The sequence below is a fragment of the Pleurodeles waltl genome, chromosome 3_1, assembly GCF_031143425.1.
Source record: "Pleurodeles waltl isolate 20211129_DDA chromosome 3_1, aPleWal1.hap1.20221129, whole genome shotgun sequence".
In the NCBI taxonomy this organism is placed as follows: Eukaryota; Metazoa; Chordata; class Amphibia; order Caudata; family Salamandridae; genus Pleurodeles; species Pleurodeles waltl.
Window position 1 is genome coordinate 751,678,149 of NC_090440.1, and position 72,089 is coordinate 751,750,237.

Consider the following 72,089-nt stretch of genomic DNA (forward strand, 5'->3'; position numbering starts at 1 on the left):
TATCCAGCAATATTTCCAGTGACACACAGGTGAGAAAACATTCCTGCCTACTACAAGTACTTTCACACTTCTACCTCTATCCTGTCTGTCGATTTCAACCAGTATATGGTAACTGAGTTGTACATTTCCCTTACGGTTCCACAGGTGTGGTTTCCAACGTGTGTCATCTGCTTAGATTCCTCATGCACTTGAGATGTGTGACATAGGTATGTTGACATTACATTTGAAAGAGCATTTTGACACTGTAAATCACAGACTGACTCCAGATTGTTTTGTGCTTCAAGGGTGTTTATTTAAGTGCTGAAGGGGGTTGTAAAATGGGCCGGGGTGATGGCGGAGGAATGTCCATGGCAGAGTCCAGTCTATTAGTCTCACAGGTGCATTGCCCATATGGGCATAGGAAGTGGAGCTAGGGCAGTTTAAATATAGACAGGGTGACAAAGTGGGACAGTGGGTTGACAATCAGGGTGGTCTCATTTCTTGGCGGGGGTCTTGGCATCGTGCTCTGTCTTGTTCCTGGATCTCAGGGACCGTTTGCGGGGTGGTTCTCCATCTGCAGGGGGTGGGGTGCTGGTTTGGTGGTCCTGTGGTGGTGCCTCCTGTCCACTAGCGCCGGCGGAGGTGGTGGGCAGTTCATCGTCCATGCTAGTGTTAGGGGTCCCTTGTAGTGCCACAGTGTCCCTCCTGGTGGTAAGTATTTCCTTCAACACCCATACGATGGTGCACAGGGCGGAGCTGATGGTTCTGAGTTACTCCTTGAACCCCAAATACTGTTCCTCCTGCATGCGCTGGGTCTCCTGAAACTTGGCCAGGACCGTTGCCATCGTCTCCTGAGAGTGGTGGTATGCTCCCATCATGGAGGAGAGGGCCTCGTGGAGAGTGGGTTCCCTAGGCCTGTCTGCCTCCTGTCGCACAGCAGCCCTCCCAGTTCCCCTGTGTTCCTGGGCCTCCGTCCACTGGACCGTGTGCCCACCGTGACTGCCCCCAGGTCCCTGTTGTTGTTGGGGTGGTGGGTTATCCTGGGTTCCCTGTAGTGGTGGACACACAGCTGATTGACGTGTCCTGGGGACGGAGGTATGGGCCCGCTGGGTGGGTGCTGTGCTGGTGTTAACAGAGGGTGGAAGCTCTGTGGTGGCCTGTGACTGGGTGTGGGGAACCGACTGTCCCGAGGCCCATGATGGTCCGGGCTGGTCATCTGGATCCAGTTGGACAGAGCTGCTGTCATCACTGTGGGCCTCTTCAGTGGGTGGGCTGGAGATGTCTGGACCCTCCTGTCTGGTGACATTGGGTAGTGGTCCTGCAGGGGTGTAAAAGCATGATTATTGCATCTGTGTGTGTCATGGTGTGCAATGGGTTGGTGACCGTGTACCCCAGTGCTATCATTCCTGTGTGGGGGCTTGTGTGATGATGGTTTAGGTGGGTGTATGGGTATGTGCAGTGGGCATGCTTTAGTGATGGGTGTCCATGGTTTGTTGCTGTATGCAGGGCTTGGTTTTGGGATGTGTGGTTTGTGTTATTAGTACATTTGTGAGGAGTTGGAGTGATATGGGAGGGGGCGAGGGTGGGGGTCTGTGATAGCATGCAGGTAGGGTGGGGAATATGAAAGTTAAGATTTGACTTACCAGAGTCCATTCCTCCACCGACTCCTGCGAGACCCTCAGGATGCAGAATCTCCTGCTCCTCCCATGTTGTTAGTTGTGGGGGAGGAGGTGAGGGTCCGCCGCCAGTCCGCTGTACCGTGATGTGGTGTCTTGAGACCACGGAACGTGCCTTCCCCCGTAGGTCGTTCCACCTCTTCCTGATGTCATCCCGATTTCTTGGGTGCTGTCCCACTGCGTTGACCCTCTCGACTATTCTTCTCCAAAGCTCCATCTTCCTTGCAATTGAGGTGTGCTGCACCTGTGATCCGAAAGATGTGGCTCTACCCGGACGATTTCCTCCACCATGACCCTGAGCTCCTCCTCCGAGAACCTGGGGTGTCTTTGCCGGGCCAAGGGGTGGTGTAGGTGATGTGTGGGGTGGTGTATGTGGTGATAAGTGTGGTGATGTGTAGTGGTGTGTGGTGTTTTGTGCGTGGAAGTAGTGTGGGTGATGGTGTTGTGTGCCTGTGGATGCTGTTGTTCTTGCTGGTGCTGTCTCTCTCTGGCCTTCTTTCAGAATTTTTTGTCATGGGGGTTTGTGGGTGATGTGGGTGTGTGTTTTATATTGTATTCGGTGTGTGGGAGTGGTGTGTGTATATGTATCAGGTGTGTGTATTTTGATTGTCCAATGTGGCTGTGTTTTGTAAGAGTGTGTGTATTTTGAGCGTGGCGGTGTGTACCGCCAATGGAATACCGCGGTTAAAAGACCACCCTGTGGATTTGTGGGTCGTGATAGTGTGGGAGTATTTCTGTTGGCGTGATGGTGGAGGTTTTGTTTTCGCCAGTTTATCACTGACCTTTGGTGTGGCGGTCTTCTGTGGGTGTCTGGATTTTGTTGGATTTCGACCTGTGGGTCATAATAGCTGTGGCAGAATTTCGCAGCCATGGCGGTGTGTTGGCGGTCTTCTGCACGGCGGTAAGCGGCTTTTACCGCCAATGTTGTAATGACCCCCATAGTCCTAATACCAGCAAAAAGAAGGTCCAGAAAAAGGGGAAAATCTGCGGTGTCCAAGCCGAAAAGATGAGTTTGGTACAGTTACCTTCAGAGTAGGTAGCTTCAGAGAAATCGAAAGAAAAGGGCAAAAGAAAGAGGATACAGAAACCACTGTTTGTATATACACTGGCCACTGTGCAGGCTTCACCTAAAGGTGGAGAGTGAAAATGGAAGAGAAATGCTGGATTATGGAATGACAGTAGATGACAGGATTTAGAGCAATACTTCATAACAGAGACCTAGGCACTCAAATATGAATTTACGTCCATAGGATTCAATATTACAGAATTTGTAAACTATATTTCAATAATTCTAAATCAAATTATACATGCAGATGAACAAAAATCCAGTGGAATTTGTTTTGAGTGAAGAATCCATCTTTTAATGTAACCCAAAACAGCCAACACGTGTTTCGTCATGGGAGTGAATGCTCCCCGTGACTTTTTCAAGGCTGAAAAACATACCAAATATAAGAAAAATATACATATTTGAACAGAAATCACGACATGCAATGTACATAACTCACAAGATTAATCTAAATTAACATACCACAAATAACAAGTAACAAAATTCTATTTGTTATACTAACACATTCAAAGTAAAAAATCAAGATCCCATTGTTAAATCTATTTACATCAATTTAATACTCAAATAGACTCATGTATTAGCCCCATCTAGTGTGAAAGTGAGAAGGAGGAACCAAGGCACAACCCGCGAAAACCATATAAGAGTGATACTATTTAAAATAAAAGAAAAGAAACTGCAATCACAAGCAGTATAGTAACCGAAAAAATACAAAAGAACCAAAATTTACTAGAGAACCAAAACCAAAACAGTGCACACCCAAGATAAACACCAATTATGTGCCAAAAACTCCTGAGATGTAAACAAAGTGACCCAAAACAAATTAAGTCATACCTCAACAGGGTGAAGTACGAAAACCATCAATATCTCAAAGTACTTGACCAATTAATAAAATCAACTCTGTAAACAGACAATATGAAATATATAAGAGAGATGACGGGTGAAATAATAGAAGCCCGTGAGCTCCACCAAAATCTAACATAAAACACCTACCAACCAATGGCCATCTAAATGTGGCTACATACAGAGTTGAAAAGTATCCTCGACACCTAGGACAATAGATTTGACATCGTTAAGTCAATAAGTATAAGGATATAATCATGCCATCTAGTAGTATTTGCTGTAATGCCAGCATAAGTAGTGATAAGCCAAACTCTCTCACCTGAGTCTGAATTGCATCAAAAGCACACAAAATGGAGCCCAAATTGCCTGCTCCGAAAACAACAAAGCGTTCCAATCGGCTGCCATTCTTTAAATTGCCCAGTATCTGGCGCGCGTTGGAAACTAAAATGCGACCGCTACGCCTCTGACATCTATAAACATCGGACTGGCAAATCACGGGCGCCATCTTTGTTGGAGAAACGCTAGCATCGAGCACTTCCCACGTAACCTGTAATTATGTATACTGAAAACCACTTTTTCTCCACGAATACAAGTTAGGAGAAGACAATCTATCAAAAGAAAATTTAAATAAAAAACAAACCAGAAAAGGAAAAATAGAATAGAAGGAACAGGGGTCACTTTCACCACTAAAGTAAACACACAGAAAAAACCCCAATAAACATCTGCATTTAATACTCATAAATACCTAACCAATATATATACCCCCTATTGGTAATGTGACCTATCCCTGAGGTCAAATCACGTTGGTGCATCAGTCCCTACCCCACAAATCAAACTAGATGGTGGCATATTAGTTAAAAATAAGTAAGACAAAGAGGAAGTAAAGAGCATAACCTCTATTAACAATATGTGTAAATAACATCTTATAGCAGGCATACAAAGATGGAGAAGGCCACCAGATATCATTACATAATAACTTGAAGAAAGTAAGACACAATGGGGGTCATTCTGACCTCGGCGGTAAAAGGCTCTTACCGCCGGTCAGAAGTCTGCCATTCTACCGCCGCAGCCGCGGTAAACCGCCACGGTCATTCTGACCCACAACTGCCAAGCCGCCAAAAACCCGACATCCACGGAAGGCCGCCTCATCAGCGGGCAGCGATAAACTGGAGATGACCAAACCTCCACCGCCACGCCAACACAAACACGCCAATGCCATTACGACCCACGAATCCACGCGGCGGTCATTCAACCGCGGTATTCCATTGGCAGTACACACCGCCGCGGTCAAAATACACACCCAGCTCCAAAACACAGCCACATTGGACAATTTGAAATACACACACCTGATACACATACAAACACCACCCCCACACATCCAAGCAACTATAAAACACACACCCACATCACCCACAAACCCCCACTAGTTGGAAATCGGAGAGAAGGCGATAGAGAGAGAGAGAGAGCGAGCACAGCAATCGAAAACCCCAACACACACAGGAACCCAACATCATCAACCACACCACATCTACGCACACATCACCACACACCACCACTCACATCACCACAAACACCACCCCACACCTCATCCACACCACCCCATGGCACCCCAAAGACACCCCAGGTTTTCGGACCAAGAACTCAGGGTCATGGTGGAGGAAATTATAAGGGTAGAGCCCCAGCTCTTCGGCACACAGGTGCAACACACCACAATAGCCAGGAAGGCGGAGCTATGGCAGAGGATCGTCGACAGGGTCAACGCTGTGGGACAGCATCCCAGAAACCGGGAAGACATCCGAAAGCGCTGGAACGACTTACGGGGGAAGGTACGGTCGATGGTCTCAAGACACAACATCGCTGTGCAGAAGACTGGCGGCGGACCACCACCCACTCCTCCCGAATTCACAGCATGGGAGCAAGAGGTCTTGAACATCCTGCATCCTGCGGGCCTCGCTGGAGTAGGCGGAGGAATGGACTCTGGTAAGTCTAGTCTCAACTACTCACCCCCCCAACCACCAGCATGCCAACCCACACCCCCACCCTCACCTCCAACCCCCCAGCACACATCCTCTCTGCCAATGTCTCACCAGCACAACCCACCCAACCCAAAACCAAACCCTGAATGCCAAAACAAACCATGGACACCCATCACCTATGCATGACCACTGCACATACCCATCCCCCCCACAAACCACCCTCACAACTCCTGCCACAAGGGAATGCCAGCACTGGGGGACAAGGGCACCCACAAATCGCACGCCATGGAACACACAGAAGCAATAACCATACTCTTTCACCCCTGCAGGGCCCGAACGCCAACACACCGGCCAGGAGGGTCCAGATATGTCCATCCCACCCCCAGAACAGGCCCCCAGTGAGGACAGCAGCTCTGTCGACCTAGAACCTGATGACCAGCCCGGACCATCGGGGACCTCTGGACAGTCGGTTCCCCACACACAGACACAGGCCACAGCAGACCTAACCCCCTCTGGGAATATCAGCACAGCTCCCACCCAGCGGGCCCATGCCTCTGTCTCCAGGACAGGTCAATCAGTTGTGTGTCCGCCACTACAGGGCACCCAGGCTGACCCAACACCCCAACAACAACAGGGACCTGGGGGCAGTGGTAGTGGGCACACCGTCCAGGGGACAGAGGCCTGGGGAAACAGGGCAACTGGGAGGGCTGCAGTGCGACAGGGGGGGGAGGACAGGCCCAGGGAACCGACTCTCCAAGAGGCCCTCACCACCATCATGGGAGCATACCACCGCTCCCAGGAGACGATGGCGACGGTACTGGCCATGTTCCAGGAGATCCAGGCACAGCAGGAGGAACTGTACATGGGGTACAGAGAGGAGCTCAGGAACATCGTCCTGGCCCTGAACCTAATAGTCACCACATTGCGGGACCATGTGGCACCCCAAAGGGCCCCTGTCACCAGCCCGGACCAGGAACAGCCTACCACCTCCGCCGGCGCTAGTGGACAGGAGGCCCCCACACAACGACGGGCCACCAGAACCCCACCTCCTGCTGAAGATCAACCACCCCGCAAGAGGAGCCTGAGATCACAAAGGAAGACAGAGTAGGATGCCAAGACCCCCGCCAGCATAAGATACCCCCGGATGTCATTCCACTGTCCCACATTGTCACCCTGTCCAACCTTGAACTGCCCCTGCTCCATCCTTCCACAGGCATATGGACAATGCACCTGTGCGACCGATAACTGGACTCTGCCATGGACATCACTCCACCCCCACCCGTCACCGTTTTACTATCATTGACCTATATGTAGCACTTTAAATAAATCACTAATTGCACTTAAAACACTCAGGAGTCTGCTTGTATTCTTAACAAATGTATTACACATAACGGTTCAAAAATGTTCAGTTACATTGGGATGACAACATACCAATGTCAATGTGCTTTATTCCATGGGCGAACAAACCAGAAGTCACGCAGTGGGTCATACAGCTCTGAAAAGGGAAGGGAAAGTCACAATTCAGTTGAAAGGAACTGGGGGGAAACACAGAAAGTAGAGATGCAGGAGGCCAGAGGTAAATGTAAAATGGCGTGGGGGATTCTTACCTGGGTGCTACTGAAAATACTGTTGTATGACTGTGTCGCTGTTGTCCGTGTCGTCCCCGTCGTCTTCCTCCTCTTCACTCTCCACAGGCTCCACAGCTGCTACAACACCACCATCTGGACCATCCTCCTGCAGAAAAGGCACCTGGCGTCGCAATGCAAGATTGTGAAGCATACAGCAGGCCACGATGATCTGGCACACCTTCTTGGGTGAGTACATTAGGGATCCCCCTGTCATATGCAGGCACCTAAACCTGGCCTTCAGGAGGCCGAAGGTCCTTTCTATGATCCTCCTAGATCGCCCATGGGCCTCATTGTACCGTTCCTCTGCCCTGGTCCGGGGATTCCTCACTGGGGTCAGTAGCCACGGCAGGTTGGGGTAACCAGAGTCACCTATTAGCCACACACGGTGTCTCTGTAGCTGTTCCATCACATAAGGGATGCTGCTATTTCGTATAACATACACGTCATGCACTGACCCAGGGAACTTGGCATTTACATGGGAGATGTACTGGTCAGCCAAACAGACCACCTGGACATTCATCGAATGGTAACTTTTCCTGTTTCTCTACACCTGCTCATCGTCTTTTGGGGGTACTAAGGCCACATGGGTCCCATCAATGGCACCAATGATGTTGGGGATATGTCCAAGGGCATAGAAGTCACCCTTCACAGTGGCCAAATCACCCTCCTCAGGGAAAATAATGTAGCTCTACATGTATTTCGTCAGGGCAGACAACACTCTGGACAAAATCTTGGAAAACATAGGCTGAGACATCCCTGATGACATGGCCACTGTTGTCTGAAAAGACCCACTTGCCAAAAAATGGAGGACTGACAGAACCTGCACCAGAGGGGGAATTCCTGTGGGTTGGCGGATGGGGGACATCAGTGCTGGCTCCAGCTGGGCACACAGTTCATGTATAGTGGCTCGGTCAAGTCAGTATCGAAGTATTATATGACGTTCCTCCATTGTCGACAGGTCCACCAGCGGTCGGTACACGGGAGGATTCATCCTTCTCCTCGCAAGTCCCAGCGGACGGTGCCTAGGAAGGACAACATGGAGTACAGAGTCAAGCAACCCACAGGTACGTAACTCCAGCTTGCACAGTACACGATTCTCAATGCATTGAATGGCTTGTATGAGTGGCAATGCAAGGCCTAGGCCTGTGTGACGCAGTAGAAATTAAGCCATGTGGGCCCTTGAAATGGCGGCTGTCTGACCTGAGAAGTGTGACAGTGGGATGTGAGGTCAATGCGCTGGCGTGACACACCGTGGCGGTAGGCGGTCGAAGACCGCGGCGCCAAGCCGCATTGGTTAACATCGAACCCTATGGGTTTCACGAGCCAATGACTAGGTGCGCCGGCGGTCGCCATTTTCTATCTGGTTAATCACTCGAGACCTGATCATCCACAGCAGAGGACCTATACTGCAAGTGCTGCTGTGACCTCGGTCTGGGAGATACAATGGCTGCTGCGACTGGGGAAAGGGCCCCTGCCTTCACTACAGAAGAGTTGGAGAAACTTGTCGATGGGGTCCTGCCCCAGTATGCGCGACTCTACGGTCCTCCAGACCAACAGGTAAGTACACTGTGTGCACGTTGAATGGGCTATGCCTGGGTTGTGTATGGTGGATGTAAGATGGTGGGGTGGGGAGACAATGTCGAGTGGAAGGCACAACAGATGAGAGCATGCGCCACATGGCAAGGTTGGGGAGGGGGGGCCAATCGCATCTATCATGCGGAAAATTTATGATATTTCAATTTCCACCCTGTACATGTCAAATAGGTCAGCGCCCATCAAAAAGTCGACATTTGGCGTGCCATCGCCAAGGAAGTCCGGAACCTGGGGGTCCACAACAGACGGGGCACCAACTGCCGCAAGAGGTGGGAGGACATCCGCCGCGGGACCAGGAAGACCGCTGAGTCACTGCTGGGGATGGCCTCCCAACCTAGGAGGGGTGCCAGTCGTACCCTGACCCCCCTGATGTCCCGGATCCTGGCGGTGGCCTACCCCGATTTGGATGGGCGCGTGAGGACATCACAGCAGACACAAGGGGGTGAGTAGCAGCACATTCAGCTATCTTTACGCGCAGTGGAGGTGCCTGGGTGGGGGAAGAGGGCTGTGGGTGACATTAGGCCAGGGCGCTTTCTGTAGTGTAGTCCTCTCCTTTAGCCATGTCCCTGTGCCCCCGCCCCCCACCTCTGTAGGGTGACAAGTACAGCTATCCATGGTCCTGCATCACCCATGTGCGCGTTTGTTGTCCCTAGACCTGTTGGCCTAGTCACAAGTACTGAGTAGTCTACCCCGATTGCGCGGCTTAGTGCATGAGGCTCCTGTGTCTGTCCTCTCCGCCAACGGTGTTGACAATGCATGCACTCAACCTGTTTTTATGTCTCCCCCCACCCTTTTTCTTTATCTTCTTGTGCATGTGTGCATTAGCATCATCAGGTGGAGGAGAATTGGCACCGGAGCACGAGGGAGCTGCAACTCACAAGGCCCCGGTGGGCCATGGCACAGACACCAAGGCCACCAGTGATACGGAGGGCGAGGGGAGCTTCACAACGGGGAGCCGTGGTGACACCAGCGACACCGACACGTCCTCGGATGGGAGCTCCCTAGCGGTGGCGGCAACATCCGTGCCCCCTGCCTCTACAGGTACAGCCGCCACCCAGTGCACCAGCTCCGCCCTCCCAGCAGCCCCTCCGCCTTCGCTCCGTGCCCGCTCGCACAAGAAGGCAGGCATCTCCTTCGCCCCAGGCACCTCAGGCCCTGCCCCTGTTACCCCTGCTGCCCTCAGTGAGGAGGTCATTGACCTCCTACAGACCATCATTGTTGGGCAGTCTACCCTTTTGAATGCCATCCAGGGGGTAGAGAGGGAGGTGCATCGTAGCAATGCATACCTGGAGGGCATTCATTCGGGTCAGGCTGCCCATCAATGATCGTTCAATGCTCTGGTCTCAGCACTGACGGCAGCCATTGTCCCTGTTTCCAGCCTCCCTCTTCTAACTGCCTCCAGCCTGTCTCTGTCTCCTGTTCCTCTGCCTATCCCACCCACACCATCAGACCAGCCTGCACACACCTCAACACCCAAGGGCAGCTCATCCAGACATAAGCACCACAGATCACACAAACATTCACCCAAGCAACACCCAGATCCAGACATGCCAACAGCCACTACCACCTCTGTGTCCCCCACCTCCTCGTCTCCCTCCTCCCTCCCTGTGACGTCTCTACTCACACCTGCATGCACACCACCAACAGCCAGTACTTCCATCACCAGCACACCCTCCAGTACAGTCCGCACACGTGCAGTCACCACCCCCACTGCCATTTACACGTCCCCTGTGTCCTCTCCCACTGTGTCTGTCACCCCCTCTTCCAAGACACACAAACGCAGGCAGCCACCCACCCAACAGCCAACCACCTCACGACAGCCTCCAGCCCATGCACCTTCACCCAAGGACAGCACACCTGACTCTCCTACAACCACCTCCTCTTCCTCCACTCCCATAACCACTACACCTACCCTTTACCCTGGTCCTAAAAAAGTTTACCTCTCCAATCTTGACCTCTTTCCCTCACCTGACCCCCCCCTCCATCTGCTAAGAGTCCCAAGAGCGCCTCAGCCACCACCAGCCCGGCTTCAAGGGTCACCGTAGTGCATGGATTTTGGAGTCCCCCCTTTGCCAGCAGTGATACATCGGTCAGCAGCAAGGGGACAGCCAGCCCCCCCCCCCTGGAAAGAGGACCCGTAAAGTAAGGGACGACTGACACGGCTGCCCCCAAGGACCAAAGTTCTGCCACTTCACCTGCCACAACATCCAGGGGAGGCAAGGCCCAGAGAGCCACACCGAAGGAGGGCAAGGGCAGCAGGGCGGAGAAGTCAGCCAGCAGGAGCGCGGACCAGGAGGGCCCCACCAGCCCCATCCCGGGTGTGAGGGAGGACACCCAAGGGCCCAGGACACCGTCACCGAAGGGTCCAGCAACTGCACGGTCGGAGGGCGACTGAGCAGGGAGTCGTGGCCAGGTCTGACTCCCTTGACTTACAGAACAAGCACAGCTGAACAGGGCCCCGCCGTCCAGAAAGGCACCGCTGAACAGGGCCCCGCCGTGCAGAAAGGCACCGCTGAACAGGGCCCCGCCGTGCAGAAAGGCACTGCTGAACAGGGCCCCGCCGGGAGGAGCACCGCTGAACAGGGCACCGCCGGGAGGAGCACCGCTGAACAGGGGCCCTTCATCTCAAGCACCGCTCCGCTGGGCCCCGCCATCTCAAGCACTGCTCCGCTGGGCCCTTCATCTCAAGCACCGCTCCGCTGGGCCCCGCCGTCTCAAGCACCGCTCCGCTGGGCCCTTCATCTCAAACACCGCTCCGCTGGGCCCCGCCGTCTCAAGCACCGCTCCGCTGGGCCCTTCATCTCAAGCACCGCTCCGCTGTGCCCTTCATCTCAAGCACCGCTCCGCTGGGCCCTTCCTGTCAGGCACCGCTCCGCTGGGCCCTTCATCTCAAGCAGCGCTCCGCTGGGCCCTTCATCTCAGGCACCGCTCCGCTGGGCCCCGACGTCTCAAGCACCGCTCCGCTGGGCCCTTCATCTCAAGCACCGCACCGCTGGGCCCTTCATCTCAGGCACCGCTCCGCTGGGCCCCGCCGTCTCAAGCACCGCTCCACTGGGCCCTTCATCTCAAGCACCGCTCCGCTGGGCCCCGCCGTCTCCAGCACCGCTCCGCTGGGCCCTTTATCTCAAGCACCGCTCCGCTGGGCCCTTCATCTCAAGCACCGCTCCGCTGGGCCCCGCCGTCTCCAGCACCGCTCCGCTGGGCCCTTCATCTCAAGCACCGCTCCGCTGGGCCCTTCATCTCAAGCACCGCTCCGCTGGGCCCCGCCGTCTCAAGAACCGCTGGCCCAATGACAGTGCCGTTTCTGTGTCGTGCTACTGTTCACGCTGCACTCGGGCCACCCTGCCTCCTCCATTGCCTGTGGAGACTGTTATCCACTTGATAGACTGTGGCTTTGCACTCCCCAGGATATGACAGTGGGCAAGCCACCCACTGTAAAGACTTGAGAGACTGAGGCTTTGCACTCCCCAGGATTGAACAGTGGGCATGGTGGCCCCTTCTTGGATCTGGCGTCGTGGACTCATGTGGCTGTGGTGCCCCCCCTTCCCGTCCCCCTTAGGTGCCTGTAGTTTTATCATCTGATGCCCCTGCAGTGTTCTCTCCAACGGACTTAGGTCTCCTGTGTGGGCTTTGCCCATGTGTTGATACACTTTGGCCCACGGACAGTTGAAATTTCAGTGACTGTGCTGGACTTATTGCCTCTATTTATCGGTTACGCAATGTTTACACTTGGATTTTTTTGATTCATTTTTCTATTTTACCATGACTTCAATGAACCTATTTTATACATAAATTTATTTTCGCACTTTAATTATATATTTTCGTTATTCCGGGGGGTTTGGGTGGGGTCACTTTGACTTGGTGCTCTGCATTGGTGGGTAGATAGTTGGGGGGTGGGTGTGATGCGTATGTGTGTGCCCGTAACCCTTCCTCCTCCCCCTCTCCCCTGTGTCGTAGGTGCGGTACTCACCGTTGTCGTCTGCGCCAGAGTTCGTACTCGTGGTAGATGAGCAGGTAGACGAGAGCAGGTATGATGTTCAATTCGGGCTCCATGCTGTCCTCCGTCCTCGTGGAGTGAATAGAGGTGAGCGTTTTCCCGTTCGTAGTCTGTTTCCGCCGTGTTTTTATCGGCTGTGCTCCCGCCCCGGAAAAGGTGGCGGATTGGTGAGTTGTGATAGGGTGGGCGGTACATTGTCTGCCGCCTGCCTGTTGGCGGTGACCGCCGCGCTGTTTGTGTGTCCCGCCGTGGCGGTCGGAGTGTTAAAGTGGTGGGCTCTGTTGGCGGTTCCCGCCAGGGTCAGAATTCCATTTTTTGGACCGCCAGCCTGTTGGCGGGTTGGCCGCCGCTTTATCACCGACCGCCAGGGTCAGAATGACCCCCAATGTATCTAATAGCTATAATGTTGTCAGACAACTTGTATCATCATTGTCAGTTCATTCTGATTTCAAAATTTCAAAGTACATAATTATAGTCCAGAAAAAGGAGACCCACACATAAGTAAGGATAAGATAATGTATGATATAAAAACATCAATACATATAGTAGTATTCTATCAGTCCAAAAAATATTCCATCTCATAGTTTGAATTGAGTCCCATTTCTACCGCTCTAAGTTTGAGAATCCAACGACATTCCCTCTTTCTCAATTCTAACTCCCTGTTCCCACCACATGGACTGGCATGAATGAACCATCTCAAAACCAAAGAATTCAAAAGTCCACATGTCCGTCTGTCTGGGACAATAACTCATGTGCGTGACAATGGGATAACGCTCATCATCAGAGCTCTGTAGTTTTCACTAATTCTTACTTTAAGAGATCTTATAGTGCTACCAATATAATATAAACCACATTTACATACAATCATGTAGATGATAAAACAGCTGTCACATGTGATGTGGGAGGTGATATAAAATTTATCTCCCATCAGACTATCAAAAGTGGAAATCCCTGATCTACTTAATTTGCACATCCCACATCGACCACACTTAAAGAATCCCTTGCTACGGGTAGTGAGCCAATTGTCCTGTTGAGATGTCAGTGGATAACTAGGACATAAAATTTACTATACTCCTGCCACAGCGGCCCTTCAAAGATGTATGAGAAAACATTGGCACATACTCAAGGCGGATATAACTCTCAAGGATCAAATATCTGATTCACCTGTCTTTACTTATCGAAGGGGTAGAACCCTTAAAAATATTTTATGTCCTAGTTATCCACTGTGACTGTGAAATTCAGATGGGGTTTCCATGACAAAGAGGAACTTAGGTACAAACCTAAGTAACAAAAATCTTTCACCTTTGTTAGGGTGTTCCCTCCCATTTAAAAACATTTAGTACGTGTATTTCTAGGACCACAGATCATAACATGTGACTTTTTAAAATTAACTTTCAGATCAAGCTCTTGTGTATACGTTAGAAAAAGGTCCAAAAGGGTCTGTAGGCCATTAGCCGTACAGGCTATTAAAACAGCATCGTCAGTGTACAGTAAAATTGGCAATTGTCTAAAACTCATCCTTGGGAAATCCTTACCATTTTGGGCTAGATAACTATACAAGCCGTTGATATATGTAAGTTATATTTTGCAGTTCTAAGTAAAAGATTTCTAACCATTTTCAATTGCTGTCCAAATTGATGATAACATCTCACAACCTAATAGCTGTCACAGAAAGGCAAAGTATGTGTCAGATGTCACGTTTGGTAATTTAAATGTGTCCTTAACAGCAGCATGGGATGTAGGTAGAACACAATTACATTTACGAGGATGAAAGGTGGATGCAGTTCAAAAGTTCTATCTTTTTCGGGTATTTCTTTTTTGAGAAAAGTTGGAATCAGTAATCTACAAATTATTCAAAAATCAAAAATATGAGCAGCCATTGAAGCATAAATTACAAAGTATTATGACAAATCAATAAAGCCAAAGGAAAAAATGAGGTTGAGCCTTTCTCTAGTAGATCATGTTTCTCATGGTTCAAATATAAAAGGAACTCATGATCTCAAGGGTAATCAGAGGCAGCAGTCTTGATTATGCTGATCTGCAGAAGTCTCTGTCACCGGTAAGAGTCAGACGTCCTTTGTTTCAGGATATATGGAAAGGTCAGACTAATGATAATTGGACAGCCTAAGTGATATCCGAGGGGTCTGAGATAGATTTCCAATCAGTTCCTCCAATTTCCTAGTTTCTACCAACCCTGCTTCAACAGAACTTCAACAAGGGAGTACTTTACAAGAGAATATTTTGATTCTGATAAGAAACAAATGAACTTTAACAGTGCCATATGAAGAAATTATTTTGGTCTGGTACTCAATAGTGTTTAGTGAACCAATCATCAGGCAAGATGAGGCTGGTAATACATCTGAAGGATTTCAATCTATTAGATCACTATCATGCATTTCAAAGGACACATTACAGCAGGCGATCCCATTGGTGACAGGGAGGGTGAGGGCTTGTCATCAGTGGACCCACAAGCTACTTATCTACATATCGTGATTTTGGAGAGGCATCACATATTTCCAAGGGTTGCAGAGTGAGAGGTAGACTGGACATTCATAGTATTGACATTCGGTCTAAAGTCATCCCACAAAGTATTTACAAATGTTCTGGCACCTTTCATCACTGCACAAGAGGAACATTCAGTTGATCCTCAGTGGCACTATCTGATAATAGTGACACACTTGTAAAGCCTGGTTGTAATAGACACAGAAAAAATAGTTTAAACCTCAAAAGAGTTTGGTGGTTTAATAAAAGTCATCTATTACCATCTTAAAGCCTGGAGAATATTAGTGCATAGTTTGGGACAGACAGAGGTATGGTGTCCTTACTTATGAATAAGGGAATGAAATAGATTCATAGATTACACACGTTTCTGCAGACATCAGGCTTCAGTCTGAGACTGGTCCCAGTTTAGCTAGAAAAGGTAACCAAATCTTCCCTCAGGAGATGGATGAATGATATGAATAACAAGAGACTCCTGAATGAATTATTTCAAAATAATGTTTTTTATAAATTTTAGATTGGTCATTCAAGATCCAATCAAGACAACTCAATTGATGGTTATAATTTATGTAGAAAGAATCAGGAAAAAGATATGTAAGTATTACATGCTACCATATGAAAAATCAATAGTTTTAATAATAAAAGGAAAGAATGTATATATGTGTTTTAGACAAGACAAGAATGTAAAAAACAAAAATGAAATATGTACAGAAATCCACCAGGTAAGACTTACAGATGCCTCATAAACTTGAATTCACAAAAATTCTTACGCAGTGGACAATACAACTCAGCCTAACAACCAAAATTAAGAGTAAAAATGCAAAGGATTGGAATACAAATAGGTCTTCTGTATATGTGATGATATGTGGAAATTGTCAATGTCCCAGTGTCTAAATGGTAAAAATATGAGACCATCTTCAGGACTACATTTGTTTGGGAGAACCATCTAGTGAATAGGGACTTCAAAATACCCAGTACATACAAGTCCTATGTGATATACTTTAAATCTGTAAATCTAACTTTGTAGTGTTGAATTTGAGTAGAGAAACTGCAGTTAGTATACAAATTAAACATTGGGAAGTGCCCAGCTTAAGGAATGATTCATGGCAACAAACACATCGGTGGGGACTGAGTTTCAGATGCTGGTTTCTCTGGTCCCATATGGCTGATATTCATACTTTTGTTGTTGTTTTGCTCCTGTAGGGTGGCTCTGGTCACCACAAACATTGTCCTTTGGCCTCTAGTTTGCTTTCTACTGGGGAGCTTGATCATTAAGACTCCCTTCACAAGATCTGTCCTCTGCCTGTGCTCCTGATGGCCTCTCCTTATTGGTGGAGGGATCTTCCATAGTTTCTCCACAGTCAAGCCCAATGGCTTTCACCATCTTGCACAGCACCTGTGTGTTAGCAATGAAGTTAGCGGCCGCCCCCCTTGGGAAGGGTGCATGTTGGACTTGGCCCTTTCTCCAGGGTCATCCCCAAACTTTTGACCTTCACCCCCCTGTATTCTGATCCCATTTTACCACAGCTAACCAGTGTTAAATTGCTTGTGCTCTCTCCCTTAAAGATGGTTATATTGCCTTCCAGCCAATTAGCACATTTAATTTGCTGGTAAGCCCCTAGAAAAAGTGGTACTACATGTACCCAGGATCTGTAGATTTAATGTGATTAGTTTGCCTGCACCACTCATCATGCCACCCACTTAAGAATCCCTTTAAACATGTCTCAGGCCTGGCAGTGCCTCTGTATTTGCAGCTTTAAAATGCCATCTTGACCTGCAAAATAAACCTCTTGCCAGTCTCAAACCTCTCTTTTTATTACATAGAAGTCATCCTTAGTATAGGCCGTATACAGCCCAGATTGCAGGATGCAATGTATTTTAAACGTTGGAATGTGCTTTTCAGTTTTACATGTCAGGTAGTGAAAAGCTCCTAAATTCCTTTTTCATTACTGTAAGGCCTACCTCTCCCATAGGTCAACATTGGGTTAATTGATTACATTAATAAGTGATAACTTTTAATTGGGAGTATGTAGGAATATCGAGTTTGGTGTCTGGAGAATTGCAGTTTACAGCCCTCTTTAATGTTAATGTTAGACTTTAAATAGCAATTCTGAAATTGTACTCTTAGAAAGTTGACGTTTTCCTGTCCTAATCATCTGGTACCTGCGGCCTGTTAACTGGGTCACATATCTAGGTGTAGGTGGCAGTTGGGCTTTGTCTACTGGTCCTAGACAGTGAACAAAGGGCCACAGGTGTTGGCAGGATGGGTCATTTCTGACTTGATGAGTGGGAGAAGCTGTCACCTACCATACTTGCATATCACAAAGGCTCTGCATAACAATCAAAGGGTTTGGCACTAGTATATTGTGACCCCAGACACTCAGGGGACAGGACAGAGATGCAGTAAATTCTAAGCACCTTTGGGGGGTAGTCCCACACAGAATCATCTCCTACTGCAAAAGTGGGCATCAGGTATAAATATTGTAACCTCTCCAACTCTTCATTTCACCTCTGGCCCTCTGGAAGACTCAGAAGGACTGTTCTGCTGTTTTGCTAGAAAGACTGATACTCTGTTGCCCTGCTGCACTTCCCTGCAAAAAGGACTGGACCTGCATCTTGAACCTAGGATCACCAGAGTGACTCCACGGGCTGGTTGACTGGCCAGCATGCCGTCTCAGAACCACCGCTGTGCAATGCATCTTCAACAGAGACCTTCATATTGCTAGCCCCTTTTCGGCCGCATCAATGAAAACAATGCAGGATTCCACATCACAGCCCTGTAGCTTCTTCAGAACCAGCTGGTGCACAATGCGTCTTCGATGCAGGACTTTGCATCACAAACTCAGAACTGCTGATGTGTGATGCATCAATGACATGGAATCTCACAATTCTCCTCAACCAGGATTTAAGGTACTCTTGTTCATTGGGCCTAACTAGGTCCTGGTATCCTGCCCATGCACCATTGTGGTTGGCCTGAATTTGTGACTTTGTCCCGCTCCAGCATGACCAGATAACCCCTTTACCACTTTGTGCTTCAATGCACTATTTTCACTTAAATCTTCAAAACTGTACATCTATGGTTACAATGTTTGGATTTTTCTTGTTCTGGTCTCTATTTCTAAAGTGGTTTGGCATTTTTCTTGTGAGTTTTTTTTTATTAGGGAAAGAGTTCATACATCATACAAATAGTAAAATCCAGCTACCATCATCAAGACAAATAAACAAATATATAGTCCTTGGAAACAATATTGCACATAGTCCATAATCTAAAATCGAATAGCCCTGGTATTATGCAGTTCTGCCTCCTAAGGTCATGGTAATTCTACCATTGTATCCCCTAGCTCCAAGTTTCACATAAACTGAGAAATTTCTTAAAAGATCCTGATCCTGAATAGGGTACTTTATTTTCTCCCAGGTCTTCTGATTGATTCAGTTTAAAAAGTCAGAAACTTTACTATACTGATGAGATGCCCACTTGGTGATGATACTCTTATCTAAAAAAGGGTGATTTCCAACGTATATGTCAACAAGGCAGATTGCACCGTTAATAGTCGGGACACTGTAATAATTACATAATTGTTCTTTACATTTGAGAAGCCAGCTTAAAAATGTATCTAACTTTTTGGGGGGATCTTGTAGGGCGAGGTTACCCACACCCTCATCAGCAGCAGACTGGATTACGGTAACGCATTCTACGGGGGAACAAAGGGCAAGCTCCTGAGAAAACTCCAGCGTATCCAGAACACCTCAGCACGACTCATCCTCAACCTCTCTTGCCACAAACACATCTCAGCCCACCTCAGAGACCTCTACTGGCTCCCCATCAACAAAAGGATCATCTTTAAACTCCTGATCCACGCTCACAAGGCTCTCCACGATGCTGGACCGGCCTACCTCAACGAGCGTCTCAACTTCTACATCCCAACACGCCAGCTCCGCTCCGCCAACCTCGCCCTCGCCACCGATCCCCGCATCCACCGAACCACAGCCAGTGGCAGATCCTTCTATCACCTTGCCGCCAAAACCTGGAACTCCCTCCCCGTCAACCAGGACCTCCTGACCTTCAGGAAGCACCTCACCTGGCTCTTCGAGCAGTAACACCTCCCCCAGCGCCTTGAGACCCTTCCGGGTGAGTAGCGTGCTTAACAAATTACTGATTTGTTGATTGATTGAGGGAGGAGAAAGTCAAAAATCTCGTATTCGTGAAATATCAATAAAAAACTATCTACACTCATCCTACCAAAAATTCTCTTAGGAAACCCATTTGAGCTCTGTGCAAAACTGGTGAAATAATATCATTTTAAATCTGGTAAAGCGAGACCACCTTCTCTTAATAGCTTAGAAGGGGCTAAAGGAGAATAATTGAGTGTAAATATATCACCTACATTTTTGGTGACAAATATTTGTAAATATCTTTTCAGCCTTTTGACAGTGTGGGTCCCTACCAGCAAACCAATCCTAAATGACCCAAGCTTGCATATATCAGTTATCCACACCTCCACACCAAGTCCTGGGTAATTCTGATAGTCAAAGTCAGGTACTGCATAACATTTCAAGAACTCATTTTTCCCCATTGCAAACAACCTACAAACCTCACCAAATCCATGCCTATGCCCACACCCTGATGCACCCAACCACCCACATACCCTTGAGGGGAGTATGCTAACCCATGCCTCCTGGGTGCTCTGACACCGCACCCTTGTGCACTTAGAATGTCCCCAATGTCTTGAGGGACCCCCATCCCCGCACCCTGAGATGAGTATCTAGCACAGAACACTGCAAAAATGCACATTGCTCTGCTTTTCCTAGCTCCAGTTTCTTTGTTTTCACAGTACCACTTCTAGGGCTTAGCACAGTGGCAACACAGTATTTTGGTATACAGACCGCCACCCCCAGGCCTAACTTGATTGACTCTGCAGAAGGGTCTGGGCCCCTCCAATGCCTGAAAAAAGGCAAAGATGGACCTTCACTAAGGCTTTTAGTTTGACCTGCTGAAAAATGTATGCTTGTGCACATTTTGCTTTCAGCAAATCAATCACTTTGATTAACTCTTTCCATCTCCATTCTGCAAGTGCTGACATACTGCAAAATATCTTAAACTGGGGCACCTCAGGCGTGGAAAATGTTCTCTTTTCTATAGCACAGGAGAGGATGTGTTCTTTAAATAAACAATTAGTGAAGTTTACTAAGATTGTGTATGAATGCCTAGCATTTGAAAGTCGCTGAGTGGGAACCCCATGGGCCTAAGTAATTTTAAAATTGCCTGCAAGTTCTGGTATAGACTTTATAAATTGACTTTCAATCCATTCTGGAACCTGATGCCCTTCTACCCCTTCAGGCACCCCTACGACTCTGAGTTTGGATTGTCTATTATAGTTCTCCAAATCCTGTATCTTATCTTCCAGGAGGTGTCCACTCTTTGCAACCGGGTAACTTCTCAGTGCGTGCCCATCATCTTGTCCTCAAGGTCTGAGATTCTAGCCTCAGCTTCCTGCACGTGACCTGCGATTTGGACCATAGCTTCCTTAATCGTTGCTAAATGTCCATGGAGAGCTTCGATTTCCTGTGCTTGTGTACTTCTCAGCTGCTTAATTTCAGCTAGGATGGTCTCATATATTTCTCTTGTGGACTGATTCTCCCTGGCTTCCCCCGATGTTTGCTGCTTATGGCAAATATGGGGTGCAATTCCTACTCTTGAGTCTGACTGTGAGTCCAGGTTTTGGGGTGGATTCTGTGATATTACTGCTACCAGAGGTTCATTTTGAGCAAGAAAAGTTGATTGACCATTGCAGCCTGTGTCTGAAAAGGGAGTCAGATCACCAGAGTACATGGATTGAGAGTCACAGGTCTCCTCCCCGCTTTCACTAATCATCCCCCTTTTATCCAGTCTTTGTTTGCTGTTTACTTCATTCTTACCTACTTCAAGGTGCTCTCTAACTCCATCCGATGCTGTGTTTTTAGTTTTTGAGTGGAAGTGGGTTGATTTACTACTGTGGCACTAGAACTCACTGTTTTATGTTGGAATGTTTGTATGATCTGTAAGCTGGTGCACTTTATTTTGCGCGGCTGGAAGAGTCTCTTTCCTCTGGTAATTTCACAGTTTGTTTTAACTTCTAAAATCAGAGTTCTGTCCCGTAGCCTGCCTGCTGGCCTGTGACAGTGAAATAGGTTTGAGCCATGCCGGAGGAGCCCGTTCAGCTACATAAGGAGAAAAGGAAAGTCAGTCAGAGCCAATCATAACCTTGAACACAGTCACAGCTGCTGCACATCAGAAGCAAGCACAGTTCATGCTGTAATGATCGGAGCTCACTTTTCCTCTTTGTGATATGCAAGGGTAGAACCAGGACGAGTGTCTGCTAACCCCAACTCCTTGGGGTGACGTGCACTTACCTCACTGGTCCAGACCATCCCAGTCCAGATCCCTGCATTGGTTGCAGCTTCTACCTCCAGATGCTGAGAATCACTCCAGCCTTTCCTTGTAAGGATTTGAGGCTGCCAAGAAGAGCGTCCCCGCACCACGTTTACTCCTGCATCCGGGCCTTTTAGATGGGCGGCATTCTCTGGTGAGCTCCATCAGCATGCCTCCATCAGTGTGTCTCGTTGCGTTGTGGCAGTGTGCTGCCGGGGGCCAGGCCGGGTGAGCGCATGTCAGAATGTAAGGGCTACGTCTGACTCCATCTCTCACCCATTTTTCTTGTGCTGTTTTTTCACTTTATTACTGTTTGAAGTGCTGCATAAATACTTTACAGTTTGTCTCTAAGTTAACCCGAACTGCTTTGCAAAAATTTACCAGAGGGTTAAGCTCATGTGAATTTAGGGCTTGCTTATGTTTCACCCTGACAGAGATTGTGGTTGCTACTGGAGTAGAGCTTCACCCCCTCAACTAGTATCCCAATTTTCAACAGTGCACTGATACAGCATTAGTCCACATAGGTAGATTCCCCAGCTGTTCCACAGAGAGCATAAAAGGGGCAGTGCCACTGGCCCTAGGCTTTGGTGGCAGTTGGAATCAAAGTCCTTCAAGTATCTTTTCAGTGGGGTCAGATGGCTTCTCCTACGACTGTCTTTGCTATCAGGGCCAGTGCCCTTTCAAGTGTCTCTCCATTGTGCGAGGGGTAGGGGTTGAAAGTTCTCGAAGATAGGCACATCTGCCTATTTCTAGGGGGCCACATCATTACTCCACTTCTTCTGCAACCCCTCTGCTCAGCGTTCTGGGCCATTTCAACATGACCTTAAGTGGTCTCTTGAAGAACCTTCCTTGGGAGTCTCAGGCCCGCCCAAACTGACACAGCTGCCTGATCCCTTCCCATCAAAACTTCCCTCCAGTGTTTGACTCTAGAGTCATGGTCATCCTCCTTTGTTTCTGTGGGCTTACCCAGTCAAGTTGCAGTGTGAACAATTCATTAACACATACACATTCCCTCCCCATTCCATCTGTTACCAGGGACTGTGCCAGTTACTGTTAACATATCTATTGTGTGTGGGGGGGTGTCCTTTGATCCACCTGCTGGCCCAGATAATGAAACAAATGCCTAGAATCTAATTATGGTTGAGTTAGGAAAATATGATAATTTTCATAGTGCCATAAGGAGTGCAGTTGTCACAAAATTGACAGTGGATCTTCACCCGGTTTACCTGTTTACCCTAAATTTGATACCCGAGCGATACCTCTACGTCTAAGTATGGCTAAACTGTGTTGTGTTGCATATTTCACCTATAGTATTAAATACAGTGAGCACCCTGCCTTTTTAGTAAAGCATTACAGACCTATACGAGAAACATTCACTCACATTATAAGGCCTATACCAGGACAGCACCAATCACTGAAGGGTCTCTTCTGTGACAAGATACCTATGTGTACATACCAAGCTTAGCTAGACAGTAGTCTCACATGTTCAACCTGCACACCTGTGCACACACATGTGGACATGTGTTCATGTTTACCCAGCCCTTACCCAGCTGGGCAGCAGCACACCATATCTTAAAAGGGAGATACTGGGGGTTAGCATTCTAAGTTCATTCCCACAGAATTTTCATAAGTGTGACGCAGTTGGTGAGACACAATCACAGTAAAAGTCCAAAACCAAGCTGTCACAAAGCAAAAAACGCAGAAGGATTAAAAGGGTACAACCCAGTTCCTATGTTCAAGTTTTATGCAGAAACCCGCAGAGGCATTTTTGCTGTCCGTCCTCCCTTGCATATTGAGCTCTAATATAATCTGCCTTTAAAGGTGAAGCCATACATTCTCCAAAAGCATTGCTACTTTTCTCCTGTAGGCCGATCACTTGATAGCCTTAGAGGACATGTGTCATTGATGCAAGCTAGAATAATAACCTAAAGGTTTTGGTATTGAGCACTGTCCTTTCTCATTGACAATATGCACTGGATATTGAAGTACATAGTTTGTATGTGTTATTTCTGAAAAAACAATTGTGATTTCCTTTTCTCTTTATAAGCTGAGAGGTGTAATCAAGTAGTAAATATTAAATCCTACACTAAGAGTAAATGTGAAGTGTAAATTGAACTTCAAAGGCTTGTGCATGAGGTAGCCGAAGATAAAAAATAGTTGTTATGTATGGCTTTGGGGCACTGCCTCTATCGTTTAATTCAGTTTCTCAATCTCAATCTCATAAACCATTGTTATTGTTCAAACATAGCAACAGTTGATAATAAAACTGGTTAACCACTATTGTGATGTCATAAAGGCATTCCAGGCCAGGCTGACAGGCCTCCCTGAGACCCTGTCAATGCAGATCTGCATGTTTGCTTTCACTGAAAGCAGAAAGCACAGGTGCAGGAGGGGAAAAGAAAGCAGGGATGGTGGTAGAGGTTGGTTAAGGATGGCAGGTAAGTTTTTATATTTTTTACCATTTGGGAAATGGATGCTTAACAGAGACCATGTTATGTTTGTCTCCCCCATTACTCCTCTGCCACGACATAGCAGTTGAAAACAGTAGCAGATAATTTTGGGGTGCCATACATCACATAAAATTATAGATGGCAAAAAAAGTTACAGGGATGTAGAGTGAAATCATCGACAACTCGAGCTTTGCTGTTGTTGTCTATTTGATGTTACCTAGAAAATCTCTTTAATTCTATGGTGGTCATTATGAGGCTGCCGGTCTTTAGAACACCAGCCTCGCTGCGGCAGTCTCCTGCCACGGACCCGGGGGTGAAGTCCGCAGCATTATCAGATAGGCGGTTTGGCTGCAGCCAAACTGTCACAATGCCGCCAGTACCACCAGGGCGGTCGGACCGCCGGTCCGGATGTGAGCACCTCCGGCCTGGCAGTAGCCGTGAGACCGGCGGCAGTATTATTACCCAGCAGACCCCCAGGCTTTCCGTGGTGGTCGCTCCACCACGAAAATCCTGACAGTAACGCAGTCAGCGACAGGAATCTCCATTCCTGTCACCAGCACCCTCCCCCCATGCCCACTCACATGCATGCAACCCCCCTCTTCCACACACACTAAAACACTTTGCCCCCGCTTCCACGCTCCTGTGCGCACCCTCCCCACCCGACAGTACACAACCAATCACACACCCCACTCGCACTCAAACATACCCACCCCCATCCGCAATCATGCACACCCCCACTGCATCCATTCACACACTCCCCCACCACATCCATTCATGCACGCCCCCTCTTCGCATTCATGCATATGCATTCCCTCTCCACATTCATGCACACCCCACACACTGCATCAATTCACGCACACAGACACCCTCATTTGCACACACACACACACAGACCCAGACACCCCTATTCGCACCCCCCCCTTCATTCACCCAAACCCCCCACCCCTTTTGGACGATCAATTTACCTTTTCCGGTGAGGTGGTTGTTTGGGAGGAGATGGGTCCTCCAGCACCACACCTCTGACAGGACTCAGACAAGCCGTGTTACAAATCGGAATATGGTGGGCAGACTCTTGTTGGCGTGGCGGTGCTAGTGGTGGAACCGCCTCTCTCACTCAGTCAGCCAGGCCAAAGAGGTCAGATTTCTGCCCGTAAACAGGCGGAAATTCTACCTAAGTCAAAATATGGCAGTCTTTGGACTGCCAGCGGCTTCAGCAGTCTTGGAAAAAGACCACTAAAGTCGTAATGACCACCTATATATTGATTTCACTTTTCCTAGCGGAAGGGCATTTAAAATCATAAGAAAGAGGGCATGTCCACTAAAATATATTGCACTGTTTCCTCTGCATTGTACTTTGTCATAAATAGACGCACTTCTTTCCAGTGCTGGTGAAATTCGTGCTATATAAATGTCAGGGCGGATCAACTTGAATAAAATGAGAAGGCGAAGATGCTATCAGTCGCCAAAGACAATTTAGACCATTTTATCTTAAACAATTTAAAGAGTTGGTTACATTAGGGACTGCTTCCAATTTTTAAAACAATTACTATTCACACTGAAAAAAACGTAAATTGCTTCTGTGAGTGACAAGTTAGTGCCTTCCTTTTCGACCCGAAGCTGTTCTTTCAATCAAAAGAGAGCTGGGTGGAAATTACTGATTTAATGCTTCAATAGCTTTGGTCTTGCCTGAATACAAGAGTACATTGTTTTATCGCTTGCCGTGAATAAGACTCTGGTGTGATGTGACTATGCTGCACAGCACTGGGTTAGGGCTCTGTCCCACTGCGCGTTGGAGTATATGCTGCCTTAGTTGCTACATTTTAAATTAATATGTGGCAACTGCCGGTCCAGAATGCCTCTCTAAAACTGCTGACGTTTGCATTGCTTTCATGCAATAAGACAGCTCCAGAAAAAACACTTGAATGACATTTCCAGTTAAAATGCCCACAGTAACAAAGGATGATTATACTCCCCCTTAAAATGTGTTTACAAGGAGCAAAGGTGTCAGAATCCAATGTTTATTTGGAAATCTCACATTAAATAGGGCAAGGCTAAGATGGGTGTATTTGCAGTATCTCGAACAAGTGGTAAGGAATACACGTATGCTAGCATACGTTACTTGCAACAAATATAATATTCACAAAGGTTCGCACAATTATTACCACAGCGCTAAGGTCAATCCATGTTTATACTAGAGGTGTGAGAAACTGTATAACACGTTTTGAGAAACGTTCACAAAACTAAATGAAATTATGCTTTTAGTATGTATTGTGGCTTGACTTAATTCACACAAGAGCATAACTCGTACAAAACTCATGTGGGACAGCTACAGAGTACTGGGAGCCTGATTAGAAAAGCCCTTACGTGGTCACAAACAATCGAATTAGCTAAAACACATTGGCCCATATTTATACTTTTTGACGCAAATCAGTGCCAACACATATTTGCGTCAAAAAGTTTACCGCCGGCTAACGTCATTCCAACGCGCCAGCCGGTCGCCTTATGTATGGAATAACGTTACGCTGCGGCCTGTTTAGCGTCAAAATAAATTACGGTAACCGGGCAGCGGAGGCGAAGGGAAGACTGGGGGTTGTGCGCCAAAGAATGGTGCAAGTCAGGTTAGAGTCAAAAATATTGGCTCTAACTTGACTTGCGCCATTTTTTGACGCACAACCCCCATGGAAATGACTCCTGTCTTAGCAAAGACAGGAGTCATGCCCCCCTGCCCAATGGCCATGCTCAGGGGGCTTCTGTCCTGGGCATGGCCATTGGGCACAGTGGCATGTAGGGGGGCCCAAGTTAGGCCCCCCATGCCACTTAAAAAAAAGAAAATTATACTTACCTGCACTCACCATGGATGGGTCCCCCCATCCATGGGTGACCTCCAGGGGTGGGCAAGGGTGGCAAGGGGTGTCCCTGGGTGCAGGGAAGGGCACCTGTGGACTGCTTCCATGGTCTCCCACCATGGAAATGAGCCCACAGGTTCCTTAACGCCTGCCCTGACACAGGTGTTAAAAAAACAGCACAAATCCATCTGGGCGCCTTGTTTTAAGGCCCGCCTTCTCCTATGCATCATTATGACGCCGGAGGATAAATAAGGCGCATAAGTCTTAGAGTCATTTTTTGTACGGGAACGCCTACCTTGCATGTCATTAGCGCACTGTAGGTTTTCACGTCCAAAAAATGACTCAAACTCCATAACTTTGGCGCTGGACGGGTCTAGCGCCAAAGTATAAATATGGAGTTAAGTTTGGGCCAAATTTGCTTAAAAAAATGACTCAAATCCGGCGCAAACAGAGTATAAATATGGGCCATTGTTTGCAACTACGAAAGGACTTCTTTCAATTTTAAAACTCTGAAAAATATTTCTAATATGCAAAAGGGGTTTTGTGATCATTTCTGAATCTCAAATATAACACGTTAGGTTTGAGAGATGCTCAATTATACCATTACTTCATCACATAAACTCCTGTACTGCTTCTATAAAGAAATAATCTATCAATGATCCATGCTATATGACATGAAAAACCCCAAAATGACATTTTTGTATTGCTACTTTTCCTTCTGTCAATTCATAATATACATATATATCTTGTACATTAAGCAGTTATATCTGTATCACAAGACCCAAACACGTAAGCTGACACATCCCAATCAATCACACCTCAAACACGTCATAAAACTAAGCAACATGGCCAAACAAAATGTGCATCACTCCCAATGAAGAAGGGGAAATAATGTACATTTTTCCTCAATACAGGGTCATGGCCAGCTGACCAAACACAAGAAGACGGTAAAAACATGTTTGAGTGGACTATATTTCTTTAGTACCACCTTCCTCAGGACGAAATGATGTTAAAAAACATACATCATCCGCTGCATAGAGGGGTTATGGCATCCAGACAGTATAAAATAAATATATCTTAAACACTTTTATGTATGACTGAGACAGTCTAACAACTTGATTTTAAGCAGTATTATACCATATGGCCATACCGCTATGTGGTACATAGAGAAAGTGTAATTCTTCTGAGCCATCTTAATGTGCTACAAATAAATACTCATGCAAGTACTGTGATAAATCTCAAATCTCAAAATCCCAACACGTCCGAAGTTCGTCATATCACGTTATGTATCTCATTCATACTTATGAGGAGACTTTTGTAATATTTAATTAAAAGGGACGTGTTAGCAATGTTATTAAGAAGTTAAGGCAAACTATTCCTTGGTACATTCAGATAGATCACATAATTTACAACAGAGTTTCACTTCAGCACATCCCAATTTCCAGATTGATCCTATTTTAGATGGAATGGCCATAATCTAATGGCCATATTTAAGACAAAAAAATACATGGATAAGATCACTACTCCCTATTTGTTACGATCTCCGCATAAGTATCTTTGTTGAGTTTTTTTCTCATGTTATCTTTGGCATTTGTTTGTGCTTTGCAAGCTTGATTTTGCTGAAATCACTATAAGATAAAGACAGAATTCAGAATCACTACCAGTACTGAATATAGACTCCTTCTATATGTTATGCTGATCTATCAGGTACAGGAGTCCAAAAATCCTGTTGCTCTTAGAATGCTTTATTTTTTTTACTTGGGTTTGCAGGACTACTGTGAGAGTCCCCTGCACCTAACCGTCCAGATATACAAATATTTTTGAACTGTAATTTGTCAAAAGCTACTGAATGGGTTTACACAAACTAATAAAAGCATGCTTTTGTTACCAAGATGTAGCTTTATTACAAATTTCATGTAATTCCGTTCAGCAGTTTTTGCTGCATCCTATTCCAAAAAAGTCTATAGAAAATTCTTGAGGAAATTTAGTTTGACCTTTTTTCTCATTCCCAGCTTCCTGGATCACTCCAACACTTTCCAGGAAGGAGTGAAGGATGATGAACTTTTGTTTTGGAAAGTTTCATGAAGGTTAACCAAAAGGGTGCCAAAGTTATTAGCAAACCAAAAAATGCTCTCCCTATGGACTCCATCCTGTTACATGTCTAGCTGGGTGAGTTTGGGACAAGACTGGAATACAGGGGATGTAAGCTCTCTGCAGGAAAAGGGATTTCCACTGCTGGGATTAAACATATACAAGTAAGTACCTGAAGGCTGGGAATGAAGGGAGCATAGAGGATGAGGGATGGAGTAGTCAGGGGTGAGCTTTGATTAGAAAACGGAGTCAGTAGCAGGACACTATGGCCCTCATTACAACCCTGGCGGTCGGTGATAAAGCGGCGATAATACCGCTAACAGGCCGGCGGTAAACAAAATGGAATCACGACCATGGTGGAAACCACCAACATAGACAGGCACTTTAACACTCTGACCCCCACAGCGGTAGCAACAAACACCGCGGCGGTAACCGCCAACAGACAGGCAGAACACAACACACCACCCACACTATTAGAAGGCACCAATGCGCCAGCATTTCCGGGGCGGTACCATCAAAAGCATGGCCGAAACAGTCTTTGGAAGGGAAACCACTCACCTCACGACACTCAACGAAGAACCAGGACGCCATGGAGCCCGAACTACAGGTCCTGCCCATGTTGCTGTATCTCTTAATACACCACAAAGTGGAAAGAAGGCAGGGGTGGCGACGACCATGGTGAGTACTGCACCTAGCACACAGGGGAGGGGAGGAGGGAAAAGAGAGTGACACACACACGCAAAACGCAACACCCCAGCCCCCACCCCCAACAACACACACACACACATATCACAGATACACCCCGTCAACCCCTGGAAGAACGCAAGGACCAAACGAAATGAGTTTAATTAGTGTAATATTCGAACAATCAGATAGCCCAAGCGAACAGTAAATAATCATTATACACAAATATTTACAGCAAGTACACAAGTCCGTACACTGTCCCATGAAATGTCCATGGACCAGTGGTCCCAAAAAGCATGGGCGAAGCCCACACATGACACCTGCCTCTAAACAGAGAGAACACTGCAGGGGCATCAGGTCGAAAAAAAACCTGGCACCTCAGGAGGAAGGGGAGGGGGGGCACCTCAGCCGGATGATGGTACGATGCCACTGGTCCTCGATAGGGCTCCATGCCCCCTGCTTCTTCCTGGGGAGTGCAAAGCCACAGTCTGTCAAGTCTCTCAAGTGGGTGGGTTGCCCACTTCTTGGTCCTGGGGAGTGCAAAGCCACAGTCTCTCAAGTCTCTCAAGTGGATGGGTTGCCCACTGCTTGCTCCTGGGGAGTGCAAAGCCACAGTCTCTCAAGTGGGTGGGTGGCCCACTGCTTGGTCCTGGGGAGTGCAAAGCAACAGTCTCTCAAGTTTCTCAAGTGGGTGGGTTGCCCACTGCTTGCTCCTGGGGAGTGCAAAGCCACAGTCTCTCATGTCGGTGACATGTTCCACTGGTTCTGGAGGGGGCTTTGTGCCCAGGTGCTTCATCCTGCCAAGGACTGTGTTAGTGGATGTTTTTCTCCACTGGTTCTGGAGGGGGCTTTGTGCCCAGAGTGCTTCATCCTGCCAAGGTCTGTGTGAGTGGATGTTTTTCTCCACTGGTTCTGGAGGGGGCTTTGTGCCCAGAGTGCTTCATCCTGCCAAGGACTGTGTTAGTGGATGTTTTTCTCCACTGGTCCTGGAGGGGGCTTTGTGCCCAGAGTGCTTCATCCTGCCAATGACTGTGTGAGTGGATGTTTTTCTCCACTGGTTCTGGAGGGGGCTTTGTGCCCAGAGTGCCTCATCCCGACAAGGACAGTGCGAGTGGATGTTTTTCTCCACTGGTTCTGGAGAGGGCTTTGTGCGCAGTGATACTGCACCTGGCGTGTGGCATGTTGACTTTGTCTCACCTGTGTGTCACAGCCACGCGATGTACCCGGAACAGGTAGCATGATACTCCATGGAGGCAGACCCACACTCCATCCTGCGGCGACTTGCTGCCAATTGCTGTTTCGTGCCAGTGCTGAGGTGGTGTCTCAAGTGGCGTGTCCAGGGTCCAGGACGTCACCTGCAGACTCTGACGGCTGCACACTGGGGATGGGTCTGACATATGACAGAGTGGCATTGGTTGTGCATGTGGCGGTGCTGATGGTGGTGCAGGCAGCGGTGGCTGTGGCGGAGATGCTGCCAGTGCTGGCCGTGGTGCAAGTGACTGTTGGGGTGGATGGAGACACCATACCATATCCGGCAGCCTCGGATGGCTGATCCTTGGGGAGGATGCTGCAGCCTGATGTTGTGGTAGCCGCGCTGCAGGTGGCGGTGCAGGCGGCAGTGCAGGTGGCGGTCGGAGCGGCGGTGGTGCCTGGGGTGCATGTGGCTGCCATCCCTGATGATTTGGTGGTACCCAGCAATGCAGTCTTGCGTGGGGAGGCTAGGACTTACCTCCACCAAACTTGGACTGAAGAGTCACTGGACTGTGGGAGTCACTTGGACAGAGTTGCTGAGTTCCAGGGACCACGCTCGTCGTGCTGAGAGGGGACCAAGAGGACCGGTGATTCAGTCTTTTGTTGCCTGCGGTTGCAGGGGGAAGATTCCATCGACCCACGGGAGATTTCTTCAGATCTCCTGGTGCAAGAAGGAGGCAGGCTACCCCCAGAGCATGCACCACCAGGAAACAGGCGAGAAAGCCGGCAGGATGAAGCGATACAAGGTTGCAGTAGTCATCTTTGCTACTTTGTTGCGGTTTTGCAGGCGTCCTGAGCAGTCAGCAGTCGATCCTTTGGCAGACGGTGAAGAGGGAGATGCAGAGGAACACTAGTGAGCTCTTACATTCGGTATCTGAAGAATTCCCCAAAGCAGAGACCCTAAATAGCCAGAAAAGGAGGTTTGGCTACCTAGGAAGGAGGATAGGCTAGTAAGAAAGGTAAGAGCCTATCAGAAGGAGTCCCTGACATCATCTGATGGCACTGACTACTCAGAGCAGTCCAGTGTGCCAGCAACACCTCTTTTTCCAAGATGGCAGAGCTCTGGGCACCTCCCCTGGGAGGTGCAGGTCAGGGGAGTGGTCACTCCACTTTCCTTTGTCCAGTTTTGCGCCAGAGCAGGGCTAGGGGATCCCTAAACCGGTGTAGACTGGCTTATGCAGAGATGGGCACCATCTGTGCCCATCAAAGCATTTCCAGAAGCTGGGGGAGGCTACTCCTCCCCTGCCATCACACCTATTTCCAAAGGGAGAGGGTGTCACACCCTCTCTCAGAGGAAATCCTTTGTTATGCCTTCCTGGGCCAGGGCTGCCTGGACCCCAGGGGGGCAGACACCTGTCTGAGGGGTTGGCAGCAGCAGCAGCTGCAGTGCAAACCCTGAAAAGGCAGTTTGGCAGTACCCGGGTTCTGTGCTAGAGACCCGGGGGATCATGGAATTGTCTCCCCGATGCCACAATGGCATTGGGCTGACAATTCCATGATCTTAGACATGTTACATGGCCATGTTTGGAGTTACCATTGTGACGCTATACATAGGTAGTGACCTATGTATAGTGCACGCGTGAAATGGTGTCCCCGCACTCACAAAGTCCGGGGAATTTGCCCTGAACAATGTGGGGGCACCTTGGCTAGTGCAAGGGTGCCCACACACTACGTAACTTTGCACCCAACCTTCACCAGGTGAAGGTTAGACATATAGGTGACTTATAAGTTACTTAAGTGCAGTGGTAAATGGTTGTGAAATAACGTGGATGTTATTTCACTCAGGCTGCACTGGCAGGCTTGTGTAAGAATAGTCAGATCTCCCTATGGGTGGCAAAAGAAATGCTGCAGCCCATAGGGATCTAATGGAACCCCAATACCCTGGGTACCTCAGTACCATATACTAGGGAATTATAAGGGTGTTCCAGTATGCCAATGTGAATTGGTGAAATTGGTCACTAGCCTGTTAGTGACAATTTGGAAAGCAGAGAGAGCACAACCACTGAGGTTCTGGTTAGCAGAGCCTCAGTGAGACAGTTAGTCATCATACAGGGAACACATACAGGGCACACTTATGAGCACTGGGGCCCTGCCTGGCAGGGTCCCAGTGACACATAGACTAAAACAACATATGTACAGTGAAATATGGGGGTAACATGCCAGGCAAGATGGTACTTTCCTACACAAAGCCTCCCCCAAACAAAGGACAATAAGACTAGCCATGACCTGATGAGTCTTCATTGTCTAAGTGGAAATATCTGGAGAGTCCATCTGCATTGGAGTGGATACTCCCAGGTCTATGTTCCACTGTATAGTCCATTCCCTGTAGAGATATGGACCACCTCAACAATTTAGGGTTTTCACCTTTCATTTGTTTTAGCCAAAGTAGAGGTTTGTGGTCTGTCTGAACAATGAAGTGAGTGCCAAACAGGTACGGCCTCAACTTCTTCAGTGCCCAGACCACAGCAAAGGCCTCCCTCTCTATGGCAGACCAACACTTTTCTCTGGGGTCAACCTCCTGCTGATAAAAGCAACAGGTTGATCCTGGCCCTCAGAATTGAGTTGTGATAAGACTGTCCCTACCCCTAATTCAGATGCATCAGTTTGATCAATGAATTTCTTGGAGTAACATGGGCTTTTTAGGACAGGTGCAGTGCACATGGCCTGTCTGAGCTCCTCAAAAGCTTTCTGACAGCTAGCTGTCCACAATACCTTTTTAGGCATCTTCTTGCTAGTGAGATAATTAAGTGGGGCTGCAATGGAGCCATACTTTTTAATGAATCTCCTGTAATACCCAGTGAGGCCTAGGAAGGCTCTCACCTGGGTCTGAGTTGTAGGGGGAACCCAATCCATGATTGTCTGGATTTTCCCCTGAAGTGGTGCAATCTGTTCTCCACCTACCAGGTGTCGCATATAAACCACTTTCCCCTGCCCTATCTGGAACTTTGAAGCCTTGATAGTGAGGCCTGCCTTTTTCAGGGCCTCCAAAACTTTCCACAGGTAGACCAGGTGATCATCCCAGGTGGAGCTAAAGACAGCTATATCGTCCAGATATGCTGCACTAAAAGCCTCCAACCCTTGCAGGACTGTATTCACCAACCTCTGAAAAGTGGCAGGTGCATTTTTCAAACCAAAGGGCATTACTGTGAATTGGTAGTGCCCTCCAATAGTCGAAAATGCAGTTTTTGCTTTAGCATCCTCTGATAATTTGATCTGCCAATACCCTGCAGTCAAATCAAAGGTGCTTAGATACTTGGCAGATGCCAGTGTATCTATGAGCTCATCTGCCCTGGGTATAGGGTGAGCATCAGTTTTTGTTACCTGGTTGAGACCTCTGTAATCTACACAAAACCTCATCTCCCTTTTTCCATCTTTTGAGTGAGGCTTTGGTACAAGCACCACAGGAGAGGCCCATGGGCTTTCAGAATGTTCAATCACTCCTAAGTCAAGCGTTTTCTGAACTTCTTGCTTTATGCAGTCCCTGACAGGGTCAGGCTGCCTATAGAGTTTACTCTTGACAGGCATGCTGTCTCCAGTATCAATTGTGTGTTCACACCAAGATGTGGTGCCTGGCACAGTTGAAAAGAGTTCAGAAAACTGACCTAGGAGATTTATGCAGTTGTCTTTCTGCACAGCAGTAAGACAGTCTGCCCAAACTACACCTTCCACTAGAGCATCCTCTTCTGTGGAAGAGAAGAGATCAGGGAGAGGGTCACTCTCTTCTTCCTGTCCCTCATCTGTTGCCATGAGCAGGGTGAGATCAGCCCTGTAATAGTAGGGTTTTAGGCGGTTGACATGAATCACCCTAAGGGGACTCCTGGCAGTGCCTAGGTCAACCAAGTAGGTGACCTCGCCCTTCTTTTCAACAATGAGATGGGGTCCACTCCATTTGTCTCGGAGTGCTCTTGGGGCCACAGGCTCCAATACCCACACCTTCTGTTCTGGTTGGTACTGAATCAGAACAGCCTTCTGGTCATGCCATTGCTTTTGGAGCTCTTGGCTGGCCTGAAGGTTTGTACTGGCCTTTTTCACGCACTCCGCCATTTTGGATCTTAGGCCAAGTACATAGTCCACTATATCTTGCTTAGGAGCTTTTAAAGGTTGTTCCCAATCCTCCTTCACAAGTGTTAGAGGACCTCTTACAGGGTGTCCAAATAGGAGTTCAAAGGGGCTGAAGCCCACTCCTTTCTGGGGTACCTCCCTGTAAGCAAAAAGGAGGCAAGGTAACAGGACATCCCATCTCCTCCTGAGTTTTTCTGGGAGTCCCATTATCATTCCTTTGAGAGTTTTATTAAACCTCTCTACCAGTCCATTTGTTTGTGGATGATAAGGATGTGGTGAATTTGTATGCTACACCACATTCCTTCCACATAGCCTTCAAGTATGCAGACATAAACTTGCTACCCCTGTCTGATACAACCTCTTTTGGAAAACCCACCCTGGAAAAGATTCCCAGGAGGGCTTTTGCCACTGCAGGTGCTGTAGTGGTCCTTAGAGGAATAGCTTCAGGATATCTTGTGGCATGGTCCACTACCACCAAGATAAACCTATTGCCTGAAGCAGTAGGAGGGTCAAGGGGGCCAACTATGTCAACCCCTACCCTTTCAAAGGGAACCCCAACCACAGGCAGTGGAATAAGGGGAGCCTTTGGAGTGCCACCAGTCTTGCCACTGGCTTGGCAGGTCATGCAAGACTTACAAAAATCTTTTGTGTCCTCTGACATCCTAGGCCAGTGAAACAGGGGGACAAGCCTTTCCCAAGTTTTAATCTGGGCCAAATGCCCAGCCAAGGGAATGTCATGTGCCAGAGTTAGGAGGAACTCTCTCTACTGCAGGGGAATGACCAATCTCCTGGCTGCTCCAGGTTTTGGGTCCCTTGCCTCTGTGTACAAGAGGTTGTCCTCCCAGTAAACTCTATGTGAGTCACTGACATCCCCATTTTGCTGCTTGACAGCTTGCTGTCTGAGACCCTCTAATGTGGGACAGGATTGCTGTGCCACACTCAGCTCTTCCCTGGCAGGCCCCCCTCCACCCAAAAGCTCAGCAGTGTCTGCTGCCAGCTCCTCTGGTGAAGGTTCTGCACAGGGAGGAAATTCTTCTTCCTCAGAAGTTGAATCCTCTGTAGAGGGAGGGATAGTGGGTAGGCATTTACCCTTGCTACCCCTAGCTTTAGGGAGCACTTGGTCCATTGTTCCAGGATCCAAGGCACCCTGTCCTTTTTGCTTTTTGGCCTGAGCCCTTGTCAAAGCAAAAATATGCCCAGGAATGCCCAGCATTGCTGCATGAGCCTCCAACTCCACTTCTGCCCAAGCTGATGTTAACCTCAACACCATTGATTAGGGGAAGTTGCTTGTACTTATCCATATTAAGGGGACAAGCAACCAAGATGGCCAAATCAATGGCACCTTCAGAGGCTAACACAGCCTCTGTGGTCTCCCTAACAAGACCAACCCCAACTAAATTACCAAAAGTGAGCCTAGCTGCTCCCTTGGATTGGCTATTAGTAGTTTTGCTCCCACCACCGCTGCTATTATTAGGGGCACTAGAGGTTGCAGTAGGGGTTGTTGTAGAGGGATGTTTGGTGTTTTTCTTTGTACAACTGGCATCAGTTATCCAATGGCCTTTTACTTTACATAAATAACATCAAGGCTTTTTTACTTGATTAGAAGAGGATTTGGACCCACCACCCCCACAAGAGTGTTTTTGTGGGCCTGATGAAGACTCATTTTTAGATTTGTCCCCACCCTTGTCAGAAGACTTACCATCCTTCTTCTTGCCATCCTTGTCACCCCCTGTATGAACTTTTCTGTACACTCTTGTTCTGACCCATTTGTCTGACTTCTTTCCCAATTCTTGTGGAGAGGTCATATCTGAGTCCACTAGATATTGGTGTAACAAGTCAGACACACAGTTATTCAGAATATGCTCCCTCAGAATAAGATTATACAGGCTTTCATAGTCAGAAACTTTACTGCCATGTAACCACCCTCCAAGACCTTCACTGAACAGTCAACAAAGTCTATCCAGTCTTGTGAGGACTCTTTTCTGGTTTCTCTGAACTTGGGGCCAGATGTATCAAAAGTAAAACTGCATTTTTAAATTTAATATGTAAAGCACACATGCCCTTTTGGCATGTGTGTACTTTACATGGTAAAAAAAAAAAATTGGGGTTCAGGAGAGGGGGCCTTAGGCCCCCAGCACCCTGGCCTTTTGCATTTCCCAAATTGCGATTTCTGCTTCAGAAATCGCAATTTAGGAAATGCAAAAAATGTGCAGCTATGGGCCAACAGGCCCATAGCTGCGAATGGGGCCAGTATCGCAATTTGCGATTCGGTAATTGCATTTGCGATTTTTAAGAAATCGCAATTACCGAATCGCAAATGTGATACATGGCCCTTTGCGAGTCGGTAATTGCGATTGATTAAAAATCGCAATTACCGAATCGCAATGGGCCAGAATCATACATCTGGCCCTTAATCCTGTATTGTTCAGTGGTTAAGCCAAATCCATCCAAGAGTGCATCCTTCAAAACTGTAAAATTATTGGCATCACTTTCTCTAACAGTAAGGAGCCTATCCCTACCTTTCCATTGAAAGATAGCCATAGGATAGCAGCCCACTGCCTTTGAGGGACCCCCTGTACCATACAGGCCCTCTCAAGTGCAGCAAACCACTTGTTAATGTCATCCCCCTCCTTGTAAGGGGGAACTATCTTGTGCAGATTCCTGGAATCATGCTCTCTCACAGGATTGCTATCAGGAATACTGCTGCTGCCACCATGGGGTCCAAACCCCAACCTTTGTCTCTCCTTCTCCAGATCTAGGGATTCCCTGTCTAGAGCCAGCTGTTGCTGTTTAAGCTTCAGTCTGGTCTCTTACACTCTCAACTTGTTGAGTTCCCTTTCTAACATTTTGTCTTCAGGGTGGGTGGGTTGGGAATGCTTGGATACTGAGGATATGTTGGAATTAACAGAGGGAGACCTGTCCCTAACAGCTTGCACTCTCACAATCTGGCCTTCAGGAACAAAAACATCCCTACTATGATGAGAGCTTCTATTACTACCAGCATTGCTATGTGGTCTGCTAAGGGGCAGATTAGGAAGAGAACCCTGTACACCTCCCTCAAGGGGCTCCCCTGAGTCAGAGTGTGAGCTCTCTACTAACTTCTCAGATGAAGGGCCACCCTGGGCCTTATCATTCTCAATGAGCATGTTAAAGAGAAATTCTCTAGAAGGGTTCTTTCCAACCACTAAACCTATATCAATGCATGCAGAGACTCCTTAGGCTCTTAAAGTTAAGATTGTCATATGTTGTATTGACCATTTTAAGAGAAGTTCCTACATCAGACATGATAGAAGAAGGCTTAGAGACAGTTGAGAAGAGAGAAAAAGTTTCAGGACTTTTTAAAGAAAAGAAAAAAAAACTTTTTGAAACTTTTTGAAAGTTTAGGAGTACTTTTCAGCACTTAGCAGAAAGTGTAAGAGAAGAAAAGCAAAACTTTTTTGGTTAGGTGTACATACACTGAACTTGTTTTGTATATTTTTCTCTCATGAAAAGTACAATATGACAAAGTGGTAAGTAGTTACAAGTACTTATCCCATCGCTGCTTCCAATGTAGGAGTCTGGCCTGGCTTGTAGTGGGTACCAGAGGTACTTACACCTTGTGCCAGGTCCAGTTATCCCTTATTAGTGAAGAAGAGGTGTTTCTAGCAGCTTAGGCTGATAGAAGGTAGCTATAGCAGAGCAGCTTAGGCTGAACTAGGAGACATGCAAAGCTCCTACTATACCACTGGTGTCATATGCACAATATCATAAGAAAACACAATACATAGATATACTAAAAATAAAGGTACTTAATTTGTATGACAATATGTCAAAAGTATCTCAGTGAGTACCCTCAGTATGAGGATGCCAAATATACACAAGATATATGTACACAATACACAGTACCAGGGCACACTTATGAGCAGTGGGGCCCTGCCTGGCAGGGTCCTAGTGACACATAGACTAAAACAACATATATACAGTGAAATATGGGGGTAACATGCCAGGCAAGATGGTACTTTCCTACACTGCCCAACAGTGAGGGATCTCAGGAGTTCAATAGCCTCCTCACTGAGGGCAACAGGGCTGACTGGGGCATGGCCTGAGGTGCCTGGGGCGAAGGAGATGCCCACCCTCCTGGGTGACCGAGCACGGGAAACACGCTGAGGGGATGCTGGGATGGCGATGCAGGTAGGGGGTGGTGGCGGCTGTACCTGTTGTTGTGGTGGGCACAGAGGTGCCTGCCACCACAAGGGAACTCCCATCAGTGGAGGAGTGGCTGTCGCTGGTGTCCCCTCCTGTCCCCGTCGTGGAGCTCCCCTCACCCTCTGTCCCACTGGTGCCCTCACTGTCGGTGGATTCACCCTCCTGGGTCATGTGGGATGCAGCTCCCTCCGTCTCCAGTGCCTCTGCTCCTCCGCCAGATAATGCTAATGCAGACAAGGACAGGGTGACAAAACAAGAAGGGGGGAAAGACAGAGGAGACACATGTTTAATGCCAGCAACACCACTACCGTTTGTACCATTTGCGGACACAACACACAGGGAGAAGCCCTATTCACTAGGCCATGCACTGGCAGTTAGTGGTAAAATCACCTGCCCATGGGGAACTATGCCTAACACCATTTTCTGCACACCTGGAACCCACAGGAGCCTGACTAGTTGTAGATGCCCACTACCACTGGTGGGGTTGAAGTGCCTCAGAGCCTGCCTAACAAGGGACCTACCCTACCAAGTTCGCCCTGGCCTAGGGGAACCCACAGCCCACATCCCCCACCCAGACACCTTGTAAAGCTCACAGAGTCAGCTGAATGAGGCTGTTCTCACCCCCTTTTGGCTGCTGTGACGCCCTCAAGCACCCATCCAACTCCGGATATGCCACCACCAGGATCTGGAACATCAGGGGGGTCATGGTGCGACGGGCACCCCTTCCACGTTGGGAGGCCATCAACAGCTGGTACTCCGCCATCTTCTTGCTCCAGCGGTGCAGGTCCTCCATCTCTTGCAGCAGTGGGTGCTCCATCTATGATAAACTGCCAGGGTCTGCACTTCCTTGGCGATGGCACACCAAATACCCTTCTTCTGGTGGGTTCTGACCTAGAGGAAAGGTACAGGATGAAAGGAAATTACTCTCCTGTCCATACTGTCATAGTCATTGCCCACCAGTTCTCACCCATGCCCTGACGCACATACACTCACCATCCTCACATGCAGGCCTCAACCACCCCACGAGTATCTTCCATCCACACAACTCCATACATTCATGGCATACGCATCATGCTCACAGTGTACTCAACTGTTTGTCTGGAGGACCGTAGAGTAGCGTGTACTGGGGAGGACCCCATCCACTAGTATCTCCAACTCCTCTGAAGTGAAGGCAGGGGCCCTTTCCCCAAACACTTGAGCCATTGTCGCTTCCAGACACATGTCATAGCAGCACTTGCAATGTAGGTCCTCTCCTGTTGAAGGTCAGGTATCAAGTGAGTGAACAGATAGAAAATGGCGGTCATGTCCGCAGCGGTGCGTACCGTCACCACCGGCGTACATCGTCATTGGATCCTGAAACCCATAGGGCACAATGATAACTAATGCTAAATTGCGCAGCGGTCTTCGACTGCCTACCGCAACACTTCAGAACGCCAGCGCAGTTACCTCATTTCCCCTTGTCCCTCCTTACAGGTCAGGCAGCTGCCATTTCAGGGGGGCACATGGCAAGGCACCTAACTGCGTCACAGCACATTTTGGCAGAACTACGGACAGACAACACCACACACGGATTTACTCACATTAGAGCAAAAATATTTGTGCAACCTATGTGGTACATGACCCTCTGCTCACCATTCTCCTCCATTGGGCACATCTGCTGGGGCAGATGATGAGATGGCGTCATACTCCGATGCACAGACCCCTGGTAGACCTGTCGACAATGGAAGACAGACACATCATTATCACCTACAGACTTGATTGTGCCACAATCCAAGACCTGTGTGCCCAATTGGAGCCAGACCTGATGTCAGCTATCTGCCATCCCACAGGAATACCCCCTCTAGTGCAGGTCCTGTCAGTGCTCCATTTCCTGGCAAGTGGCTCCTTTCAAACTACAGTGGCCATGGCATCAGGGATGTCTCAGCCAATGTTTTCTAACATGTTGACCAGAGTGTTGTCAGCCCTGCTGAAACACATGCGCAGCTACATCGTATTCCCCCAGGTGGAGGATTTGCCCACAGTGAAAGCTGATTTCTATGCCCTGGGACATATACCCAACATAATTGGTGCCATTGATGGTACACATGTGGCATTTGTCCACCCCCGCAGAAATGAACAGGTGCTCATAAATCGAAAAAGCTACCATTGTATGAATGTGCAGATGGTGTGTTTGGCAGACCAGTACATGTGAATGCCAAGTATCTTGGCTCTGTGCATGATGCTTACATTTTGAGGAATAGCAGCATCCCTTATGTGATGGGCCAACCCCAGAGGCACCAGGTGTGGCTAATAGGTGAGCCCAAGGTCCCCACATAGTATGAATAGGTGTCTGGGTATGGGGTAGTCCCTAAGGGTTAGTGTGTGTCTAACAGATTTCCCTCAACATTTGCAGGTGACTCTGATTACCCCAGCCTCTCATGGATTCTAACCCCAGTGAGGAATGCCAGGACAAGGGCAGAGGAACGCTACAATGAGGCACATGAGTGAAGTAGGCGTAATATTGAGCAGACTTTTGGCCTCCTGAAGGCCAGATTCCGGTGCCTCCATCTAACAGATGGCTCCCTATACTACTGACCGTAGAAGGTGTGCCAGATAATCGTGGCATGCTGCATGTTGCACAACCTGGCTTTGCGACACCAGGTGCCTTTTCTGCAGGAGGATGGGCCTGATGATGGTATTGTGGCAGCTGTGGAACCTATGGACAGTGAGGAAGAGGAGTCAGAGTAAGAAGATATTGACAACCGCAACAACATCATCATGCAGTACTTCCAGTGAGACACAGGTAAGAGACTGGCACTGCTCATCTCATATCTGACTACTGTAGGAAATTGTATAAGTCAGCCTCTTAACCTCTGTGAATGGACACTGACAGTTCCAATGGCTTTCCATTTCACAGATCTGGGTACCTCATTCTGCCTTCTGCTATATTTACTACTGCCCAACAACTGTCACACATTGGTATGTGCAAATGAACATTTACATTGATATTTGTGTAAGAAGTTGTAATTATACATTTGTGAAAGTACTGACTGTGAGAAAGTAGCCTCTTTCTAGCCTTGTTACCCCCACTTTTGGCCTGTTTGTGAGTATATGTCAGGGTGTTTTCACTGTCTCACTGGGATTCCGCTAGCCAGGGCCCAGTGCTCATAGTGAAGACCCTATGTTTTCAGTATGTTTGTTACGTGTCACTGGGACCCTGCTAGCCAGGACCCCAGTGCTCATAGGTTTGTGGCCTATATGTATGTGTTCCCTGTGTGATGCCTAACTGTCTCACTGAGGCTCTGCTAACCAGAACCTCAGTGGTTATGCTCTCTCTTCTTTACAAATTGTCACTAACAGGCTAGTGATCAATTTTACCAATTCACATTGGCATACTGGAACACCCTTATAATTCCCTAGTATATGGTACTGAGTTACCCAGGGTATTGGGGTTCCAGGAGATCCCTATGGGCTGCAGCATTTCTTTTGCCACCCATAGGGAGCTCTGACAATTCTTACACATGCCTGCCACTGCAGCCTGAGTGAAATAATGCCCACATTATTTCACAGCCATTTACCACTGCACTTAAGTAACTTATAAGTCACCTATATGTCTAACCCTCACTTGGTGAAGGTTGGGTGCTACGTTACTTAGTGTGTGGGCACCCTGGCACTAGCCAAGGTGCCCCCACATCGTTCAGGGCAAATTCCCCGGACATTGTGAGTGCGGGGACACCATTTGACGTGTGCACTATACATAGGTCACTACCTATGTATAGCGTCACAATGGTAACTCCGAACATGGCCATGTAACATGTCTAAGATCATGGAATTGGGGAGACAATTCCATGATCCCCCGAGTCTCTAGCACAGACCCGGGTACTGCCAAACTACCTTTCCCAGGGTTTCACTGCAGCTGCTGCTGCTGCCAACCCATCAGACAGGTTTCTGCCCTCCTGGGGTCCAGCCAGGCTTGGCCCAGGAAGGCAGAACAAAGGACTTCCTCAGAGAGAGGGTGTTACACCCTCTCCCTTTGGAAAAAGGTGTCAGGGCTGGGAAGGAGTAGCCTCCCCCAGCCTCTGGAAATGCTTTGATGGGCACAGATGGTGCCCATCTCTGCATAAGCCAGTCTACACCGGTTCAGGGATCCCCCAGCCCTGCTCTGGCGCGAAACTGGTCAAAGGAAAAGGGAGTGACCACTCCCCTGACCTGCACCTCCCAGGGGAGGTGCCCAAAGCTCCTCCAGTGTGCTCCAGACCTCCGCCATCTTGGAAACAGAGGTGCTGCTGGCACACTAGACTGCTCTGAGTGGCCAGTGCCAGCAGGTGACGTCAGAGACTCCTTCTGATAGGCTCTTACCTGTGTTGCTAGAATATCCTCCTTCCTAGGTAGCCAAACCTCCTTTTATGGCTATTTAGGGTCTCTGCTTTGGGGAATTCTTTAGATAACAAATGCAAGACCTCATCAGAGTTCCTCTGCATCTCTCTCTTCACCTTCTGCCAAAGGATCGACCACTGACTGCTCAGGACGCCTGCAAAACCGCAACAAAGTAGCAAAGACGACTACTGCAACCTTGTATCGCTGATCCTGCCGTCTTCTCGACTGTTTTCCTGGTGGTGCATGCTCAGGGGGTAGCCTGCCTCCTTCTTGCACCAGGAGCTCTGAAGAAATCTCCCGTGGGTCGACGGAATCTTCCCCCTGCAACCGCAGGCAACAAAAGACTTCATCACGGTCCCCTGGGTCCCCTCTCAGCACGATGAGCGTGGTCCCTGGAACTCAGCAACTCTGTCCAAGTGACTCCCACAGTCCAGTGACTCTTCAGTCCAAGTTTGGTGGAGGTAAGTCCTTGCCTCCCCACGCTAGACTGCATTGCTGGGTACCGCGTGATTTGCAGCTGCTCCGGCTCCTGTGCACTCTTCCAGGATTTCCTTCGTGCACAGCCAAGCCTGGGTCCCCGACACTCTAATCTGCAGTGCACAACCTCCTGAGTTGTCCTCCGGCGTTGTGGGACTCCCTTTTGTGTCTTCGGGTGAGCTCTGGTTCACTCCTCTTCTAAGTGCCTGTTCCAGTACTTCTGCGGGTGCTGCCTGCTTCTGTGAGGACTCCCTGACTTTCTGGGTGCCCCCTCTGTCTCCTCCTCCAAGTGGCAACATCCTGGTCCCTCCTGGGCCACAGCAGCATCCAAAAACCCTAACCGCGACCCTTGCAGCTAGCAAGGCTTGTTTGCAGTCTTTCTGCATGGGAACACCCCTGCAAGCTTCTTCACGATGTGGGACATGCATCCTCCAAAGGGGAAGTTTCTATCCCTCTTCGTTCTTGCAGAATCCACAGCTTCTACCATCCGGTGGCAGCTTCTTTGCACCCTCAGCTGGCATTTCCTGGGCATCTGCCCACTCTCGACTTTGTCGCGACTCTTGGACTTGGTCCCCTTGTTCCACAGGTACTCTCGTCCGGAAATCCACTTTGGTTGCATTGCTGGTGTTGGTCTTCCTTGCAGGATTCCCCTATCACGACTTCTGTGCTCTCAGGGGAATATAGGTGCACTTTACACCTACTTTTCAGGGTCTTGGGGTGGGCTATTTTTCTAACCCTCACTGTTTTCTTACAGTCCCAGCGACCCTCTATAAGCTCACATAGATTTGGGGTCCATTCGTGGTTCGCATTCCACTTTTGGAGTATATGGTTTGTGTTGCCCCTATACCTATGTGCTCCTATTGCAATCTACTGTAACTTTACATTGCTTGCATTACTTCCTTTTGCTATTTCTGCATATTTTTGGTATTGTGTACATATATCTTGTGTATGTTTGGCATCTTCATACTGAGGGTACTCACTGAGATACTTTTGGCATATTGTCATAAAAATAAAGTACCTTTATTTTTAGTATATCTGTGTATTGTGTTTTCTTATGATATTGTGCATGTGACACCAGTGGTATAGTAGGAGCTTTGCATGTCTCCTAGTTCAGCCTAAGCTGCTCTGCTATAGCTACCTTCTATCAGCCTAAGCTGCTAGAAACACCTCTTCTACACTAATAAGGGATAACTGGACCCGGTACAGAGTGTAAGTACCCCTTGGTACCCACTACAAGCCAGGCCAGCCTCCTACATTGGTTGTGCAGTGGTGGGATAAGTACTTGTAACTACTTACCACTTTGTCATATTGTACTTTTCATAAGAGAAAAATATACAAAACAAGTTCAGTGTATGTACACCTAACCAAAAAGTTTTGATTTTCTTCTCTTACACTATCTGCTGAAAAGTACCTCTAAACTTTCAAAAAGTTTCTAAAAAGTTGAAAAAGTTTTTTTTTCCGTTTCCTTCAAAAGTCCTGAAACTTTTTCTCTCTTTTATCTGTCCCTAAACCTTTCTTCTATCATGTCTGATGTAGAAACTTCAACTAACTTGATCAGCTCAGCTTATGACCACCTTAACTGGAAGGTTTTAAGGAGTCTCTGCATTGATAGAGGTTTAGGGGTGGGAAAGAATCCCTCTAGAGAATTGTTATCTAACATGCTTATTGAGAATGATAAGGCCTTAGCTGGCACATCCATTGAGAAGTTAGGAGATGGTTCACACTCTGACTCAGGGGCACCCCCAGTAAGAGTGTTAGATGGTGACCTTCCCAACCTGCCCCTTAGCAGACCACCTAGCATAACTGGTAGTAATGTGAGCTCACATTACAGTAGGAATGTTACTCCTGCAGGCCAGGTTGTTAGGGTGCCAACTGTTAGGGACAGGTCTCCCTCTGTTCATTCACATCATTCTTCTGTGTCAAAGCATGCCCAACCCACCCACCCTGATGACAGATTGTTAGAAAGGGAGCTCAATAGATTGAGAGTGGAAGAGTCCAGGCTGAAGCTTAAACAGCAACAGCTGGCTCTAGACAGGGAATCTTTAGACTTAGAAAAAGAAAGACAGAGGTTGGGGTTAGGACCCCATGGTGGCAGCAGCAGTATTTCAGATAGTAATCCTGTGAAAGAGCATGATTCTAGGAATCTGCATAAGATAGTTCCCCCTAACAAAGAGGGGGATGACACTAACAAGTGGTTTGCTGCACTTGAGAGGGCCTGTGTTGTACAGGGGGTCCCTCAAAGGCAGTGGGCTGCTATCCTGCTATCCTATGGCTATCCTTCAGTGGAAAGGGTAGGGATAGGCTCCTTACTGTGAAGGAAAGTGATGCCAATAATTTTACAGTTTTAAAGAATGCACTCTTGGATGGATTTGGCTTAACCACTGAACAATACAGGATTAAGTTCAGAGAAACCAGAAAAGAGTCTTCACAAGACTGGGTAGACTTTGTTGACCATTCAGTGAAGGCCTTGGAGGGGTGGTTACATGGCAGTAAAGTTTCTGACTATGAAAGCCTGCATAATCTGATCCTGAGAGAGCATATTCTGAATAACTGTGTGTCTGATTTGTTACACCAATATCTAGTGGACTCAGATCTGACCTCTCCCCAAGAATTGGGAAAGAAGGCAGACAAATGGGTCAGATCAAGAGTGAACAGAAAAGTTCATACAGGGGGTGACAAGGATGGCAAGAAGAAAGATGGTGAGAAATCTCAGGATAAGCATGGGGATAAGGGTAAAACCAAAGATCCTTCTTCAAATCCTAAACACTCTTCAGGGGGTGGGGATAAAACAAATTCTTCCTCTTCTTCACAACCTACACACATTAAAAAGCCTTGGTGCTTTGTGTGTAAAAATAAAGGCCATAGGCCAGGGGATAAGTCCTGTCCAGGTAAACCCCCTGAGCCTACCACCACTAATACATCAAGCTCTAGTGCCCCTAGCAGTAGTGGTAATAGTGGTGGGACTGCTGTCAACAGTCAAGCTAAGGGTGTAGTTGGGTTCACTTATGGGTCCATCATATAAACTGGGGTAGTCAGTCCCAAGACAGTTTCTGTCACACCTAGTGGCATTGGCCTTGCCACACTGGCTGCTTGTCCCCTTACAACGGATAAGTACAGGCAGACAGTTTCAATAAATGGTGTTGAGGCCCAGGCCTACAGGGACACAGGTGGCAGTATCACTTTGGTAACTGAAAACCTAGTGGCTCCTGAACAACACATCATTGGACAACAGTATAGGATTATTGATGTCCATAACTCCACTAAGTTTCTTCCCTTAGCTATAGTTCAGCTTAGTTGGGGTGGAGTTACTGGCCCTATGCAGGTGGTAGTGTCACCTAGCTTACCTGTAGACTGTCTCTTAGGTAATGACCTAGAGGCCTCAGGTTGGGCTGATGTAGAGTTTTATACCCATGCAGCCATGCTGGGTATCCCTGAGAAATTGTTCCCTCTCATTTCTACTGAAATGAAAAAGCAAAGGAGAGAAGAAAACCTGAAAACTCAGGATCCCTCTCCAACAACAGGTAAAAAGGGTATCACAGTATCCCCTTACCACCCTGCCATTCAGGATACCATTCCTGTGGTGGGAGAAACCTCTCCTGGGGTGGCACCTGTTCCAAGGGAATCATCAGCTGGCACAGCTGTACTCCCTGAGGTGGAAGTACCTCTCTGTGGGATAACTCATATTGGTGAGAAAAAGAGCACCATTTTAGTTAACATGGAGCATCCCTCCAACCCTCCCAGAGAAACCTTAGTGCAGAAACCCTGCACTGCCTCACAACACTTAGGACAGCATCCCTGCCCTGCTCCAAATCAAGAGAAACAGCATCCCTGTTCTTTCTTCCAGCCATGTGGACAAAGGTTTTGCCCAGCTATGGCTTTACTGAGACAGCATCCCTGTCTGGCATTCCCATCACTATAAATAGGTCCAGTGGACAATTCCCACTGTTCTAAACTAAAACTTACTGATAGAAACTCTGAAAATATATCTTCACATTGTTGCTTGGCTAAAAAACTTCAAACAGGGTGGTTTACATCCCCACAGGGAAGTAACCATATAGTGGATGATAAAGGGAGTAACCAGTCTATTGCAGAGCTACTCTCTACTTATCACCACTTAGACAATAAAGTCTCAACTGGCCAAGGTTAGCCTTTTTGTCCTTCGTTGGGGGGGGGGGGGAGGTTGTGTGAGAAAGTAGCCTCTTTCTAGCCTTGTTACCCCCACTTTTGGCCTGTTTGTGAGTATATGTCAGGGTGTTTTCACTGTCTCTCTGGAATTCCACTAGCCAGGGCCCAGTGCTCATAGTGAAGACCATATGTTTTCAGTATGTTTGTTATGTGTCGCTGGGACCCTGCTAGCCAGGACCCCAGTGCTCATAAGTTTGTGGCCTATATGTATGTGTTCCCTGTGTGATGCCTAACTGTCTCACTGAGGCTCTGCTAACCAGAACCTCAGTGGTTATGCTCTCTCTTCTTTACAAATTGTCACAAACAGGCTAGTGACCAATTTTACCAATTCACATTGGCATACTGGAACACCCTTATAATTCCCTAGTATATGGTACTGAGGTACCCAGGGTATTGGGGTTCCAGGAGATCCCTATGGGCTGCAGCATTTCTTTTGCCACCCATAGGGAACTCTGACAATTCTTACACAGGCCTGCCACTGCAGCCTGAGTGAAATAATGCCCACATTATTTCCCAGCCATTTACCACTGCACTTAAGTAACTTATAAGTCACCTATATGTCTAACCCTCACCTGGTGAAGGTTGGGTGCTAAGTTACTTAGTGTGTGGGCACCCTGGCACTAGCCAAGGTGCCCCCACATCGTTCAGGGCAAATTCCCCGGACTTTGTGAGTGCGGGGACACCATTTCACGCGTGCACTATACATAGGTCAATACCTATATATAGCGTCACAATGGTAACTCCGAACATGGCCATGTAACATGTCTAAGATCATGGAATTGCCACCCCAATGCCATTCTGGCATTGCGGAGACAATTTCATGATCCCCTGAGTCTCTAGCACAGACCCGGGTACTGCCAAACTACCTTTCCCGGGGTTTCACTGCAGCTGCTGCAGCTGCCAACCCCTCAGACAGGGTTCTGCCCTCCTGGGGTCCAGCCAGGCTTGGCCCAGGAAGGCAGAACAAAGGACTTCCTCAGAGAGAGGGTGTTACACCCTCTCCCTTTGGAAAAAGGTGTCAGGGCTGGGAAGGAGTAGCCTCCCCCAGCCTCTGGAAATGCTTTGATGGGCACAGATGGTGCCCATCTCTGTATAAGCCAGTCTACACCCGTTCAGGGATCCCTCAGCCCTGCTCTGTTGTGAAACTGGACAAAGGAAAGGGGAGTGACCACTCCCCTGACCTGCACCTCCCAGGGGAGGTGCCCAGAGCTCCTCCAGTGTGCTCCAGACCTCTGCCATCTTGGAAACAGAGGTGCTGCTGGCACACTGGACTGCTCTGAGTGGCTAGTGCCAGCAGGTGACGTCAGAGACTCCTTCTGATAGGCTCTTACCTGTGTTGCTAGCCTATCCTCCTTCCTAGGTAGCCAAACCTCCTTTTCTGGCTATTTAGGGTCTCTGCTTTGGGGAATTCTTTAGATAACAAATGCAAGAGCTCATCAGAGGTCCTCTGCATCTCTCTCTTCACCTTCTGCCAAAGGATCGACCGCTGACTGCTCAGGACGCCTGCAAAACCGCAACAAAGTAGCAAAGACGACGACTGCAACCTTGTATCGCTGATCCTGCCGTCTTCTCGACTGTTTTCCTGGTGCTGCATGCTCTGGGGGTAGCCTGCCTCCTTCTTGCACCAGGAGCTCTGAAGAAATCTCCCGTGGGTCGACGGAATCTTCCCCCTGCAACCGCAGGCAACAAAAGACTTCATCACGGTCCCCTGGGTCCCCTCTCAGCACGACGAGCGTGGTCCCTGGAACTCAGCAACTCTGTCCAAGTGACTCCCACTGTCCAGTGACTCTTCAGTCCAAGTTTGGTGGAGGTAAGTCCTTGCCTCCCCACGCTAGACTGCATTGCTGGGTACCGCGTGATTTGCAGCTGCTCCGGCTCCTGTGCACTCTTCCAGGATTTCCTTCGTGCACAGCCAAGCCTGGGTCCCCGACACTCTAATCTGCAGTGCACAACCTCCTGAGTTGTCCTCCGGCGTTGTGGGACTCCCTTTTGTGTCTTCGGGTGAGCTCTGGTTCACTCCTCTTCTAAGTGCCTGTTCCAGTACTTCTGCGGGTGCTGCCTGCTTCTGTGAGGGCTCCCTGACTTGCTGGGCACCCCCTCTGTCTCCTCATCCAAGTGGCAACATCCTGGTCCCTCCTGGGCAACAGCAGCATCCAAAAACCCTATCTGTGACCCTTGCAGCTAGCTAGGCTTGTTTGCAGTCTTTCTGCGTGGAAACACCCCTGCAAGCTTCTTCACCACGTGGGACATCCATCCTCCAAAGGAGAAGTATCTAGCCCTCTTCGTTCTTGCAGAATCCACAGCTTCTACCATCCAGTGGCAGCTTCTTTGCACCCTCAGCTGGCATTTCCTGGGCATCTGCCCACTCTCGACTTTGTCGCGACTCTTGGACTTGGTCCCCTTGTTCCACAGGTACTCTCGTCCAGAAATCCACTTTGGTTGCATTGCTGGTGTTGGTCTTCCTTGCATGATTCCCCTATCACAACTTCTGTGCTCTCTGGGGAATATAGGTGCACTTTACACCTACTTTTCAGGGTCTTGGGGTGGGCTATTTTTCTAACCCTCACTGTTTTCTTACAGTCCCAGCGACCCTCTACAAGCTCACATAGGTTTGGGGTCCATTTGTAGTTCGCATTTCACTTTTGGAGTATATGGTTTGTGTTGCCCCTATACCTATGTGCTCCTATTGCAATCTACTGTAACTTTACATTGCTTGCATTACTTCCTTTTGCTATTACTGCATATTTTTGGTATTGTGTACATATATCTTGTGTATATTTGGCATCCTCATACTGAGGGTACTCACTGAGATACTTTTGGCATATTGTCATAAAAATAAAGTACCTTTATTTTTAGTATATCGGTGTATTGTGTTTTCTTATGATATTGTGCATGTGACACCAGTGGTATAGTAGGAGCTTTGCATGTCTCCTAGTTCAGCCTAAGCTGCTCTGCTATAGCTACCTTCTATCAGCCTAAGCTGCTAGAAACACCTCTTCTACACTAATAAGGGATAACTGGACCTGGTACAGAGTGTAAGTACCCCTTGGTATCCACTACAAGCCAGGCCAGCCTCCTACACTGACTGACTCCAAATTGGTTTGTGATTCAAGGGTGTTTATTTATGGGCTAATGTGTATAGGGGTATGTGGAAGGGGCTGGGGTGATGGTGAAGAAAAGTCCATAGTAGAGTCCAGTCTCTAGGTATCACAGGTGCATTGTCCAATGGGGCATGGGAAGTGGAGCAATGTCAATTCAAGGTGGAAAGGGTGACAGAGTGGGACAGAAGGGTGACAATCAGGAGAGTCCTATTTCCTGGCGGAGGTCTTGGCAATGTTCTCTGTCTTCTGCCTGGATTGCAGGGACCATTTACGGGGTGGTTCTCCTTCTGCAGGGGGTGGGGCGTTGGTGGCCTGTTGGTCCTGTGGCGGGACCTCCGGTCCACTAGTGCCGGAGGATGTGGAAGGCTGTTCATCATTCGGGCTGGTGTCAGGGGCCGGTAGTATGCCACTGTCTCCCTCATGGTGTTGGACATTTCTGCCAGCACCCCTGCAATGGTGACCAGGGTGGTGTTAATAGACTTCAAGTCCTCCCTGATCCCCAGGTACTGTCCCTCCTGCAGCCTCTGGGTCTCCTAAAACTTAGCCAGTACCGTGCCCATGGTCTCCTGGGAATGGTGGTATGCTCCCATGATGTTTGATAGTGCCTCGTGGAGGGTCGGTTCCCTGAGCCTGTCCTCCCCCTGTCACGCAGCAGCCCTCCTACCTTCCCTGTTATCTTGTGCATCTGTCCCCTGAACCACGTGCCCACTGCCACTGACCCCAGGTCCCTGATTGTCCTGTGTTTGTGGGGTTGCCTGGGGTCCCTGTAGTGGTGGACACACTGCTGATTGACATGTCCTGGGGACAGTGGCATGGGCCCGCTGGGTGGGTGCTGTGGTGGTGTTTCCTGTGTAGGGGTCCTGTTGGGGTGTAAATGCATTGTTATTGTATCTGTGTGTGCCACTTTGTGCAATGGGTGTGTTTCCCTCTACTACTGTGCTTGCAATATTGCCTTGGCCGTTGTGTGTGTGGTGATTGTGTGCCCTACTTGAAGCTCTCCCTTGGACATTCTTTGGTGATGGGTGTCCATGCATTGTTGTTGCATGTAGGGCTTGGTATTGGGATGGGTGGGTTGTGATAGTGGGATATATGTGAGGTGGTGGAGTGATGGGTGTGAGGGTCGGGGTAGGGGTAGGGGTAGGTGTTTGTGGTGGCATGCAGGTAGGGTGGGGGGATAAAGTAGTAAAGATTTGCCTTACCAGAGTCCAGTCCTCCTGCTCCTCCTGCGAGGCCCTCAGGATGCATGATCACCAAGACTTGCTCCTCCCATGTGGAGTTGTGGGGGAGGAGGTGGAGGTCCACCGCCAGTCCTCTGTACAGCTACCTGGTGTTTGGATACCACGGAACTTACCTTCCCCCGTAGGTCGTTCCACCTCTTCCTGATGTCATCCCGTATTCTGGGGTGCTGTCCCACTGCGTTGACCCTGTCAACAATTCTCCTCCATAGCTCCATCTTCCTTGCAATGGAGGTCTGCTGCACCTGTGATCCGAATAGCTGTGGCTCTACCCAGATGATTTCCTCCACCATGACCCTGAGCTCCTCCTCAGAAAACCTGCAGTGTGTTTGAGGTGCCATGATGTGGTGTGAGTGATGTGTGAGGTGATGTGTGGGGTGATGTTTTGGGGTGTGTGGTGTTTTGTGCATGGATGGTGTATGAGTGATGGTGTTGTGTGCTTCTGGATGCTGGTGTGGTCTTTGCTTTTCTGTCTCTCTGCTTCTTGCAAAAGTATCATTGTAAGGGGTTGTGGGTAATGTGGGTGTGTGTTTTATATTGGATTGGGTGTGTGGGTGTGGTGTGTGTATGTGTAGCAGGTGTGTGTATTTTGATTTGTCCAATGTGATGGTGTTTTGTAGGTGTGTGTGTATTTTGAGCGCGGCGGTGTGTACCGCCAATGGTTTCCCATGGTTGATTGACCGCCGAGTTGATTCCTGGGTCATGATAGTGTGGGTGTATTCCTGTTGGCATAATGGTGTGGGTTTTGGTACCGCCAATTTATCACTGACCTTTGGTGTGGTGGACTTGTGTGGGTGTCTGTATTGTGGAGGATTTGTAAGTGTGGGTCATAATACCCATAGTGCATTTCCGCCGCGGACATGGTATGTTGGTGGCCGTCGGCACGGCGGTCAACGGACTTTACCGCCAGGGTTGTAATGAGGGCCTATATGACAACACAAGTTTTATGACAAAGGGAAACTAGGGAGATGATAAACAAACTATCCAAAATGATGGTTTATCTTCTCCTTGGATAGTGTTCCTTCTGTGAGGTAAAAAGATCTTATACGAAAGCAAGAAGCAAAAACAGAAACTGGGCTCAGAGGAAAATTGGATGGGCTCAAGGTCAGAAGCAGGACTGGAATACACGTCAGGTTCAGGACTGAAATACCAACACTAAAGGCAAGAAGAAAAAGACACAGGAACTGAGCTCCAAAAGCAAGACTGGGATAAAGGTCAAGTTCAGGATTGGAATACATTGCACACGCAACAGGAGAAATCAGGAGCAGCACAGGCAAGACTAGGAACAATCTTCAAGGAGAAAGAAGGAGGCAGGAACACACGAGATAGAAACTTAATCAAAATGCAAACTAGGTCTCATAACATCAAGGACACATCAGAGCATGAGGAGACTCAACAACCAACAGCTAAGTCAGTTTGAAAGCCTCTGCCCTCACAGGGGTGAAATAGCTGGAGTCTCAAGAGAGGAGTATGTATGCAGGGTAAGAGACAGATACAAGGAATGAACCAGGTACAAGGAATCAGGGAACCACCAATGAATGGAAATATGGAATAGGACTTAGAAAAGAGAAGATCACTGGAACCAGGAGACATAAGGCACAGAATATGTAAGCCTGTAATGGAGTGTGGATCAGGGCTCAGAAAGAAACAAATCCAGAATGCTCACATAAAGGTGTAGGATCCAGGAACCAAGCTAGTTGATAGGGAACCACCAGCAGGCCATGTCTAGAAAGGGTCTGAAGACAGAGGGAACTACAAGGACCATAATGCATTAAAGAAGTGCAACAGAAACTTAGGCTGGCAGGTGACGTGTAACTAAGTATGCCAAGTGGAGATGTGTATTCATTTCAATACAGATGTAAGGCCTGATTTTCAAAGAGCCCTCATGAGTGACATCTAGGGGCAGGATAGCAGAATCCTGAAGCATTCCCTGGGTCCCAACTATTTTTGAGGAGAGGGTGTGCGGCCCACTTCCTCAAGCCTCAAAGATGCTATATCCCAGGACCAGTTGTTTATGATGAATGAAGCATTGGACCTCTCTTTTCAAGCTGTACAAAGGCTCTGGGGACCCCATATCCTGCGGCCCAACAATCCAGTGCCCTAGTGATCCCATACTCCAGACACTGCTGTTCCATGCCTGTGAGAATGCAGACTGGGAATTAAAATTTGCTCCTGAAAAAAGCTGCTCCTGCCTAGGAGAGAGCAAAGTGACAGAGCTGGCTCCTGTCGCACCCAGGTTGGGTGCTGGTTGAGCTGCCAGGAGGGGCCTTAGGGCTCCCTTCATTGCCACAATAATGGGCATGTTGTGGGTGCCCCGGGTGGCTGCAAAAAAGTTGCTGGCTCCCACCAGCACCCAGTGAGGGTGTTGGCCGGGTAGCGGGCACGGTCCATGGGGGCTTGGGCTCCCACAGCAGCCCCAAAATCATTAGGAAGTGTGAATCTCCTGGGTGGGACCGGGATGCCCAATAAATGTATAAAAATATAATAAATGCGCTTCATCAGCCACTCATTTATTATACATTGCTTGAAGCAAGAAGACCCCTATAATGCCAGGGCACTATAAAGCATTTTCTGTAATGTTGTGGAAGGCTGCACGAACCTCAGTAGCCCTCCAGCAACATTTTAAAAGTCAGTAAGTTTCCTGGATCATTTAATCCATGACATGATGAGAGCTTACCATATTTTTTTAAAAGCACTCTGAGATGGAGCTGTATGTTCTCCATCTGAGTGCAGGGGCCCCATTGTGGTTGGTTCTATGGCTCTGCCTTTTGGCCTGAAAATGTTAAAAAAGACTCAGAGACTTTTTTTGTACATTACGTTATTGAAAATGATTTATGACAAACATTGTGACTATGTGAGATTGTGACTATTATTAAACATTGCAATGTGTGAATTTATAAATTATACATTTGATAATAGTTATTGATGTGTCATGAGGACCTCTTGGACTCAAGTTGGTTACCCTATGTCTTAGCTTCATTTTATATTTCATATTTTGCATGTGTTATCTCTATTGCTTTTAGTAATGACATTTTACACACTTTACTTCACATTGCTTGCATGATACTGTCTGGGAATATATTATAAAAAGTTGCTTGTTTCAGCTAGCCTTTCCTCAACATGTAATCAGTACATTATGTCCAAGACTAGAAACAGAGTACATGATAACCTAGTGCTTGCGTTGCCTGTCCAGGAGACAGATTCTAACATCTAGACAAAGCATTGCATCGGAGCTGTGCTTCAACATAGTGTGGTTTTATTATATAAATGATGCATTGACTCAGAAGGGGCAGTGGGGATTACAGCCACAACAATCCTGGGATAAACACTGCATTTGACGTGCAGTTTGCTGGGCCTAATCTACCAGCGTCCCAAAAGGATTGCCAGCCACACTACAGGCTGATTCTTGACACCATTTCTTGGTATGGGACAATGGATAATCCTATGGATGTGGCAGGCAGAAAGGTACACCCACTATGCTCTCTGTATATTCTTCTAGAACTCATTTACCATGGTTTGATTGTTCACTGTCTTCATAATCTTTACCGTGTACATTATGCTGGCAATGTTTCTTTGTTTCATCTGCCTAGTTATCACACTTGATTTTCTTCATGTATGGTTGCAATTGTTTCAATAAATGTATTGAAAAACATATCTTGTATCACTCTTGTGACTCGCCTGGCCATGCCTGAGTAATACAATGAAAGGATGAGATCTGTTTCCACAACTTCCTTGGGTAGTCAGAGTGTCATGTTGAAGTTACCACAATTACCTTCCATCCCAGCCAGGTTAGGGGCTCAGGTGAGGCACTGTGAGCTAGCCAGAAATTTGGGCCAACAATTTCCAAGGTTATGGAAGGACTTAGCTCCCTACATTCTGAAGTTCTGCTGTCCTAAATATGCAATTCTATTTTCCTAGTAGGAACGGTATAACAGATGTCTTTGTGACAAAGCTAAGAGGTTTGCTTTATATATGCTGATGTGCTGACCCCGTGATAAAGCAAATAATAGCCTACCACTTTATATATATTGGTATTCAGATACTTTGACAAAGGCAGTATGCCTGCCTTATTTAAAATGACACCATTTACATTATTACATTTTACATGACATTGACCCTCATTATGACATTGACGGTAAATCCCACTTACTGCCATGCTGACTGCCGCCAACATTACCGCCGCGAATATCCGTTCACCACATTATGACACACACACACCAATCCATCACTATTCAGCCACAGACACAAGTCCGCCACACCAAAGGTCAGTGATAAACTGGAGGTACTAAAACCCACACCGTCACGCCAATAGAACAACGCCCATCACATTTTGACCCACGAATAAAAATGGCGGACATTCAACCACGGTAAACCATTGGTGGTACACACCGCCGCACTCAAAATACACGCACACATACAAAACAACACCACATTGGACAATTTGAACTACACACACCTGACATCCATACACACACCACACACACACCTACACTACTATAAAACACACACCCACACTACCAACAACCCCTTACAAATACAAACCATTGCCAACAGACTGACATCACGACTACAGATAAGACCAGACCCACACACCACCATCACCTATACACCACCCACGCATCTTACATCACACATCCCAACACATCATCCTACACACCCTCACCCACACTACTCACACAACACCCATGGCACCACGAAGACACCCCCAATTAACAGAGGAGGAGCTAAGGGTCATGGTGGAGGAAATCATCCGGGTAGAGCCACAGCTATTTGGATCACAGGTCCAGCAGATATCCATTTCTAGGAAGATAGCGGAGGATCGTGGACAGGATCAACACCGTGGGACAGCACCCCAGAACCAGGGATGACCAGGGATGACATCAGGTGGAATGACCTACGGGGGAAGGTACGTTCCATTGCAGCAACACACCAGCTCGCTCTAGAGAGGACTGGTGGCAGATCCCCACCTTCTCCCCCACAACTAACAACATGGGAGGAGCAAGTCTTGGCAATCATGCATCCTGAGGGCCTGGCAGGAGTAGCAAGAGGACTGGACTCTGGTAAGTCAACTAAATACTACTATAACCCCCCCTACCTGCATGCCATCACATACCCCTCCCCCTCACTCCCATCACTCCACCACTTCCCACAACCCCCACCATTGCATCTCACTCATCCCAATGCCAAGCCCTGCATGCCATACCAATGCATTGACACCACTCACAGACCTGCATGGACACCTATCACCAAAGCATGCACACTAGAGAGAATCAGCTAGCCCACCACATACCAACTTACACAAGTAAAGGCTGCCAGGGTAAATACAACCAAACAGGGCAAACCACTGATGCACAATATGTCATACACAGAAACAATACAACTGCATTCACATCCCCACAGGTACCCAAGCTAATGTCACCGGAGAAGAGGTGCCATCAATACCCAGTCCTCCCACAGAAGAGGCCCACAGTGATAACAGCGACTCTGGATGCCAGAATCTGGATGACCAACCTGACCCATCAGGGACCTCTGGACAGTCAGTAACCTAGCCACAGTCACACACCACCACAGAGCCTCCCCCATCAGCAAACACCACCACAGCACCCACCCAGCAGACCCACATCTCAATCCCCAGGACGTGTTAATTAGCAGGGTGTCCACCACTACAGGGACCCCAGGGCACACCTCGCCCCCAAGACAATCATGGACCTGGCGTCAGTGGCAGAGGGCACACAGTTCAGGGGACAGAGGCACAGGACAACAGGGAAACTGGAAGGAGTGCTGTGCGCCAGGGGCAGGACAGGCCCAGGGAGCCGAGATCCTGGGGGCATGCCAACATTTCCAGGATACGCTGGGCCAAATTCTGGCCAGCGTGCAGGAGAACAGGCAGCTTCAGGAGGGACAGTACCAGGGGATCAGGGAGGCCATTAACACCACCCTGGTCTCCATTGCAGGGGTGCTGGGAGACATGGCCAATATTCTGAGGGAGACAGCCTCACAACAGCGGGCCCCTGCCACTAGCCAGACATCTGAACTGCCTTCCATATCAGCTGCTGCTAGTGGACAGGAGGTCCCGCCACAGAACGAACAGGCCACCAGCACCCCTCCCCCTGCAGAAGGAGAACCACCCCTCAAATGTTCCCTGTGATCCAGACAGAAGCCAACGTATATTGCCAAGCCCCTTGCCAGGAAATGAGACTCTCCTGAATGTCACCCTTGTGTCTCACTCTGTCACTCTGTCCACCTTGAACTACCATTGCTCCCCTTCCTAGGTCCCCTCGGACAATGCACCTGTGCTACAAACAGATTGGAACTATACCCTGGACTTTCCTCCATCATCACCCCAGCCCAATGCACTTGCCCCCCTACTCCTTAGCACTTAAATAAACACCCTTTGAAAAAATACAAGTATGGAGTATGTCAAATGATTTCAGTATGTATATGTGTAACCAGATTCAAACATTGCATTACAAATGTACAGTAATGTTCACATTGTAAAGACCTGTAGTTGGCTGCAGTGATCACACCAGGAGTGATAGTGGGGCACCAACATCTGCAAAATGAGTTACCAAAGGGCACAGTGAGTGGGCATTGAAATGGGAAATAACAGCATGCCAGTGACAAAGATAATCAAAATAATGACAATGAAATGTGAAGTAGCACTGTCCTACCTGTGTGCCATTGAAAGTACTGTCAGATCACTGCAGTTCTGTTGTCCAGGCTTTCTTTGGTGAGTAGCACAGGGATCCACCTGTTAGATGGAGGCATCGAAACCTGGCCTTCAGGAGGCCAAAGTTATGTTCTATAATCCTTCTTGTACGCCCATGTGCTTCATTGTAACATTCTTCTGCCTTTGTCCTGGGATTCCTCACAGGGTTCAGTAGCCATGATAGATTGGGGTAACCTGAGTCACCTGCAAATATGGAGGGACAACATTTAGGGCCATATGTACGAACACATTTTCCCATTGACACAGAATGGGAAAAACCCTTTGCTACATCTGGCCCTTAGCCACACACCATCCCATGTGGCCTACACCATACCCATACACCAACATTCACTGGGTTGGAACCAGGGCTCACCTATTAGCCACACCCTGTGCCGCTGCAGTTGGGCCATCACATTAGGGATGATGCTATTCCTCAGGATAAAGGCATCATGCACCAACCCAGGATACATAGCATTGACATGGGAGATGTACTGGTCCTCCAGGCACATCATCTGGACATTCATGGAATGATAACTTTTTCGATTTCGGAATACCTGTTCATTTTGACAGGGGGACAAACGCAATGTGTGTTCCATCAATTTCCCCAAATATGTTGGGGATATGTCCCATTGCATAGAAGTCAGCCTTCACTGTGGCCAAATCCTCCACTTGCGGGAAAACAATGTAGCTGCACTTGTGTTTAATCAGGGCAGACAACACTCTGGTCAGCACGTTTGAGAACATTGGGTGTGACATTCCTGCTGCCAAACCCACTGTCACTTGGAAAGAACCAGTTGTCAAGAAATGGAGCACAGATAGAACTTGCACAAGAGGGGGAATCAGGTCAGGCTCCAGTTGGGAACACAGATCTGTTATAGTGGCCCTGTGAAGTCTGTAGGTGAGGATAATGTGCCTGTTCTCCTTTGTTGCCATGTCCACCAGGGGTCTGAACACAGGGGTATGTCTCCATTTCCTATTTATCCGCAGCAGTTGCAGTCTCAGGGACAAAGAAGTGAGGAGCCGGTCACAAACTGAACATTGGAGCCACAACAGTACAATGCATGATGTCAATTTTAAATGTATAAGTAGCATTTGTCTTGTATGTCCAATTGTGAACTGTGACGCAGTTATAATCCAGGGCCTGCCTCCCCCTCTGAAATGGCATCCGCCTGTCCTGTGTGGAGGGACAGGTAGAAGTGAGGTAATTCCGCTGACATTGTGCGCCGTTGTGGGAGGCGGTCGAGAACTGCTGTGCAACTCCTCATTGGATAACATTGGGCTCTATGGGGTACAGTGGCCAATGGTGATGTGCGCCAGCGGTAACGGTATGCACGCCATGGACATCACCGCCATTTTCTATCTGTTCTCTCACTTGCTACCTGACCTTCAACAGAAGAGGACCTACACTGCATGTGCTGCTGTGACCTGTGTCTGGGACCTACCATGGTGCGTGTGACTGGGGAAAGGGCCCCTGCCTTCACCTCGGAGGAGTTGGAGAAACTGGTGGTTGGGGTCCTACCCCAGCACGGACTGCTGTATGGGCCTCCAGACCAACAAGTGAGTGCACTGCTGTGTACGATGCATGGGCCATGAATGCACTGGAGTGGTGTGTGAGAGGGGCTCGTGTGGGGGCGTTGGTGGATGTCCCCTGGGTGGCGTTCAACTTGTGGGCTGGGTCTTTTGTGTGCAAATGACGATGTGAAGGGGTATGGTGGGCCAAAAGTATAACAGCCAGGACGGTCTGACTAATGACTTTCCCTGTGTGTATTTCTCTGCAGGTCAGCGCCCATTAAAAGAAGGGTATGTGGTGTGCCATCGCCAATGACGTGTGGACCCTGGGGGTCTATGGCAGGCGGAGCACCCACTGTTGAAACAGTGGGAGGACCTGAGAGGCTGGGCACGGAAGACAGTGGAGGCCCAGCTGGGGATGGCCTCCCAATGAGGAAGGGGAGCCCGTCGAACCCTGACCCCCCTGATGGCCCGCGTACTGGCAGTGGCCTATCTGGAGCTGAATGGGCGCTTGAGGGCATGACTGCAGCCACAAGTGGGTGAGTACAGTGCCTGTCATTACATCTTACACCTGGTAGGGTGGTATTCGGTGGGGGATGTGTGTCAGTGGGTGCCCCTAGGCCAGGCCTGACATTATAGAGTAGGTCCCATGTTGGGCAGAGTTCTGAAGTGGTATTCCTCCTACCTAGCTTTTAGGTATCCTCTACTGGGCAGGTCTGTGTGGGTCCCAGGTATGCTGCAATTGGCGGGATGCGTCCCTCCCCATGCCCTGGAGCCTAGCATAGGTACTGTTAGTGAATTGCATAGTGCATAGGTCTGTTACCTGTGTGTGAGTGTGGAATGTGCACCAAGGGTGGTGTTGGTGCAGCCATTGACCATGTGTATCGTTTGCCTCTCCCCCCTTGTTGTTTTGTCATCCTGTCCTTATGTGCATTAGCATCATCTGGCGGAGGAGCAGAGGCTCTGGCTACAGAGGGAGCTGCATCCCACAGGACCCAGGAGGCAGAGTCCACTGACCGTGAGGGCACCAGTGGGAGAGAGGGCGAGGGGAGCACCATAGCGGAGACAGGAGGGGACAGTTTGGACACAGATATCTTTTCCGATGGAAGCTCCCAGGTGGTGGCAGACACTTCTGTGACCACCCCAGCAACAGGTACATCTGCCACCCCTGTACCAGCACCGCTATCCCAGCAGCCCCTCATCGAGTTGCCCGTGCCCGCTCACCCAGGAGGGTGGCATCTCCTTCGCCCCAGGCACCTGAGGCCCTGCCCCAGTTAGCCCTGCTGTGTGAGGAGGCTATTAAACTCCTGTGATCCTCTCTGTAGGGAAATCAACCATTGTGAGTGCCATCCAGGGGCTGGCAGCCTAAATGGAACAGACAAATGCATTTCTGGCGGGCATTCACACTGGCTTGGCAGCCTAACAGAGATCAATCCAGGCTCTGGCCTCTTCTCTGATGGCAGCCATTGTCCCTGTTTCCACCCTCCCCCTCCAACTTCCACTTCCCAATCCTATTCCCCTCAACAACAACCTATGCCAAGCACACAGGCAGACGAGCATGCACACAGACAACACACAAGAGTGGACATGGCAAACACAAGCACCACATATCATCTCACAGGCACTCGCACAAACACCATCCAGATGCAGACATACCAACATCCACTTCCTCCACTGTGTCCCCCTCCCCCTCCTCCTCCTCCACCTCCATCCCAGTTGCTTCTTCACTCACACCTGCATGCACTACACCATCATACACTACCAGCATCTCCACCACACCTAGCAGAACACACACCCCATGTGCAGACACCACTACATCAGCCATGCTCACATCCCCTGTGTCCTCTCCCACTGTGTCTGTTCCCCCCTCCCAAGGTACACAAACACAAGCACTCAGACACCCAACAGCCATCCACCTCACAACAGCATCCAGCCCATGCACCTGCACCCAAACGCAGCAGACAACTCCTAGAACCACTCCCTCTTCCTCCACTCCCAAAGCTTCTCCCTCTTCCTGCCCCAGTGTCCCGAAGAAGCTTTTACTCTCCACCATTGACCTCTTCTCTAGCCCTCCCACCATCCTTCACATCTGCCCTGGGTGGCAAAAACCCAGGCAAGCACCTCAGCCACCCAGTCCATGGGCGCAGTAGTGTCCACACCCACTCTTGGTGGTAAAGGATCCAGGGCTTCTGGCAGCTTCAAGGAAGGGGTGCCATCCCCAAGTGCTGCCCGGCAGGGCAAAGAGACTGCCCCAAGTGCTGCAAAGAAGGGCAAGGAGCCATCCCCAGCTGCTGATAGGAAGGTCAAGGAGCCTGCTTCAGCTGCTGCCAGGAAGAGCAAGGTGCCATCCCCAGCTGCTGCCAGGAGGGGCAAGGAGCCTGCCCGAAGTGCCGCCAGGAAGAGCAAGGTGCCATCCCCAGCTGCTGCCAGAAAGGGCAAGGGGCCTGCACCAGCAGGCAGGAAGGACAAGGGTCCTGGTGCTGGGACTCAGTTGGTGCCCCTACCACCAACATGGTTGTGCAGCCATCTGAGGCTGCAGGGGATGGGCTGGAGCTTTCCCCCTCAACCACCGCCAGCAGCAGCAGCACCACCACAACCAGCACCAGTGGGCAGCCATCTGAGCCTGCAGGTGATGGGCTGGAGCTTCCACCCACAACCTCCACCACCAGCATCAGCAGCATCAGCAGCACCACCACCTGTGGGCAGCCATCTGATGCAGCAGGGGATGGGCTGGGGCTTACCCCCACAACCTCCACCACAAGCAGCAGCAGCACCACCACCATTGGGCAGCCATCCGAGGCTGCAGGGGATGAGCTGGAGCCTCCCCCCACCAGCAGCATCAGCACCACCACCACCAGTGGGTAGCCATCCGAGGCTGCAGGGTGTGGGCTGAAGCTTCTCCCCGCCATTGGCTGCAGCTACACCACTATTACTGGTGAGCAGCTGTCACCCCCATTGGACGGTCTGTAGTCCTGCCTCCATGGGTTTTTGTGCAGCCTGACCACTGCAAATCCAGTGGGTATGACACCCAGATGAGAGACTGTGACCTTGCACTCCCCAGGATCAGAAGCACAGGGCCTGATGCCCCCTCCAGAACCAGTGGGTGTGCCACCAACTCACTCCATCCTCCCCAGGATCAGAAGCACAGGGCTCGATGCCCCCTCCAGAACCAGTGGGTATGCCACCCACTCACTCCATCCTCCCCAGGATCAGGAGCACAGTGCACAATCCCCCCTACAGAACCAGTGGGTATGCCACCCACTCACCCCATCCTCCCCAGGATCAGAAGCACAGAACATGTGGGCAAGTCACCCTCTTGAAAGACTGTGGCCTTGCACTCCCCAGGATCAAGCACAGGGCATGATGCTACCTCCAGAGCACGTGGACAAGTCACCCACTTGAAAGACTGTGGCCTTGCAATCCCCAGGATCAAGCACAGGGCATGTTGCCCCCTCCAGAGCATGTGATAAAGTCACCCACTTGAGAGACTGTGGCCTTGCACTCCCCAGGACCAAGCACAGGGCATGTTGCCCCCCCCGAGAACCAATGGATTTGTTCCCTCTGCCGGCTGAGGTGCCCCCCCTTCCACGTCCCTGTGAGGTGCCTGCCTATTTTCCAACTGATGCCCCTGCAGTGTTCTCTCCATATTGGTACAGGAGACAGGTGGGCCTTGGGCTTTGTCATGTGGCCCTGTGGGCCACACACATTGAGGAGTGGGCAGTGTCCCTTGTACATATCTATATACTTTTGGATTGAATGTTTGTATTTTTACTGTTTTTATATTACAGTCACTTTCATCTATTCATGTTGTCCTTGCATTATTCCTGAGGGGTACAGGGTAAATATGTGGTCTTACTGCATCTGATTGTGTATTTGGTGTTGGGGGCGGGGGTGTGTGTTGTGCGTGTGTGTGTGTCACTCTCATTTTCCTCCCCCCTCCCCTGTGTGCTAGGTGGCTGTACTCACCGTAGTCATCTTCACCGTCGTTGGTGTTCATGGTGGAGCAGGATGTAAAATATCATGGGAAAGATTTGCAGCTCGGGCTCCATGGCGTCGTGGTTCTTCCCTGTATCTTCACAGGTGAGTCCTTTCCCTTCTGAGGTCTGTTTCCGCCAGGCTTTTGATGTCATTGGTACTGCCCCGAAAAAGGTGGCGGTTTCAGGGGTCATAATATGGTGGGCGGAACATTGACTTCTGCCTGGCTGCAGGCAGCTACAGCCGTGGTGGCTGTTGTTTCCGCCCTGGCGATCGGTGTGGTAAAGTGGCTGTCTGAGTTGTCACTGCCATGGTCATAATTTGGCAGTAGTTACCGCCAGCCTGTTGATGGTATTACCTCAACTTTATCACCGACCGCCAGGGTTGTAATGAGGGCCATAATGAGCTGTGCATACCCGAACCCTAGGTTGTTCATGGCAGGGGGTTGGACACCTGTGGAGGGTTGGGTGCAGGTCCTGGCTAGATGCCAGGCCCTGCGCTCAACCCCTAGCCCACACAGTGATGAACATCTTATTTTATGTTAAACAACAGAAATTTCCTGAAAAAACAAAAGTTAAAGCGACATTATTATAGAATTATAATAATATCAACATTACATTGAAAAAAGCCTTAGAAATTCACTGAAAAACAGAGATTAAAGGGATGTGATAGTTAGAAAATGTCAGTCAAAACATGCGCTTTAAACAAACAACACCTCTGAAATTGTCAAGTTATAGTTGGTACAAGTAACTTTAACTTGTGCCCTAAAGTAACTATAACTTTACCCTATGCTTAAATACTATGCTGTGGAAATGATAAAAAGGCTTTGTCACTCTCCAGCGTGGCATGGGTGGCTCTGTCATATTTCTATGATTAAAATCTCTGCTAGAGAAACAGACATTTGAGGTGAGCAGATTTAGAGTGTTGGTTGTGTTATAGGGTGTGTGTGTGTATATATATATATATATATATATATATATATATATATATATACATACAGGGAGTGCAGAATTATTAGGCAAGTTGTATTTTTGAGGATTAATATTATTATTGAACAACAACCATGTTCTCAATGAACCCAAAAAACTCATTAATATCAAAGCTGAATATTTTTGGAAGTAGTTTTTAGTTTGTTTTTAGTTTTAGCTATGTTAGGGGGATATCTGTGTGTGCAGGTGACTATTACTGTGCATAATTATTAGGCAACTTAACAAAAAAAAATATATACCCATTTCAATTATTTATTATTACCAGTGAAACCAATATAACATCTCAACATTCACAAATATAAATTTCTGACATTCAAAAACAAAACAAAAACAAATCAGTGACCAATATAGCCACCTTTCTTTGCAAGGACACTCAAAAGCCTGCCATCCATGGATTCTGTCAGTGTTTTGATCTGTTCACCATCAACATTGCGTGCAGCAGCAACCACAGCCTCCCAGACACTGTTCAGAGAGGTGTACTGTTTTCCCTCCTTGTAAAACTCACATTTGATGATGGACCACAGGTTCTCAATGGGGTTCAGATCAGGTGAACAAGGAGGCCATGTCATTTGATTTCCTTCTTTTATACCCTTTCTTGCCAGCCACGCTGTGGAGTACTTGGACGCGTGTGATGGAGCATTGTCCTGCATGAAAACCATGTTTTTCTTGAAGGATGCAGACTTCTTCCTGTACCACTGCTTGAAGAAGGTGTCTTCCAGGAACTGGCAGTAGGACTGGGAGTTGAGCTTGACTCCATCCTCAACCCGAAAAGGCCCCACAAGCTCATCTTTGATGATACCAGCCCAAACCAGTACTCCACCTCCACCTTGCTGGCGTCTGAGTCGGACTGGAGCTCTCTGCCCTTTACCAATCCAGCCACGGGCCCATCCATCTGGCCCATCAAGACTCACTCTCATTTCATCAGTCCATAAAACCTTAGAAAAATCAGTCTTGAGATATTTCTTGGCCCAGTCTTGACGTTTCAGCTTGTGTGTCTTGTTCAGTGGTGGTCGTCTTTCAGCCTTTCTTACCTTGGCCATGTCTCTGAGTATTGCACACCTTGTGCTTTTGGGCACTCCAGTGATGTTGCAGCTCTGAAATATGGCCAAACTGGTGGCAAGTGGCATCGTGGCAGCTGCACGCTTGACTTTTCTCAGTTCATGGGCAGTTATTTTGCGCCTTGGTTTTTCCACACGCTTCTTGCGACCCTGTTGACTATTTTGAATGAAACGCTTGATTGTTCGATGATCATGCTTCAGAAGCTTTGCAATTTTAAGAGTGCTGCATCCCTCTGCAAGATATCTCACTATTTTTGACTTTTCTGAGCCTGTCAAGTCCTTCTTTTGACCCATTTTGCCAAAGGAAAGGAAGTTGCCTAATAATTATGCACACCTGATATAGGGTGTTGATGTCATTAGACCACACCCCTTCTCATTACAGAGATGCACATCACCTAATATGCTTAATTGGTAGTAGGCTTTCGAGCCTATACAGCTTGGAGTAAGACAACATGCATAAAGAGGATGATGTGGTCAAAATACTCATTTGCCTAATAATTCTGCACTCCCTGTATATATATATATATATATATATATATATCAATGCACAAATGCACAAGTTGGTCCCTTCACAGTGCGCTCGTCAGCTGGTGCCCGCGTCAGGGAAGGACCAATTACCTGTATTCATTTATTTTCAGCAAATAGACAAAAAGTCAAACGCAGCACTCCCAGGATCTCAAATGCTCTCCTATAATGTAATGTGAACCAAATACACCCTACACCAACGCGTTTCGACCAACAAGGTCTTGATCATGGTTCATGAGCGATCCATTGCTTTCAGTTTTATACTCTTTCCCACCCCCTGCCATTATGTGGCATTGTGGGATTTGTAGTTTCAAGGATTCAGTCAAACATGAATTATAAAGTAATACTAAATCAAAACACCAAAAATGAGACTAAATTATAATACTCGCACTAATTACATATAACATAAAACAGCGACTTTGACAAAAATGATTAGACAACTCTTTCTACCAATTGCATTGTTCTCAGACTAACGGTTGTTAGGATTGCTTTAGCATAGAGAATGGCTCTTATTACAACATTGGCGGTAAATCCCACTTACAGCTGTGCAGAAGACCGCCAACACACCACCGCGGCCACGGAATTCCGCCACAGCTATTACGACCCACAGCTTGGAATCACCCAAAATTTAGACACCCACACAAGTCCGCTACACCAAAGGTCAGTGATAAACTGGCGAGAACTAAACCGACACCGTCACGCCAACAGGAATACGCTCACACTATCATTACCCACGAATCCATGCGGCGGTCTTTCAACCGCAGTAAACCATTGGCTGTACACATCGCCGCGCTCAAAATACACACACATATACAAAACACAACTACATTGGACAATTCCAAATACACACACCTGGTACACATACACACACCACTCCCACACACCCACACCACTATAAAACACCCGCCCACATCTCCCACAAACCCTTACTACCTAAAATTTTGACGAAGGCCAGAGAGACAGCACAGCAAAGACAACACCACCATACAGAGGCACACAACACCATCACACATACACATCCACGCACAAAACACCACACACCCCTAAACATCACACCACACATCACAACACACACCACCTCACACATCACCCACACCACCCCATGGCACCGCAAAGACACCCCAGGTTTTCTGAGGAGGAGCTCAGGGTCATGGTGGAGGAAATCATCCGGGTAGAGCCACAGCTACTCAGATCACAGGTGCAGCACACCACAATAGCTAGGAACATGGAGCTGTGGCGCAGAATCGTGGACAATGTCAACGCAGTGGGACAGCACCCAAGAACACGGGATGACATCAGGAAGAGGTGGAACGACCTACTGGGGAAGGCGCGTTCCGTGGTCTCAAGACACCACATCGTGGTTCAGAGGACTGGCTGCAGACACCCACCTCCTCCCCCACATCTAATAACATGGGAGGAGCAGGTCTTGGCTATACTGCATCCTGAGGGCCTCGCAGGAGTTGCTGGAGGAATGGACTCTGGTAAGTCAATCTTAACTATTACATCACCCACCCTACCTGCATGCTAACACATACCCCCACCCTCACCCCCATGACTCCAACTCCTCACATATGTCCCACTATCACAAACCACACATCCCAACGCCAAGCCCTGCATGCAACAACAAAGCATTGACACCCATCACCAATGCATGTCCACTGCACATACCCACACAGACCCCTAAACAATTAGCACACAAGGTCCTACACAGGAATGCAAGCACTGGGGTACAGGGTCACTCACCAATTGCACACCATGGCACACGCAGATACTAAAACTATGCCTTTACACCCCTGCAGGACCCCAACCCAACGTCACTGGACAGGAGGTGCCAAACATGTCCACTCCCCCCACAGAAGAGGCCCACAGTGATGACAGCAGCTCTGTCCAACTGGATCTAGATGACCAGCCCGGCACATCTGGGACCTCGGGACAGTCGGTTCCCCTCACACTGGCACAAGCCACAACAGAGCCTCCCCCCTCTGGAAACACCAGCACAGAACCCACCCAGTGGGCCCATACCTCTGTCCCCAGGACACGTCAAGCAGCAGTGTGTACACCACTACAGGGAACCCAGGCTAACCCACCACCCCAAGAACAGCAGGGACCTGGGGGCAGTGGCAGTGGGCACACAGTTCAGGGGACAGAGGCCCAAGAACACAGGGGAACTGGGAGGGCTGCTGTGCGACAGGGGGAGGACAGGGGCAGGGAACCCACTCTCCACGGGGCCCTCTCCATCATCATGGGAGCCTACCAATATTCCCAGGAGATGATGGCAACGGTACTGGCCAGGTTTCAGGAGACCCAGCGGCTGCAGGAGGAACTGTATTTGGGGTTCAGGGAGGAACTCAAATCCATCAATACCACCCTGAACACCATTGTAGGGGTGCTGAAGGAACTCGTCAACACCAGGAGGGACACTGTGGCACAACAAGGGGCCCCTGACACTAGCCTGGACGATGAAGTGCCCACCACCTCTGCCGGCGCTAGTGGACAGGAGGCACCGCCACAGGACCCCGAGACCAGCACCAGCACCCCACCCCCTGCAGATGGAGAACCACCCAGCAAGTGGTCCCTGAGATCTAGGACAAAGACAGTGAACAATGCCAAGACCCCTGCCAAGAAATGAGACCACCCTGATTGTCATCCTTTTGTCCCACTTTGTCACCCTGTCCATCCTTAAACTGCCCTAGCTCCACTTCTTATGTCCCTTTGGACTATGCACCTGTGAAACAAATAGACTGGACTCTGTCATGGACATTCCTCCACCATCACCCCTGCCCATTTTACAACCCCCTCCACTATTTAGCACTTAAGTAAACACCCTTAAATCACAAAACTATCTGGAGTAAGCCTGTGCTTTCACAAATGTGTATTTGCAATAACTGAGGACAATAGGAATATCCATTGTATTGTCAACATACCTATCTCACACAGCTCTAGTCCATGAGGAAACATAGCAGAGGTCAGACAGTGGGACTCACATCTGTGAAATCAAAAGGGAAAGTGACAAATCAGGGTCCATACACTGGGTGAAAGTTCAGACAGATGAGAGGTAGAACAAGTGTATCAGATGTAGCAGGCAGTGATGTCTTCTTACCTGTGTCTCACTGGAAGTATTGATGAATCACGGTGTTTCTGTTGTCGATATCCTCTTCTTCTGCTTCCTCTTGTTCACTGTCCATAGGCTCCACAGCTGCCACAACACCTCCTTCAGGACCATCCTCCTGCATAAAAGGCACCTGTTGTGGCAAAGCCAAGTTGTGCAGCATACAGCAGGCCATGATGATCTGGCACACCTTCTTCGGTGAGTAGAATAGGGAACCACCCGTCATATGGAGGCACCTGAACCTGGCCTTCAGGAGGCCAAAGGTACTCTCTATAACCCTCCTAGTTCGCCCATGTGCCTCATTGTAGCGTTCCTCTGCCCTTGTCCTGGGATTTCTCACTGGGGTCAGTAGCCATGACAGGTTGGGGTACCCAGAGTCACCTGCAAATGTCGAGGGACAACTGTTAGACACACACTAACCCTTAGGGACAACCCCAGACCCAGACAACTATTCACACTGTATAGGGTCCATGTCCTCACCTAATAGCCACACACGGTGCCTCTGGAGTTGCCCCATCACATAAGAGATGCTGCTATTCCTCAGGATGTAAGCATCATGCACTGAGCCAGGAAATTTGGCATTCACATGGGAGATGTACTGGTCGGCCAAAAACACCATCTGCACATTCATAGAATGGTAACTCTTCCGGTTTCTGTACACCTGTTCACTTCTGCGGGGGGACCAAGGCCACATGTGTCCCATCAATGGCACCTATGATGTTGGGGATATGTCCCAAAGCATAGAAGTCACCTTTCACTGTAGGCAAATCCTCCACCTAAGGGAACTCAATGTAGCTGCGCATGTGTTTCAGCAGGGCAGACAACACTCTGGAAAACATGTTGGAGAACGTAGGCTGGGACATCCTTGATGCTATGGCCACTGTCGTCTGAAAAGACCCACTTGCCAGGAAATGGAGTACTGACAGCACCTGCACTTGAGGGGGTATCCCTGTGGGATGGCGGATAGCTGACATCAGGTCCGGCTCCAACTGGGCACACAGTTCATGGATTGTGGCACGTTCCAGTCTGTAGGTGACAATTACATGTCGCTCTTCCATTGTCGACAGGTCCACCAGCGGTCTGTACACCGGAGGATGCCGCCATCTCCTCACCTGCCCCAGCGGACGTGCTCTATGGAGGAGAACAGCGAGCAGAGGGTCAGCCAACACTGAGGTACGAAAACACAACTTTATTGCACACATTTTTCAATCCGTTATTGGCCTGTCTTAGTGTGTATGCAAGGCCTAGATATGTGTGACGCATTTAAAAATAATGCCATGTGGCCCCCTGAAATGGCAGCTGCCTGACCTGTAAGGTGGGACAATGGGATATGAGGTAACTGCACTGGCATTGGACACCGTTGCGGTAGGTGGTTGAAGACCGCGGCGCAATCCTGCATTGGTTAACATTGGGCCCTATGGGTCACAGGAACCAATGATGATGTACGCCGGCGGTGACGCGGGGGGAGAATGAGGCGTGCATGAAACAACGGTGAGTGTATGTGCGTCATGGCAAGGGTAGGAACGCGGGCCAATGACTGTGACGGTCCGGACGGTGGACGCTTATATCTTCTCCTTTTCCCCTATACTATTCCTGTAAGTCAGCGCCCACCAGAAGAAGGATATTTGG